Genomic DNA, 72,089 nt, shown 5'->3' on the forward strand with positions numbered 1-72,089 from the left:
AGTTATCGTAGTACTACAAGGACATCCACGAGGGCAACCCCATTCTCTTTAGTGTATGGTACTAAAGTAGTGTTATCCATTAAGCAAGAGGTCAAATCCTTAAGAGTGATGTTAGAAGCTAAGATCCTAGAAAATGAGTGGGCCTAGAAGAGATATGAGGAACTAGCTTTAATTGATGAAAAGAGGATGTGAGCCTTGTATCGTATGTAGGCTTATCAGAGGAAGATAGCTAGAGCCTTTAATAAGAAGGTGAAGGCAAGAAATATCAAAGAGGGAGACATAGTTTTGAAACAAGCTTGGCCCATCCCTTTCGATTTAAGAGGAAAGTTTACCCAAGCTAGGATGATCTATGCATAGTCAACAAGATCTTATCATAGTAAGAATATCAGACCTGGATGAGAATGAATTTCAAAAACCAGTCAATTTAGACAGGCTCAAATGATACTTTGTGTGAGATAGACCCGCTAGGCTAAAAACTTACAAAAGATGGTCTAGGTAAAAGTAAGGGTCAAAGAAAAAGAAAAGAAAAGAAAAGAAAAAAATGCTAGATTGAAAACCTGCAAAAGGCAGTCTAGGCAAAAGGAGAGATGAGAGAAGATCTGGATGGAAAATTTGAAAAGGCCATTCGGCATGTTATAAAGCTTATTTCTAACTTTGGAAGGTTAGAAATTTGGCAAAACTAAATGTAAGAGGGAGTAATGGTGTTCCTGAATAAATAAAGAAATTTTTATTGCATTAACCAGGAATAGGTTTTATTTAATTATAATTGTGAATGTTTTTGTCTTAAAGGATACATCAAAAGATTAAGTAATTGAACTGCATTGTTTTGATTTAACATATTCTCTTGTGAGCATGATAGAATAGGTGCTTGATATGAATATCCCGGTGATTGTCTAATTTCCAAAAAAAAAAAAAAGAGAAAAAGAATAAGAAAAAGAAAAGAAAAAAAAGAGCTCGCTAGGTGGAAAACCCGAAAGGGCCGCTTAGGCAAAAGTTAGAGTAAGCCCGCTGAGATAAAAATCCAAAAGGACATTTCAGGCAAAAGTTAGAGCACAAAGAATTGAGTTCATGGAAGATAAAGGAGTCAAGACAGAAAAGTTTCGAAATAGCTGTAGAATAATGAAGCATGGGGGAGAGAAGAAAAAGAAAAATCAGAGGGAAATTGTATTGTGACCTTGAGGAAGTCTTTTTTGGTGAACAGTTCTTCTCAAAAATTTTGAGGTTATAAGAAAGTTTTTGCAAAAAGAGGCCCCCCAGAGGACTAAGTTTTTTAAGAATCTCTAGCAAAATCAGCATGCCCATTATAGGAAGTAGCATACAGGAAGCATAAAAATCAGAGAAAATTTTGAGACCCAGTCATCCTAATTTTTTTTTTCAAATCATGAATTAGATATTTTTTGGTAAGTCCTTAGACGTTGTTTAGGACGCATGACATAGTTGTGTAAGGCATAGAAGAACATGCATCAACATGTCACCTGTAGGTGTGTAAGGCGTAGAATAACATGCATCACCACAGTTTCAAGTGTCGAACTACGAGGGGGTCTGATTCTTCCTCAGGATAGTGAAGGGGATACGTAGGTAGTTTAGGACCGCGGTCCTAAATACGAACCCACAACATTTTATGACAAATGTTTTTTGGTAAGTCCTTAGACGTTGTTTAGGGCACATGGCATAGTTGTGTAAGGCGTAGAAGAACACGCATCAACATGTCACCTGTAGGTGTGTAAGGCGTAGAAGAACATGCATCACCACAGTTTCAAGTGTCGAACTACGAGTGGGTCTGATTCTTCCTCAGGATAGCGAGGGGGATACGTAGGTAGTTTAGGACTGCGGTCCTAAATACGAATCCACAACATTTCAAATCACACAGTTGCCATTGTCATGAGACCGTAGCTAGTCTCATGACGCAGAGTGTATCGACAGAGCAAGATGCACTCAATTTTCACATGATACAATTATCACTGTTATGTGACCGTAGCTAGTCTCATGACGCAGAGTGTATCGACAGAGCAAGATACACTCATTTTTCACATGACACAGTTGTTACTGTTATGAGACCGTAGCTAGTCTCATAACATAGAGAATGTCGACCGAGCAAGATATACTTGATCCTCATAGCCAATGTTTCATAGTTATTAGAAATTTGAGTTTCACTTTGACGAAACTTGAGCAATGCTTTCGCATTGATTTCAACTTTCGCCAAAATGGGGGGCAAACTGTAGACCCTTATTTTGTGATGAGTATGTGTATTGAGGCCGTGGGAAACCCGATGATGAAAAATTATATGACTGTAAGATGCAATTGGAGGCATGGAGCTGAATTATTAATTCCGTGGCATGATCTTGAAAAAAATAAAAATAATAATAAAGTTTTGGAGAAATTAATTTAATTAAATTTAAATAAAATTTTATTTTTTTTAAATTTAATATGGGTAGTTCTTAAATGAATCTAACTAAGTTTAATTGGGCTCCATGGGCCTAAGAAAGCTTAGTTAGGAATTTTAAATGAGACTCATTTAATTATTTTTTTTAAATTAAAATAACAAAATATCTCTCTCCTCCTTGGCCCCACTCTCTTCCTCACTCCCTATTGGTGCCTTCCATTTTTTCCTGTCTTCCTATTGGTTAAAACACCTCACCCATATCCCAGTCTTATTCGAATTCTGCAATCATAGTTATTTAAGTCATCTAAACTTTATCACCTTAAGACTCCAAACCTTGCCACACCTCTTTCTCACTTTCTATTGGTGCCTTCCCCTTTCCCTCTCTTCCTATTGGTTGAAACACCTCATCCATATCTCAGTCACACCCAAATTCTGCAATCTAGTTGTTTAAGTTATCTGAACTTTATCACCCTAGGACTCCAAACCCTATCACACCTCTCTCCCAAAATACTATAAATACCCCATTGATAAAAAATTAAAAAAAAAAAGAGAAAAGAAGGAAAAAAGAGAGAAAAAGAGAAAAAAAAAGAAAAGAAAAGATGATGGGAGGAAAGAGGAAGAGAAAATTAAGAGCTATAAGAAATTTAGAGATATTTAAAACTCTTTGAGTTCTTCCTTTTTTTTTTTCTTCAAGAAGATTTTCATACAAGATTTCTGGAATGTCAGTTTTTATTGTTTTCTTTTCAAGATCTATGCCACCCAATATTTTAATTCTATGCTCTTTGTCTTCAATTTATTTTATATGTTCATATAGATCATGTAATCATGTTTAATTTGAGGGGATACACAACTCTGCACATGTTTAGTTTCTGTTTCTCGTACTTTTATTATTTTTCTTTATTTTCTTTACTTTTTATTACAAACAAAATTAGTAAGTAGCCCTAAGGTAAGTACCAAAGAGGGCATTTGCGCGGAGCTTATATGGAGCTAAAAGGGAGTAAGCCAGGGATATCATTGCCATACTAGAAGAGAAGACCCTTTTTTAAGGGTAGCTTGCCCCAATGGCAACTGCATTTACCAACAAGTAAGTAGCTCTAAACTTCTCAAATAACCATTGGCATGAAATTGTAGTAATAATAGAACTTTCATTTGGTAAATTAAAATTAACTTTGTTTTTAATTTAACCGACTTTTGCATGTAATTAATTTAAATAAATACTTTGTAAATTAAAATTAATCTTGTTTGTAAATTAAACTAATATTGGCATGTAAAATAAATTTAATTTAATACTTGATAATTGTAAAATAAATTTACATGTTAAAAATCTTTATTAGGTTGTGATTGTTTGGGACTTATGTGATATTAGAATAAATTACACATGTACATAATTAACTTAGTTCAATTATCCTTAGGGTAATTTGGTGAAAATTAATTATTTAGGTTAACTAAAAACATAGGGTTATTTGAAATTGAATTTGTTTGTAAATTAAATTCCCAATAATAAATTAATTTTAGTCATATGGTAAATATCATTTAAATAATTAGCAACCCCATAGATAGGAATTACTTGTGCATGAAAATTATATGTAAACAACAACCCTTTTTGTGAATTACTTGCGTGTGTAGGATTAGAATTGCATTTTTTAGGATAAAGTTTAATAAAGGAATAATAAACAAGACTTCTAGAAACATTAGTAGAGGACTGGCACTCGAATTAACGAGGTTAGACCAGGCGTAAGGGGTGCCTAACACCTTCCCCTTACGTATCCACTATCCCGAACCTAGACATTGGGCTATGGTAATGACGGTTGTGGAAACTCTGCAAGGAGTAAGTTGTCATCCATGACCCTCGGAAGAAACACTAAATATGTCCCGGTTATTACCCGGGTGTCGACTTCTGTCTATCTATGCCTTCGTGGCATAAATCCTTAGTACCGTGGTAGTGTTATGGGATGACGGTACTTACCAGTGGTTTGATTCTGTTAGGATTGTATGAAGTGCATGTCTAGGAAATGCTGTCTAAGGAGGTGGTACTTAAGTGAGACCATTGTGACTCCACCATCTTTTCTGGGCATTACCTGGTGCATTTTATATAATTCTAATGGATGATATTTCGCCTCACGCCCCACCCCCACACTAATATTAAAAATATATTATATATTATTAATGAGTTTTAGTTCAACATACTTAAATCGTTTTCAATATTGTACGTTCTCAAACTTGAATCATAATCTAAGCATCTAAAAAAAAGATATATTAGATATTGATATAATACATTTAAATATTTAAATAATTTGAAAATATTCTTAAATAGAATAAAAATTTAAAGGATAATAAATAAAAACTCTCATCCTTGTCAATTTATCTAATTTAGATATAATTATGGTCCAATTTGTGACCGAAATTGTCTCAATTAAACTAAGACCAAAATCGGTCAACGATTTCTGAATTTTGAATTAGTTACAGAAAGAATTAAAATCGATGAAAAATTTTTTAGGTATAATTGTAAGGTCATTACATTTTCAGACAAAAAAAAAACTTATATTTAATTATTGAAAAAAATATTATTGAGAAGGAAAATTATGAATTTAAAAAGGTTAAACTTTTTATAATCAATAAAATATATATATAAAAAATTCTAATAAAAAAAAAAAAAACTAAAACCATCAATTTAGATGGTCGATTTGGACTGATTCAATTCATTATCTAAAAAATAATATGTGGCACATTTAAATCCACCAATAGGCATGTTGTGCTCGCCGCACATGGTGTGCCCAGAAGGTGCGTAGCTTAGATTAATTATTAAAAAAAATATAAATATGAAATCTATTTATAAATCTGAATTTTAAATTATTTATAAAAAATAATATTTATTTAAAAAAATATTATTGAAAAAGGGATTTTTTTTTAATGAGTTTAATCACTGTATGCTTTTAAAAATTTCACTCTAATGACATTTTTAAAAGTATATAGCTATATACTTTTAAAAATATTATTTATAATGACATTTTCAGAAACATATAACCATATATTTTTGAAAATGCTACTTGTAATTATATTTTCAAAAATATGTAAAATAAAAGATAAAATTATTTTAAAAAAACTACCCCCAATGATATTTTCAAAAGCATGTAGTTACATGTTTTTAAAAACATCACTCTAATTATATTTTTAAAAATACGTAAAATAAAATATAATATATAATTATTATCCTATTTATGTTTTTTTTATTTTTATTTAATTATTTTTCTTTTAAAGAGTGTATAATATTAATATATATATATATATCATTAGAATAAAAAAAGATAAACTAACTTGTTTTATTTTTAAAATATGGAAACTAAATTATTAATTTTATTAAACTTCTAAAATTATATTGGAGTTTATCCTAATAAAATCTAAAACACACTAAAAATAAAATAAAATTTGCAATTTTTCCATAAGTTGAGTCCTTGTAATATTATAATTGTTTTATTTCTTATTTAGTTTTAGTTTAACTAATTTTAAAATGGTAAAATCATTTTATTTAATAATTTTAAAATATATATTTATTGTACACTCATTAAAGAGAAAATAATTGAATAAAAATAAAAGAAAAAACACAAACGTAATAATAATAGTACATCTTTAAATAATTTTATCTTTTATTTCATGTAATTTTGCAAATGCTAATAGAGTAGCATTTTCAAAAGTATATAACTATGTATTTTTTAAAATGTCATTAGGAGTGATGTTTATAAAAGCATATGCCTACGCGATTCTGAAAATGCCATTAGCAATAGCAATATCAAAAGCATATAGTTATACTTTCTAACAAAAAATTATTTATTTGACTCGTTAAGAAAACTCATCTCATGATGACATTTTTTTTAAGTAATATTATTTTTATAAATAGTTTCAAATTCACATCAGATTTATGAATAATTTTTATTTTTATAATTTTTTAATAATTAATCCGCATAGCTCCCTCTTTATTATTAATTTTTTTTTATCATTGCTCACATTTTGAGCCAATAGTCCAATGATTTAAAAAAATTTATATTTTATAAATTATTTTTTGTTTTTTCTAATAGAAACAAATTATATTTTGAGAATATTTTAGAAAGTTAAAATTTAATATTTCTCTATAATTTTTTTTTTCATTTTTCTAAATTTTAAACATATTAAACTATCTATATTCTTTCAACTCTCTCAACTCTCATCTATACATTTTTCTAACACATAAATTATTATTTTTCGATGTCATTTATTTTTTATTCATTCTAAAATTGTAACACCCTCGCTTTAGCTAGTTTGTACATTTTACTGTTCTGATGACCGATATCTGTCCGAACAGCTAGAATGACTAGAACTATATGTAAACTAGAGTGAAGAGTTATAAATAGACCAAATAATAGTAAGAAAAATTAAGGAAAAATTTTAGAAATGAAATACAATGAAGTTAAATGAGCCGGTGCCCTAGCAATGGGTGACCCTAACTGGAAGTTGCTGTCTTCACAACTAGTAACTCTAAACTTGAGGGGAATCAAGTGAAATAATTTATGGGATGTCAGATAAGAGTTACGGCGTCCTAATTAGTATTAAAATGCCAAGAAAAGGTTAGGAGAATTTTTAAAATCGGTATAGACAATTTTGGCTCATTAAGTCAAACGGGGGGCAATTTGATCATTTCACCTTTAGAGATGATTTTTGACCAACTTATCCAATTGAGTAAATAAATTATATGACATAAAATATGAATTAATATTGATGAGAAATTAATTAAAAATGAGTAAAAGAAAGACTTATCGGGTACTAAAGAAAAAAGGCGAACTGAAAACTCGGTAAGAGTAAAAATTCGGTCAATGAAATTTTGAAGTCCCATATTGACTAGGAATAAAATTTATTAAGTCATAAAGCTAAATTACTTTAATTAATGGAGATTATAAAAATTAAATATAATTAAATAAATAGTCAAACTAAAATGATTAGGAAATTCAAAGTAATTACAAAATTGCCATTTCACTTATTTATAAATTTGCCATTGAATATTTAATTAATATATAAATCACTTTTTGGGCAGAAAATTCAGGCACCTTCTTCATGTGTCCCGTCCATCCTTGCTCTCTCTCTCTTTCTTACATTTTCCTCCATTAATACCCAAAATAAAGCTTGAATTCCTATGTTGCTCACATGATTTCTTTAGGAAATCAATAGAAACCACAAAACTTAGACTTGAAAAGAAGAGAGCACTCAAGAAATCAAGAAAAATTGAAAACTTGAAAGAGCAAGAAATTCTGCCAAGAAGAGTTTACCAAGGGGAATTGAAGTTTGATTGAAGGGAAGGGTGCTTGAAGTTTGATTAAAGCTAGTACACAAGGTTAGTGCTATGAACTTCATTTAATTTTGAAGTTTGATAAATTTGGTTAGGGTTTGATACATTTGGGAATTTTAATATCTATATCTTATTTATTGCAATTAAGCAAATATTATTGCTATTGGGATGTATGATTATTGAAATATATTGAGAAGATACCAAATGAGTTAAGGGAGTGTGGTGTTGTGTTTATGTAGGATTTTCTGGACCTTGAGTCCAGTGTGGTTTTTAGTCCATAAATAGAATTTTGCAAGTCCAATTGGTACAAGCCAATTGGAGATGAAATTAAACACATAATGGCACAACTTTTTATGAAGAAACTCTACTAAAAAAACCAAGTTAGAATACCTAGAAATTGCCCCAATCAGGGTGACCAATAAGTTATCCCTAGAAAATGACCAAATGAACAGAGTGAACAGAGTGTCTGTTCATTTGGTCATAACTCACTGTAGAAATTTCTAATTGACCTGAAATTTATATCAATGAAAAGCTTAGAAAATTTAGAACAATTTTTATGAAGAACGCAAACTTAAATTTTGAAGCTAACCAATTGAAATTTCTAGCACAAGTTAGGACACTAAATCTGGCAGAACCAAATTCTGCTTATAATTTCTGGACAAGACCAATCCAGCTAGTTATGGTATCTAAGCCATAACTTGAGCTACAAAACTCTAAATGGAGTGATTCAAAAAGGAAATTAAAGAAGACACATAAAGGAACAACTTTCATGAAGAAAGTTTTGTCAAAATGCTACTGTAGCAAGGTTTAATAGAACAGTAAACTTGGACCTCAAATTTTAAAAAATTGAAATAAAAACTAGGAGGCTAGGAATTGAGTTTGGCAATCAATGTCAACAAAAATAAAATGTGAAATGTGGTATCTTAGTGAATTTAGGCTCAAACAATTTATTATAAATCAAAAAGTCAATCTTTGAATGGAAATAGTCAAATGAATTGTAACAGCCCGATCCTTCTCCAGTTAGTATTGTCCGCTTTGGCCCATGGGCCTCACGGATTTGTCCCTTGGGAGGTTTCATTCCCAAAAGCGCGCTGACCAGGTGACGAAGGCTCCCACATATATGGCCCAAATCTTTTCTTCCCGTTTCCGATGTGGGACACGAAGTTTCCACCCCAGTGCGTAGCTGGTTGAACAAGCACGTCCCAACCCCATCCCTGGGTCGTGATAAGCCCACCAGCTTCCACCTGGTGCGTCCTTGCACCACACACCGTACTAAAGGGAGTCCAGCTCTGATACCAAATTGTAACAGCCCGATCCTTCTCCAGTTAGTATTGTCCGCTTTGGCCCATGGGCCTCACGGATTTGTTCCTTGGGAGGTTTCATTCCCAAAAGCGCGCTGACCAGGTGAGGAAGGCTCCCACATATATGGCCCAAATCTTTTCTTCCCGTTTCTGATGTGGGACATGAAGTTTCCACCCCAGTGCATAGCTGGTTGAACAAGCACGTCCCAACCCCATCCCTGGGTCGTGACATGAATAGTAACCACTAAATTATGTGAAGTAAAAAATCAAACTATAAGAACCATTGTAGTTATTAATATAAGATATGGTAGGTAAATTGTGAATGGTGAATTTGAGTAACATTAGAATTTAAGGAAAATTTAGCTAAATTTGAAATCCATGAAATATTCATGGATTACTTGAAATATGAATGATAATTCACCTAAATCATGAGGAATAGATAGTTAGGGTTTATATGCCTATTACAAATAGAATTCATGATACATTAGTAATACAATTGGAAATATGAAATTGTAATTAGCATAAGTGAATTGTCAAATGTATAAATGAGATGAAGTCAACATGAGAAATTATGTTTCATTGTAATTAGAATAATAATAATATCCTACTCAATAAGTGGTACATGAGAGGAATTAAGGTGAATTATGAATACTTGTTCTCATCATGAGGAAAAAGAGAAATTAAAATTAATACATAAATAAGTTTGTATCTCAACTACATTGCGAGGAAAAATTTAATTTTCAGTTCTGGACCTCATAATATATTCATAATACAACTGAAAATATAAAATGTGAATTATATATATATATATATATATATATATATATATATATATATATATATATATACTGTTAAATGTAAAAATAAGGTGAAATTATCGCTAGGGCTCATGCCTCTTTTGTAACTAGAAACTAATACCTTACATAATTAATGGAATATGAGAAACAAAAAGAATGTTTTGAGTACAATTGTACATGAGAACCATTGTTGTGAATTGTGATAAACACAAATGATATAATAAATGAATGTATAGATTATGATAAATGCATGATTTATGTAAAATTGTATTCTAAAAATTTATATTTCTGTTACGAATAGAATTGAAATGTTATAAATTATAATTAGAATTTATCATGAAATAATGAAATAATAAAACAAAACATATTAACACTTAATGGTACTTATGTGCTCATGTATTGCCTAGACACGTGTATCAGATTGGATAGATTGACATGCCAATAGGGTATTGTTTTAGTAGTACTGCATAAGGTTTTATGCCTATATTCATGGCTTTATACCCACACTTATGGTTTTATGCCCGCACTCATGGCTTTTATGCCCGATTATATGTTATCATGGCTTTTTAGTCATATTGACTGCATATGTGGTTGATGTTCTGCGTCCCATGGTATAACAGCCCGAGGCACCACGGTGTCTAGTGCCAATGACCCATTATCTAGTTTAGTCAGCCTGTCATAGGTTACCTGGGCAGTGTAAATTATTGAAATTATAAGAACATTAGTAATTAAAAACATTAGAAAGTATTGAATGAAATGAGAAAAAAAAATAGCAATAGAAACATAACAAAAATACAATTTGTAGAATCGTAGAGAGACCTCAAATACAATACTCTTAGAATAAAATGTATATTGAATATTATTACTTTAAGGCTATAAACTCAGTACTTTCAAAGAGGAACGAATTAGCATATAAGATAGTTAATACTATAAATATCATTTTAAATCAAATTGATACTTAAATATTTAGAATGCTTGATTCTTTCTCTATTTGTATATATTATTTTTTTTGTTATATTATTGCACCACTAAGTAGCAATACTTAGCGCGATGGATTTGTTTCCTCGCGCAGGTACTGAAGGTAAAGCCCAACGAATATTAAACAGAGATTTTGGAGTTTTGATCTATAGAGTGCTCAAGGTTGTCACCTCCTCAGCAATGCATGTAGATAGGGCCCATATAGGTTGTAATTTGTATGTTGTATAAAATGCTTGGTTATAGTATTGTAATGTAGATTATGAAAATGTAATTAATAGGAATGTGATGTAAATTAATAAATTAGCTTTTTCATATATAATTAATTTATATATCATGTAAATTAGGAAATTATGTAATTATTTTGTAAAGCATGTAAGTTAATGAAATTTGAAAATTTTGCTAATGTAATTTGAGTATGAATGAGATTGTATGGGTTTGAAGACATAATTGAAATATATGAATGATTAATGAAATATGAGATGATTATGAGAATAATTGATGAGATTTTTATTGTAGAATGTTATTGAAAAATTTAAAGCAGGTGAATAGCGAAATACTCTAAATAGAAATAAAATAGGGGAAACTCCACTGGTTTCTCTATAGAAAAATAATTGATATTAAAAGATAATGAGAACAAAATTATTAAAAGAATGCAGTAAGATAAGATAGGGTGCTCCGGCACCAAGTATGACATGTGTTGCTCGACTACATTATAAACGGGTGATGAGTGTCACATTTAGTGGTATCAGAGCATGGTTTAGGCATTCCTAGGCATCGATAGATAGAATAAGATTGTGTGCATAACATGCATTGCATTCATATGAGTTGAGATGACAGTAATGCAAATCTGTTTTCTTTGATTATTTTAGGTTAAGGTATGGACCTAGAATCACAGAGGGCAATAGAGAAAGAAGTAGTAAGTCGTATCCCGACTGGGAGTGATGTTGGAAATAGGGGAGATCCTGCTGTGCAAGTGCCAGAGGGGCCTGCACAACACCAACAAGCCTTATTTGTGCAGATGACTAAATTCTTTAGGCAAATGACTGGGGCAATTCCACCATCACCGCCTCAGTAAAAATCACCTTTGAGAAAAATTAGGAAGTATGGAGCTATAGATTTCAATGGTAGAAAGGAAGATGACTCTTTAGCGGCTGAGAATTGGTTAGAAATGATTGAAAGAGTCCTGCAGTAGCTCCATTGCACACCAGAACAGAGTTTGGAGTGTGCAGTTTCATTGCAACAAGAAGCTGCATATCAGTGGTGGGATGTCGTAACTAAGGTAGTGCCATCAGTCGACGTAACTTAGAAATTCTTTCTGATAGAGTTCAGAAAGAAATATATTAGCTGTGTTCATGAAGAGGAACAGAAGAGAAGTGGTGATCAGCAAAAGAGGAAATTTGGACCGTCTAGTAATAAGAGGCTGAGAGAACAGTTAAGTCAAACATCTGATCAAATTAGGAGACCTAGACCCGGGCCCATACCCAGAAGAGGTCCACCAGAGATACCGGTAGTAAGTGCACCAAGACTAGTAAGAAAATGTGGCCATTGTAACAATTGGCATAAAGGTGAATGTAGGGGATTGATTGGAGCCTGTTATAGATGTGGGGCCATGGACCATCGTCTAAAAGATTGTCCAAAGAGGAATTTACCACGGGTCCATACAGAGGTCGTGGAAGGACCAAGTGCAACAGTAACACCACTTGCAAATGTCACCCAAGCCGAAGAGGAGCAAGGTGCTCCAAATGTGAATTTGAGGTAAAGTATCATTCCTTTATGATATGCCTAAGTGCATAATGATAGACTCGAAAAGACTAAATAATACCATATATATATATAAAAAAAAAAAGAGTAGACAGAGGGAGCAATAGAAAGGTAAAGGAATTATCTCAGATACCTACACCCGATAAATTTCGAGGACGAAATTTTTGTTAGAGGGGAAGAATTGTAACACCCTCACTTTAGATAGTCTGTATATTCTACTGTTCTGGTGACCAATATTTGTCCGAACAGCTAGAATGACTGGAACTATATATAAACTAGAGTGAGGAGTTATAAATAGACCAAATTATAGTAAGAAAAATTAAGGAAAAATTTTAGAAATGAAATACAATGAAGTTAAATGAGCCGGTGCCCTAGCGATGGGTGACCCTAACGGGAAGTTGTTGTCTTCACAGCTAGTGATCCTAAACCCGAGGGAATCCCGTGAAATAATTTCTGGAATGCCTGAGAAGAGTTATGGTGCCCTAGGTAGCATTAGAATGCCAAGAAAAGGTTAGGAGAATTTTTAAGATTAGTACAGACAATTTTGGCTTCTTAAGCCAAACGGAGGGCATTTTGGGTCATTTCACCTTTAGAGATGATTTTTGACCAACTTGTCTAATTGAGTAAATAAATTATATGACATAAAATATGAATTAATTTTGGTGAGAAATTAATTAAAAATGAGTAAAAGAAAGACTTATCGAGTACTATAGAAAAAAGCAAACTGAATACTCGGTAAGAGTGAAAATTCGGTCAATGAAATTTTGAAGTCCCATATTGACCAGGAATGAAATTTATTAAGTCATAAAGCTAAATTAGTTTAATTAATGGAGATTATAAAAATTAAATATAATTAAATAAATAGTCAAACTAAAATGATTAGAAAATTCAAGGTAATTATAAAATTGTCATTCTACTTATTTACAAATTTGCCATTGAATATTTAATTAATATATAAATCACTTTTTGGGCAGAAAATTTAGGCACCTTCTTCATGTTTCCCGTCCATCCTTGCTCTCTCTCTCTTTCTTACATTTTCCTCTATTAACACCTAAAATAAAGCTTGAATTCCTAAGTTTCTCACATGATTTCTTTAGGAAATCAATAGAAACCACAAAACTTAGACTTGAAAAGAAGAGAGCACTCAAGAAATCAAGAAAAATTTGAAACTTGGAAGAGCAAGAAATTCTACCAAGAAGGGTTTACCAAGGGGAATTAAAGTTTGATTGAAGGGAAGGGTGCTTGAAGGTTGATTGAAGCTAGCACACAAGGTTAGTGCTATGAACTTCATTTAATTTTGAAGTTTGATAAATTTGGTTAGGGTTTGATACATTTGGGAATTTTATTATCTATGTCTTATTTATTGCAATTAAGCAAATATTATTGCTATTGGGATGTACGATTGTTGAAATATGTTAAGAAGATACCAAATGAGTTAAGGGAGTGTGGTATTGTGTTTATACAAGATTTTCTAGACCTTGAGTCCAGTGTGGTTTTTAGGCCATAAGTAGAATTTTGCAAGTCCAATTAGTGCAAGACCAATTGGAGATGAAACTAAACACATAATGACACAACTTTCATAAAGAAATCCTGCCCAGAAAATGAAGTTAGAATGACCTGGAAATTGCCCCAATCAGGGTGACCAACAAGCTATCCCTGGAAAATGACCAAATGAACAGTGTTTGTTCATAACTCACTGTAGAAATTTCCAATTGACCTGAAATTTATATCAATGGAAAGCTTAGACAATTTAGAACAACTTTTATGAAGAACAGAAAATTAAATTTTAAAGCTAACTAATTGAAATTTCTAGCACAAGTTAGGACACTAAATTTGGCTGAACCAAATTCTGCCCAGAATTTTTGGACAAGACCAATCCGGCCAATTATGGTTTTTAAGCCATAGCTTGAGCTACAAAAGTCAAAATAGAGTGATTCAAAAAAGGAATTAAAGAAGACACATAAAGGAACAACTTTCATGAAAAAAGTTTTGTCAAAATACTACTGTAGCAAGGTCTAATAGAACAGTAAACTTGGACCTCAAATTCTGAAAAATTGAAATAAAACCTAGGAGGCTAGGAATTGAGTTTGACAATCAATGCCAACAAAAATAAAATGCCAAATGTGGTATCTTGGTGAATTTAGGCTCAACAAATTTATTATAAATAAAAAAGTCAACATTTGAATGGAAATGGTTAAATGAATAGTCCACTAAATTATGTGAAGTAGAAAATCAAACTATAAGAATCATTATAGTTATTAATATAAGATGTGGTAGGTAAATTGTGAATGGTGAATTTGAGTGACATTAGGATTTAAGAAAAATTTAGCTAAATTTGAAATTCATGAAATATTCATGGATTACTTGAAATATGAATGATAATTCACCTAAATCATGAGGAATAGATAGTTAGAGCTTATATGCCCATTACAAATAAAATTCATGATACATTAGTAATACAATTGGAAATATGAAATTGTAATTAGCATAAGTGAATTGTCAAATGTATAAATGAGATGAAGTCAAAATGCGAAATTATGTTTTATTGTAATTAGAATAATAATAATATCCTACCCAATAAGTGGTACATGAGAGGAATTAAGGTAAATTATGAATACTTATTCTCATCATGAGGAAAAAGAGAAATTAAAATTAATACATAAATAAGTTTGTATCTCAACTACATTGCTAGGGAAAATTTAATTTTCAGGTTTGGACCTCATAATATATTCATAATACAACTGAGAATATAAAATGTGAATTATATTTATATGGACTATTAAATGTAAAAATGAGGCTAGATTATCACTAGGGCTTATGCCTCTTTTGTAACTAGAAATTAATACCTTACATAATTAATGGCATATGAGAAACAAAAATAATGTTTTGAGTACAATGGTACATGAGAACCATTATTGTGAATTGTGATAAACACAAATGATATAATAAATGAATGTATAGATTATGATAAATGCATGATTTATGTAAAATTGTATTCTAAAAATTTATATTTCTGTTAAGAATAGAATTGAAATGCTATAAATTATAATTGGAATTTATCGTGAAATAATGAAATAATAAAACAAAATATATTAACACTTAATGGTACTTATGTGCCCAAGTATTGCCTAGACACGTGTGTCAGATTGGATAGATTAGCATGCCAATAGGGTATTATTTTTGCAGTACTGCGTAAGGCTTTATGCCTATATTCATGGCTTTATGTCCGCACTCATGGCTTTATGCCCGCACTCATGGCTTTTATGCCCGACTATATGTTATCATGGCTTTTTAGCCATATTAACTGCATACATGGTTGACGTTCTGCATCCCAAGGTATGACGGCCCGAGGCACCGCAGTGTTCAGTGCCAACGACCCGTTATCCGGTTTAGTCAGCCTGTCATAGGTTACCTAGACAGTGTAAATTACTGAAATTATTTAAGAACATTAGTAATTAAAAACATTAGAAAGTATTGAATGAAATGAGAAAAAAAAATAGCAATAAAAACATAAAAAAAATATAATTTGCAGAATCGTAGAGAGACCTCAAATACGATACTCTTAGAATAAAATGTATATTGAATATTATTACTGTAAGGCTATAAACTCAGTACTTCCAAAGAGGAACGAATTAGCATCTAAGATAGTTAATACTAGTAATATCATTTTAAATCAAATTGATACTTGAATATTTAGAATGCTTGATTCTTTCTTTATTTGTATATATTATTTTTTTTGTTATATTATTGCACCACTAAGCAGCAATGTTTAGGGCGTTGGATTTATTTCCTCGCGCAGGTACTGAAGGTAAAGCCTAGCGAATATTAAACAGAGATTTTGGAGTTCTGATCTGCAGAGTGTTCAAGGTTGTCATCTCCTCAGCAATGCATGTAGATAGGGCCCATATAGGTCATAATTTGTATGTTGTATAAAATACTTGGTTATAGTATTATAATATAGATTATGAAAATGTAATTAATAGGAATGTGATGTAAATTAATAAATTAACTTTTTCATATATAATTAATTTATATATCATGTAAATTAGGAAATGATGTAATTATTTTGTAAAGTATGCAAGTTAATGAAATTTGAAAATTTTGCTAATGTAATTTGAGTATGAATGAGATTGTATGGGTTTGAAGACATAATTGAAATATATGGATAATTAATGAAATATGAGATGATTATGAGTGTAATTGATGAGATTTTTATTGCAGAATGTTATTGAAAAATTTAAAGCAGGTGAATAGTGAAATACGCCAAATGGGAATAAAATAGGGAAAACTCCGCTGGTTTCTCTATAGAAAAATAATTGATATTAAAAGATGACGAGAACAAAATTATTAAAAGAATGAAGTAAGATAAGATAGGGTGCTCCAGCACCGAGTAAGACATGTCTTGCTCGACTACACTGTAGACGGGTGAGGGGTGCCATATTTAGTGGTATCAGAGCACGGTTTAGGCGTTTTTAGGCATTGATATATAGAATAAGATTGTGTGTGTAACACCCTAGGCAAATCCCACATCGACAAAACACGAGAGAGATGCTGGGTTTATAAGTTGATGGTTCGTAACCCTTAGTGACGCGTTTTAAAACCGTGAGGGCTTCGGCCCAGAGCGGACAATATCACTAGTGGGCCGGGCCATTACATTTGTGGTATCAGAGCTGCTCCGCGTGCAACCTTGAGCGATGGTGGGGCAAACCTCAGCGAGGACGCTGAGTCCCATAAGGGGGGTGGATTGTAACACCCTAGGCAAATCCCACATCGACAAAACACGGGAGATATGCTGGGTTTATAAGTTGATGGTTCGTAACCCTTAGTGACGCGTTTTAAAACCGTGAGGGCTTCGGCCCAGAGCGGATAATATCACTAGTGGGCCAGGCCATTACAGTGTGCATAACATGCATTGCATTTATATGAGTCGAGATGACAGTAATGTAGATCTATTTTCTTTGATTATTTTAGGTTAAGGTGTGGACCCAGAATCGCAGAGGGCAATAAAGAAAGAAGTAGTAAGCCGTATCCCAACTGGGAGTGATGTCGGAAATAGGGGAGATCCTGCTATGCAAGTGCCAGAGGGGCCTGCACAACCCCAACAAGCCTTATTTGCGCAGATGATTAAATTCTTTAGGCAAATGACTAAGGCAATTCCACCACCACTGCCTCAGTAAAAATCACCTTTGGGAAAAATTAGGAAGTATGGAGCTGTAGATTTCAATGGTAGAAAAGAAGATGATTCTTTAGTAGCTGAGTATTGGTTAGAAAGGATTGAAAGAGTCCTGCAGTAGCTCCATTGCACACCAGAACAGAGTTTGGAGTGTGCAGTTTCATTGCTACAAGAAGCTGCATATCAGTGGTGGGATATCGTAACCAAGGTAGTGCCTGCCATCAGCCGACGTAACTTAAAAATTCTTTCTGATAGAGTTCAGAAAGAAATATATTAGCTGTGTTCATGAAGAGGAACAAAAGAGGAGTGGTGATCAGCAAAAGAGGAAATTTGGACCGTCTAGTAATAAGAGGCCAAGAGAATAGTTAAGTCAGACATCTGATCAAAGTAGGAGACTTAGACCCAGGCCTATACCCAGAAGTGGTCCACCAGAGATACTAGTAGTGAGTGCACCAAGACTAGCAAGAAAATGTGGCCATTGTAACAATTGGCATAAAGGTGAATGTAGGGGATTGACTGGAGCCTATTGTAGATGTGGGGCCATGGACCATCCTCTGAAAGATTGTCCTAAGAGGAATTTACCCCAGACCCAAACAGAGGTCATGGAAGGACCAGGTGCAACAATAACACCACTTGCAAATTTCACGCAAGCCGGAGAGGAGCAAGGTGCTCTAAATGTGAATTTGAGGTAAAGTATCATTCCTTTATGATATGTCTAAGTGCATACTGATAGACTCGAAAAGACTAAATAATACCATATATAAAAAAAGGAGTAGACAGAGGGAGCAATAGAAAGGTAAAGGAATTATCTCAGATACCTACACCCGATAAATTTCAAGGATGAAATTTTTGTTAGAGGGGAAGAATTATAACACCCTCACTTTAGCTAGTCTGTACATTCTACTGTTCTGGTGACCAATGTCTGTCCGGACAGCTAGAATGACTAGAACTATATGTAAACTAGAGTGAGGAGTTATAAATATACCAAATTATAGTGAGAAAAATTAAGGAAAAATTTTATAAATGAAATACAATAAAGTTAAATGAGCTGATACCCTAGCGATGGGTGACCCTAACGGGAAGTTGCTGTCTTCACAATTAGTAACCCTAAACCTGAGGGGAATCCCGTGAAATAATTTCTGGGATTCCAAAGAAGAGTTACAACACCCTAGGTAGCATTAGAATGCCAAGAAAATGATAGGAGAATTTTTAAGGTCAGTACAGACAATTTTAGCTCCTTAAGCCAAATGGAGGGCATTTTGGTCATTTTACCTTCAGAGATGATTTTTGAACAACTTGTCCAATTGAGTAAATAAATTATATGTCATAAAATATGAATTAATATTGGTGAAAAATTAATTAAAAATGAGTAAAAGAAAAACTTATCGGGTACTAAAAAAAAGGCGAATTGAAAACTCAGGAAGAGTAAAAATTCAGTCAATGAAATTTTGAAGTCCCATATTTACTAGGAATGAAATTTATTAAGTCATAAAGCTAAATTAGTTTAATTAATGGAGATTATAAAAATTAAATATAATTAAATAAATAGTCAAACTAAAATGATTAGGAAATTCAAGGTAATTACAAAATTGCTATTCCACTTATTTACAAATTTGCCATTGAATATTTAATTAATATATAAATCACTTTTTGGGCAGAAAATTCAAGCACCTTCTTCATGTTTCTCGTCCATCCTTGCTCTCTCTCTCTCTCTTTCTTACATTTTCCTCAATTAACACCTAAAATAAAGCTTGAATTCCTAGGTTTCTCACATGATTTCTGTAGGAAATCAATAGAAACCACAAAACTTAGACTTGAAAAGAAGAGAGCACTCAAGAAATCAAGAAAAATTTGAAACTTGGAAGAGCAAGAAATTCTACCAAGAAGGGTTTACCAAGGGGAATTGAAGTTTGATTGAAGGGAAGGGTATTTGAAGATTGATTGAAGCTAGCACACAAGGTTAGTGCTGTGAACTTCATTTAATTTTGAAGTTTGATAAATTTGGTTAGGGTTTGATACATTTGGGAATTTTATTATCTATGTCTTATTTATTGCAATTAAGCAAATATTATTGCTATTGGGATGTATGATTGTTGAAATATGTTGAGATGATACCAAATGAGTTAAGGGAGTGTGGTGTTGTGTTTATGCAGGATTTTCTAGACCTTGAGTCCAGTGTAGTTTTTAGGCCATAAGTAGAATTTTGGAAGTCCAATTGTTGCAAGGACAATTAGAGATGAAACTAGACACATAATGGCACAACTTTCATAAAGAAACCCTGCCCAGAAAAGAAGTTAGAATGACCTAGAAATTGCCCCAATCCGAGTGACCAACAAGCTGTCCCTGGAAAATGACAAAATGAACAGTGTTTGTTCATTTGGTCATAACTCACTGTAGAAATTTCCAATTGACATGAAATTTATATCACTGGAAAGTTTAGACAATTTAGAACAACTTTTATGAAGAATACAAACTTAAATTTTGAAGTTAACCAATTGAAATTTCTAGCACAAATTAAGACACTAAATCTGGCAAAACCAAATTCTGCCCAGAATTTCTGGACAAGAGCAATCCGGCCAGTTATGGTATTTAAGCCATAACTTGAGCTACAAAACTCTAAATGGAGTGATTTAAAAATGAAATTAAAGAAGACACATAAAGGAACAACTTTCATGAAGAAATTTTTGTCAAAATGCTACTATAGCAATGTAACACCCCCGTTTGCATAGCCTGGTATATTTCACTGTTCCGGTGACCGGAGTCGGTCCGGACAATTAAGGGAATTAGAACCACACTTAAAATAACTAGATAAGCTATAAACACAAATAATTAGTAATTGCCATTTAGTTAAGTATAAATAAGAAAAACAGAACATAAGAAGTTAAATGAGCCGAGAGTCACAGCGATGAGTGACCTTCTCGTGAAGGACTGCGAAGTCATTTTAAACTCAAATTTGGAACCGTAAAATGTGATGCCGCAGTCCTTAGGACCATTACGAACACAATGGAAAAGAGAAAATCACGAAAAAGAACTGTTAAGCCAGTCAAATAATTAGGTCAGGGAGCCGGAAGAAATATTGAATTATTTTCAGATCGGGTTGAACTGGCGAGGGGCAATTTGGTCAACTGACCCCGAGAGCTGACTCCTGACCTAACTGTAAAATAAAATTGAAGAAAGGAAAATTTCGAAATCGAGAATTAAATTAAAGAACTAATAGAAAAATAAATAGAAAAAAAAAAGATCAAAAGTCTTCTTCCTTATCAAGTTGCCATCCACTCACCCTTACTCCTCCATGAATGGTCCTCCATTAAAGCTTGCTCTCAAGCTTACAATCCTTCATTAAACCTCAATAGCTCCCATAGAAACCTCATTAGAACTTGTTTTAACCACTTAAGAAGAAACTTGGTCATCAAAGAAAGAAGAAAAGAAGAGGGAAATTAGAGAATTCAAATTCAAGTGAGGTAAGCACATCAATTTGAAAGTTTGAGATTTAGTAGTTGTGTTTATAGTTTGATTAACTTGTAAATAAACATAAAATGAAAAGAAAAATTTGTAGAGGGACTATGAATGATTTTCGGCCAGCTTGGGTATGAGGGTATTGTTGCATGGTTTGATGGATTGGAAGGAGTATATGAACCTTAATTAGATGAATGATTATAATTAAAAGCTTTGAAATTAGTTAAATGCAACAAGTTAGTAAGTTAGGGTTTTGGGACACTTAGGGTTAGAGACAAAAATGTGAGAAACTTGTAAATGGTGTATTTGACTTAATGTGAAGTGAGAAATGATCATTTGTGATCTAATTAAGTGTGTTAGAAGTGTTTGAATCAAAACCAAATTCGGATGGAGTACGGTCATGCTGCTGGCATTGTGACCAAATTACCTTTGAGGGACCAAAAATGAAATTTTAAAAGTCCAATTGGTATTAGACCAATTGGGAATGAAAATAGACACTAAATGACACAATTTTCGTTTAGGAAGCATGCTCAAAAAGTGATCAAAACCTAGTGAATAAATTGACCAAAGTTGAAAAATCACAGTCTGCCCTGTACAAACTAACCAAATGAACAGTGTTTATTCATTTAGTCATAACTTGAGCTAGGAAGGTCTAAATGACCTGAAATTTTACCAGTGGTTAGATGAGATATAGACCTAAAACTTTTATGAAGAACACAAATCCAAATTCTGCCATTAACTAGGTCATTTAGCTACCCCAAGTTGGTGACCTAAAACTGCCAGCACAAAAAAATTGCCCAGAATTCTGGGTTGAATCCAATCCGGCAGCTATGGTTCAAATGGCTATAACTTGAGCTACAAAACTCCAATTGGAGTGATTAAAAAAGAAGAATAAACTTAAGACAATAGGGAACATTTTCTATGAAGAAAGTTTTGCCAAATTCCAACAGTAAAGTGACCAATGGAATAGTGCAACTTAAGACTCCAAAACTGAAAATTGACAATTTTGCCTAAAAGACCTAAGTTTTGAGAAAACAACCAAAACCAACAAATTTAGTAACCAAAATGTGGTATGTGGGTGAAGTTGGAGTTCTCATACCTATTAAGCCTTAGAAGATCAACAAATTGACTTGAATAGTATAGTGAATAGTAACTCCGAAACACAAATTTTAAAGAATGTTGAGTTTAGCAGATATAAGTTAGATAAAAGTGAAGTTAAATTTATTTTTGGATTTATGCTAAGTTATGGTACTGAAACACTGTGAAACTGTGTGTTTCAGCTAAAAAAGACTTGAAAGGTCTGAGAGACTGAGTCAAGGCCTAGAGGCGACTCACGTCAGGTCTGTGCACAATAATTCTTGTTTAAATATTTTATTCTCAAAAATTTGACTTCTGTGATTAATTATGTATTGTGTTGCCATTTTATGATCGCAAATATGACTTTGGAAATTGATCAGATTTCTCACAAATTATTTGATTAAATTGTTTTGAATTGATTTTGTGTTCACACTTAGCATGACAGTGCCTTATTATTCCTCCTCCATTTATGGGGTGAGATCGATTATTTTTCCTCCCTCTCTAGTTTACCAGTTGAGGTTGTAGATCGAATGAGTACTCATTAGCTAGCTAGCCACCTCCCTCATTGATTTCGATTAGTGGGGTTGTAGATTGCTTTATCGTGGTGTACAACACGGTATTGATCTGAAATTTTGTGTCATGACTTAAGTTGTGTATGACTTGGCAACACTGTGTTTATTAAATTATTTGACTAAATTGTGTTATTATGCGTTTTGATAATTTGTGAAATGTGATTGAGAAATATTTAAATTGTGTTTTGTTAATGAATAATTTATGTTGAAAAATATTTAAATTGTGTTTTGTTAATGAATAATTTATGTGTTGTATTTAAAATTTTTATTATGCACCACTGAGTATTTTTATACTCAGCGATAGCTTATTTTGCTATCACAGATAAGAGCAAGGAGAAGTGTCACGACCCAGGGATGGGGTTGGGACGTGCTTTTTCAACCAGCTATGCACTGGGGTGGAAACTTCGTGTCCCACATCTGAAACGGGAAGAAAAGATTTGGGCCATATATGTGGGAGCCTTCCTCACCTGGTCAGCGCACTTTTGGGAATGAAACCTCCCAAGGGACAAATCCGTGAGGCCCATGGGCCAAAGCGGACAATACTAACTGGAGAAGGATCGGGCTGTTACAATTTGGTATCAGAGCTGGACTCCCTCTAGTACGGTGTGTGGTGCGAGGACGCACCAGGCGGAAGCTGGTGGGCTTGTCACGACCCAGGGATGGGGTTGGGACGTGCTTGTTCAACCAGCTACGACCGGGTGGAAACCGTGTCCCACATCGGAATCGTGAAGAAAAGATTTGGGCCATATATGTGGTAGCCTTCCTCACAGTCGTAGCGCTTTTGGGAATGAAACCTCCCAAGGGACAAATCCGTGAGGCCCATGGGCCAAAGCGGACAATACTAATCGGAGAAGGATCGGTACATTACAAGAAGGCGAGAGTGAGTCACTCGATATTGAGGACTACACTGATATTTTTGTACGGGTATTATTTTATACCCTTGTAGTTATTTTGATGTAAATATTGTAATGTTTTACGTATCGATGTAAAGTTGAGCAGTTGTATAATAAATTATAATAATATTATTTTTAGATTTTCTTCTGTAAATTAAGATTTATATTTGTGAATTTCATACTTTATGCACTGTGAATGAAGTTATGAAATATTTTGAGATGATAAACTTTGATTAGATTGTGGAATTATTTTGAAGTGAATTGAATTGAGTTGACTTGAGATTATTTGGAGGTTGGGAGTTGTGGAAAATTTATTGGAAGTCTTTTTCTCAGGTATTTGAAGAACTGTTTTTTCAAAATACAGATGGAACTCTATCAAAATTTTTATAAAATTTACGGCAAAATTAAAATGCACAAAAATTTTTACTAGTTTTTAAGCTTTGAATAAATGATTTTAATTCATACCAAAATGCTCACCACTTCCAAAATATAAGAAAATAGTTTTAAAATCCCTTGTAGTGTACTTAATGAATTATCGGTAGGTGAAATTTGGTAGTTCATTAGGTATTCTACGAGAACATGTCATGCCTTACAGAGGGGTAAGGTGTGACAAGCAAGGTCCAATAGAATAGTAAACTTAGACCTCAAATTCTGAAAAATTGAAATAAAACCTAGGAGTTAGGAATTGAGTTTGGCAATCAATGCCAACAAAAATAAAATACAAAATGTGGTATCTTGGTGAATTTAGGCTCAACAAATTTATTATAAATCAAAAATTCAATCTTTGAATGGAAATGGTCAAATGAATAGTAACCACTAAATTATGTGAAGTAGAAAATCAAACTATAAGAACCATTGTAGTTATTAATATAAGATGTGGTAGGTAAATTGTGAATGGTGAATTTGAATGACACTGGGATTTAAGGAAAATTTAGTTAAATTTGAAATCAATGAAATATTAATGGATTACTTGAAATATGAATGATAATTCACCTAAATCAAAAGGAATAGATAGTTAGGGCTTATATGCCCATTACAAATAGAATTCATGATACATTAGTAATACAATTGAAAATATGAAATTGTAATTAGCATAAGTGAATTGTCAAATGTATAAATGAGATGAAGTCAACATGAAGAATTATATTTCATTAGAATTAGAACAATAATAATATCCTACCCAATAAGTAGTACATGAGAGGAATTAAGGTGAATTATGAATACTTGTTCTCATCATGAGGAAAAAGAGAAATTAAAATTAATACATAAATAAGTTTGTATCTCAATTACATTGCTAGGGAAAATTTAATTTTCAGTTCTGGACCTCATAATATATTCATATTACAACTGGAAATATAAAATGTGAATTATATATATATGAACTGTTAAATGTAAAAATGAGGAGAAATTATCAATAGGGCGTATGCCTCTTTTGTAACTAGAAATTAATACCTTACATAATTAATGGCATATGAGAAACAAAAAGAATGTTTTGAGTACAATGGTACATGAGAACCATTGTCGTGAATTATGATCAACACAAATGATATAATAAATGAATGTATAGATTATGATAAATGTATGATTTTATGTAAAATTATATTCTAAAAATTTATATTTCTGTTACGAATAGAATTGAAATGTTATAAATTATAATTTGAATTTATCGTGAAATAATGAAATAATAAAACAAAACATATTAACACTTAATGGTACTTATGTGCCCATGTATTGCCTAGACACGTGTGTCAGATTGAATAGATTGGCATGCCAATAGGGTATTATTCTAGCAGTACTGTGTAAGGCTTTATGCCTGTATTCATGGCTTTTATGCCCGATTATATGTTATTATGGCTTTTTAGCCATATTGACTGCATACGTGGTTCGTTCCGTGTCCCATAGTATGACAGCCCGAGGCACCGCGTTGTCCAGTGCCAACGACCCGTTATTCAGTTTAGTCAGCCTGTCATAGGTTACCTGGGCAGTGTAAATTATTGAAATTATTTAAGAACATTAGTAATTAAAAACATTAGAAAGTATTGAATGAAATGAGAAAAAAAAATAGCAATAGAAACATAACAAAAATGCAATTTACAAAATCGTAGAGAGACCTCAAATACAATACTCTTAGAATAAAATGTATATTGAATATTATTACTGTAAGGCTATAAACTCAGTGCTTCCAAAGAGGAACGAATTAGCATATAAGATAGTTAATATTAGAAATATCATTTTAAATCAAATTGATACTTGAATATTTAGAATGCTTGATTCTTTCTTTATTTGCATATATTATTTTTTTTGTTATATTATTGCACCACTAAGCAGCAATGCTTAGCGCGATGAATTTATTTCCTCGCGCAGGTATTGAAGGTAAAGCCTAGCGAATATTAAATAGAGATTTTGGAGTTCTGATCTGTAGAGTGTTCAATGTTGTCACCTCTTCAGCAATGCATGTAGATAGGGCCTATATAGGTCATAATTTGTATGTTGTATAAAATGCTTGGTTATAGTATTGTAATGTAGATTATGAAAATGTAATTAGTAGGAATGTGATGTAAATTAATAAATTAGCTTTTTCATATGTAATTAATTTATATATCATGTAAATTAGGAAATTATGTAATTATTTTGTAAAGTATGTAAGTTAATGAAATTTAAAAATTTTGCTAATGTAATTTGACTATGAATGAGATTGTATAGGTTTGAAGACATAATTGAAATATATGGATGATTAATGAAATATGAGATGATTATGAGAATAATTATTGAGATTTTTATTGTAGAATGTTATTGAAAAATTTAAAGCAGGTGAATAGTAAAATACGCCAAATGAAAATAAAATAGGGGAAACTCCGCTAGTTTCTCCCTAGAAAAATAATTGATATTAAAAGATAATGAGAACAAAATTATTAAAAGAATGAAGTAAGATAAGATAGGGTGCTCCAAAACCGAGTGTAACATATCTTGCTCGATTACACTGTAGATGGGTGAGGGATGTCACAAAAATAAACTATACCCATTTAATTTTTTCACTCGAAAAATTCTTATCCTCATTTATTTTTTTCAATACCTCAAAAATTGCTCAAAGTTTTCAAGAAACGGCAAAGAGGAAGGAAAATTAAGGATTTTCAATCTTTTTTTTTTTTTTGCATTTTCACCACATTAAAATCAATACTATATACCAAATGTTTGATTTTCTTATTTTATCTTTAAATCCAAGAGAAGAAAGTGAGCACATTACTTTGGATGAGAAGGATGAGATAATCCTATTCCAACGAGCAAGGATCAAAGTATATTAGGGTTTATTTTTTTTATACATTTCACTAAACCTCATCAAAATAAAGAAGTTAAAGTAAAATATAATTATTATGGGCAATAACAATGGAAATTTAGTCAGACACCTCTAAAATAAACAACCAATTTGTCTCCTTATAATCGCCACAAATGTTCAAGTACTACTATGAAGGAAGAATTTGTCAAGTTAGCATCTGTTCAGCACTTTTCTTTTTCATTTAGTGAAATTTTATAATTTGAAATTTTTGTCAAAACGGGTTGAATTCTCAATTTAAAAGGGTTCCATGGAACTCTTTGAAAAGATAATTTATTTTTATGCATTACAATTAGAAAATGATTTGACCCAAAATTTTTAATGTCTTACACAAATAAAAGTTTCAATTTATTCCTCCGATCATTGGTAAATTAATTCCTATCTAAAATTACTTGCCATTGGATATATATTTTATACAAAAAATATTTCCCCACAATATATGAAATTTCATTTGCAAAATATCAAATGAAACTTACGAATTTATTGAATCTAGATTTCCTACTTTTACTTGTAACCCTAATAATTGAAATGTGTGTAAAAAAAATGTGACATTTTGTAATTTTTTAATTATAGTAAAAAACTATGTGATTTCATGTTTTGATAGATAAGGAATTATAGTTTGATTTTTGTCGATTTAATATCTTGTGTTTCCTTTTACTAGCAAATATCATTCAAATTATTAATTCTAGTTAAATGATGTTGACGAGACGAATACGTAGCGCTGCCTATATAAGCACCATATCTACCGTATGTTGTCATATCATCGCCACATTTAATAAATGTCACTACGTTAGCTCCACATTTTTATCACGTTAACTCTATTTAATGGTAATTAATGTTTTGAACCATATTTATTAAGAAAAAAAATATAATGAATCAAATTCACAAAATTAAACAAAAGTCTCTCACGTATTAAAGCGTAAAACTATAGAATAATTTTTTTTGTGTACTTTTCTTAAAATTTATGTACAATACATGTTGATTAGGATCACAGGATTTAGTTAATTTCATCTTTTACAAGTTAAGACATGTCATGGAATGAGTTAAAAGAATAGAGTTGTAACACCCTAGGCAAATCCCACATCGACAAAACACGGGAGAGATGCTGGGTTCATAAGATGGAGGTTCCTAACCTCTAGTGACGCGTTTTAAAACCGTGAAGGCTTCAGCCCAGAGCGGACAATATCACTAGTGGGCCGGGCCATTACATTTGTGGTATCAGAGCCGCTCCGCGTGCAACCTTGAACGATAGTGGGGCAAACCTCAGCGAGGACGCTGAGTCCCATAAGGGGGGTGGATTGTAACACCCTAGGCAAATCCCACATCGACAAAACACGGGAGAGATGCTGGGTTCATAAGATGGAGGTTCCTAACCTCTAGTGACGCGTTTTAAAACCGTGAGGGCTTCAGCCCAGAGCGGACAATATCACTAGTGGGCCGGGCCATTATATTGTCCGCTCTGGGCTGAAGCCCTCACGGTTTTAAAACGCGTCACTAGAGGTTAGGAACCTCCATCTTATGAACCCAGCATCTCTCCCGTGTTTTGTCGATGTGGGATTTGCCTAGGGTGTTACAATCCACCCCCCTTATGGGACTCAGCGTCCTCGCTGAGGTTTGCCCCACCACCGTTCAAGGTTGCACGCGGAGCAGCTCTGATACCACTAAATGTGACACCCCTTACCCGTCTACAGTATAGCTGAGCAAGAAGTACCACATTCGGTGCCGGAGCACCCTATCTTGTTTTATCATATCTATTGTAAACTTTTTATGTCATTTAAAACATGTATTCTATGTGTAGAAATTTTTTTTTTTTATATCTTATTTCTGTGGAGACCCAGACAGAGCCCCCCCCCGTTTTATTAGCATCTGGCGGGTTCCACTAATCACTTGTTAACATGTCCATATTCATTTCACACATTTCCATATCATATTCTCTTGTATCATATCATTTACAATTATTTATGAGATCTAAAAATGAAGTATCATCTATTGCATTCATATAGAAATTCATAGATAATAAATTACAAGTTTGTACGTGTTCATTTGGTCATAACTCTCTCTATACTGGTCCAAATAACCTAAAATTTTAACCATGGAAAGTTTAGACATAGGGCTACACTTTTCATGAAGACTACTTAACCCAATTTTGCCTTTAACAAATTCAAATTGTTAGCACAAGTTGGGTCACTGAAACTGCCAACCCAGAAAATGACCAAATGAACAGTACGTGTTCATTTGGTCATAACTCTCTCTATACTGGTCCAAATGACCTAAAATTTTACCCATGGAAAGTTTAGACATAGGGCTACACTTTTCATGAAGACCACTTAACCCAGTTTTGCCTTTAACCAATTCAAATTATTAGCACAAGTTGGGTCACTGAAACTGCCAACCCAGAAAATGACCAAAATACTGTTCCTTTGGTATGCTTGACCAGTTTTGGCAAAAATGCCATAACTTGGTCTCCAAAGCTGCAAATTGAGTGAAACTAGTGCCAAAAGTTTTATAAGACATAGCACAACAATTTTTATGTTTTGACCAAGCTCTAGAAACCATTGCATCCTAGGGAAAATATTAGCCAAAGTTAGGAATTGAAATCTAGAAAATGTTAAGTTGAACCCAGAATGCCATTTGATACCTGTGTGTTCATTTGGCCATAACTCCCACTAGGAAATTCCATTTGAGATTTGCCAATATGATGTAGAAACATGATACTTAGGGATACAATATTGATTTAGACACCTTTGCCAAATTCTAAGTGTAAAGACCCTAAAAAGAGGGTCAAACATACTGCCCTAAAGTTGATTTTTGCCCTTATAGGACTGAGAGTCCAGGTTAATACATTGACCATAACTCACTATACCAAGCTTGAAAAATTATGAAATTGTACCTGGGAGTCCCTAAGACATAGAGGAACATATCTTGTGAAGGAACGTAAGTCTAAAAATGACCATAAAATGATCAAATGACTGGTCAAAGTTTATTGACTAGAAATTGTAAATTCTAGACAGCTTAGAGGCAAAGGGACCAGTTATGGTATTTTGACCATAACTTGAGTTCTATAACTCCAAATTCAGTGATTCAAAAAACTGAAATTCAAGTTTAAACATAGAGGTCCAATTTTGATGAAGGAAGTGTGACTAAATAGACATCCGAACCTAGTCAAATTCCTAAATAAAGATAACACATGTACATGAACCTAAAGAAAGGTTCATGGGAAAAATGCTATATATAATAATTAAAATACTCATAAGGATAATTAAATATTAAAAATGATATGAATATGTAAATTGGGACTAATGTCCCATTAATATGAAATTAATGGTACCAATGAACAGTACTAGAAAATAGTAACAGTGAATAGTGCTAAAATAATTAAAAATGTTTAATTGCCCATAGTATACCTAGACTTATTTATTTAGTTTGGATAAATTGGTATACCAATTAGGGACCACAGATAGCAGTACTGCTTATAGAGCAAATCATGAACTGATAATATATGTCTGATATGATTGTTCTACAGGCTATATGCCTACTTACTGGCTATTGTGCCTACTTTATTTCTGGCTTTACAAGCTCGACAATGGTCCGTGCCCGATACCGGCCTCGTGCACGATGTGATGTATACAGGGTAGACATATGGCTGTCTAACCCGTATACTCCCGTGTATCCAGCTTTTATAATTTGTTATAGGATTCTTGGGCATTGATAATAATTAATTAATACTGAATATACAATAAGTAAACAGGAAAGACCCCAATAATTTTAATTGATTCCAAAGTGTAAAAAAATATAAAAGACCTGAATTTATGATTTGTAAATATTATTTATTTTGTTTAATTATTATTATTATATATTATGCACCTCTAAGCGTTATGCTTAGCGTTGGTTTTCCATCGCAGAGGTATCAAGATCGGCCGCCACGGTAGAGTATTCGGACAGAGTTTCGACGGATCTCACCGATCGAGTCACCTCACCGGTCTTTTGTATTTTGGTAGGGCCCATGTGTAGCCTAGTATTTTGGTTCATTATGTCTAGTCATTATGTAATTACTAGTTTATGATGTATTTTATTTTGGACTTGAAATGAAAACTTATAATTTATTATCTATGAATTTCAATATGAATGCAATAGATGACACTTCATTTTGAGATCTCATAAATAGTTGCGAATGATATGATAAAAGAGAATATGATATAGAAATATGTGAGATGACTATGAATATGTTAACAGGTGATAGTGGAACCCGCCAGATGCTAATAAAACAGAGGAGGATCTGTTCGGGTCTCCACAGAAATAAGATATAAAAAAAAAAAAAATTCTACACATAAATTACCTGATTTAAATGACATTAAAATTTACAATAGACATGACAAGACAAGATAGGGTGCTCCGGCACCGAATGTGGCACTTCTTGCTCGGCTATACAATAGACGGGTAAGGGGCGTCACATTTAGTGGTATCAGAGCTGGACTCCCTCTAGTACGGTGTGTGGTGCGAGGACGCACCAAGCGGAAGTTGGTGGGCTTGTCACGACCCAGGGATGGGGTTGGGACGTGCTTGTTCAACCAGCTACGACCGGGTGGAAACCGTGTCCCACATCGGAAACGGGAAGAAAAGATTTGGGCCATATATGTGGGAGTCTTCCTCACCTGGTCAGCGCGCTTTTGGGAATGAAACCTCCCAAGGGACAAATCCGTAAGGCCCATGGGCCAAAGCGGACAATACTAACTGGAGAAGGATCGGGCTGTTACAAGAGTGCCATATATATATATATATATATATATATATATATATATATATATATATATATATATATATATATATAGGTAAAATTTAGGGCGAAACTTATGTACTCTGCATTTTTTTAATAAAAATAAAATAAAAACAGCGAATATATAAATACCACTTTTTTATGCATGCATGTCATTATAACTGTTTAGCGACAAGGATCTCAATAAGGGATTCTAATTACTTCATTTAAATTTAATTAATATTTTAATATTTAATGCATTTATTTTAAATTGAATAAAAAATTATTTTAAAATTATTATTTGCATAATATCTAAATATATTGATTAATAATTTATATCAAACATATTATATATGAATAAATTATATTTTAAAATTTAATAATTTAATAAAATATTTTAATTTTATTTATTTAAAAATATAACTTATAAAAATTAAAAATATTATTATAAAATATATATCATTTTAATACGAATAATTTATAGTCAATATATAAAATTTTAATTTAATCTAAATTTAATATATAAATATTATTTTTAAATTTACATATTATTTAAATTTATTTTAATAAAATTTATTAAAACGTGTACTCGAAAATATTCGATCTGTTGCTATTTGTAATCTATGACACTTGTGCGAATTGAATAATATAAAGTAAAAATAATAGTAATAAAAGCCAAAAGAGATTAGCAAAGGAGTCCCTTTTGGTTGATATCTTTGCAGAGAAGTGGGTACTTACGAATAATAACATAGCATAATCTTCAACATTACAACATTGGCATTTGTGGACTAAGACAAAGTAGATCACAGTTTACCAACCTAATAATATCTTTCAACACTTAATTAAGCAACCAATCAAGAGAAAATTAGGAGAATCCAAAGGGGACAATGCATGGTGGCATATGACACAAACATAAACGCGGTTCCAATTTCGCGTCATTTCAATAACTCAAAATTTATTTATTTTAAACTATCAATTTATGAAAATATAATTTTTTTTTTAATTTAATAAATATTACATTAGTATAAATAATTTAGAAACCAACTATTACATATCATAAAAAGGTTTTATATTACTTAAATTAAAGATTTAGAGTTTTTTTTTATCATAAATTCAAGTTTAAATACCTTACTGTTACATATCCTAAATTAAAATACCATTTATATAATTTATTTCAATAATAAAATGTAAAATCTTTAATTCATCCATCCAGCTGCTTAGCATTTAATAATGTAACATAAAGGCTAAGCTTAAACAACTGTCATTTGCTTTATTAGGTAAAATATTCCTCTTTTTTGTGATTGCTAATGAATAGAAAAGAGGTTAAAGTGTCATAAGCATTTCAGTCAATAAAGGGTCTTTTTTACAAAAGGAAAAGAGGGATGGCTTTAGTCACTTGTAAGGAAAAACTATTTCTACCACTAAGTATTTGACTAAAGATTAACAGAAGATTGTCTCTCTAATTGAAGCTTTTTATTCAATATTTCCCTTTTCCTCTTATTTATAGTATTTTTTTTTAATAGAATGCACCTATCACTAAGATGAGACTAGACAGAATATCTAAATTCGAATCCGACTATATATATACATAATCTCTGTATCCATCCAAATCCTAATAGAAATTACATTTTACTACCCATATACTTCATAAAACTCATTTATAATTATCTGCATACTATTTGAATATGTTCAAATCTGATTTTATAATTATATAAGAGATTTCACCATTTTTCACTTAACATAAATTGCTTTAGGTTAATTTCTTAGGGAGGCCTATTGACAGGGATTCGTTGAGCTTTCTATGCTAAGTTTTTCCTTACTTTTTTAATAATAATATTTCTTGCTTATCAAAAAAAAAAATTATATAAGAGATTCACATATTGGACACTCGAACTCAAAGTCAAAATATTAAAAAATTATGACAAAAAATACCAAATGTTAAATTAATTAAGTAAAAATAATACTTTAATTCTAAAAATTGATTGATAATTAGTATGAAAATTATAATATAAAAAGTGAGTACTTGTTTTGATATCCAAAGTTCAAGTTTCATTAAAATTACTCATAAATCATTAACTGACTGGTAATAAATGGAGCATACCTGCAAATATATTGTTTAGCTAACAAGTCAAGATTGTGGATATCCCAAGTAATAAATCCAAATCAATAATGAGTATAAAATTTTAAATTTGAATCTATCTAAATCCGTTTGAAAACTACTTACATTCGTCTTATTAGGATTTACATAAATTTGATATATAAATTGTCCGACTAACATTCTTACCTAGCATATAGGCCTCAAATAGCTTGATGATTTGATAGAGATGAAGAAAATTATAGAAAGACTGAATAAATATTTTTGTGGGGGTGCTGCATATATATATATATATATATATATATATAAGTGCATCATTCCATTCAGAAAGCTGCCTTTGTAGCTGTAGGAAAATGGGATGCACATAGTTTTTTTTTTTTTTTTTTTTTCATGATTTGGGTGCAGAAAATCATAGGAGGAGCGGTGTCTTTTATAGAAAAAAATTACACAATAAAATTGATATATGTATAATAATTTTATTGTAATTATTGATTATGGTAAGGTTCACGTGAGTTTCGCTATAATTAATGATTATAATTAAATTATTATATGTACAACAGTTGTGCCAAATAAAAATTTATTTTGTAGGGGCAAGATGAATATCTTCACAACGACTAAAAATAAGCTTATTAGTAGCTTCTTAATCGGATTATATAGTAGAAAGTAATTCTCTTCCTTTTCTTTATAAAGATGAATAATAATGAAATAGATAAATGAAATGATTCGAACTCAAGACCTTTTCTACTTTTTTGGTTTTAAAGGTAAAAAAAAAAATCAATCAGACTACTTCATAATTTATAGCAAAATTTTTATATTGCTTTTGGTTTGCCTATATGCACATAACCAATTGCCTTATTGTAATATAAAGTAAGTTCTCAACGGATTGGATCCAACTATCCAACCATAGTTATTAACCGAATTAATAGGATTTATGTTGTTAAAAATAAAATTATCATTACAAATTTTATGTAAAACTATAGTTGATTTATTCTAAACTTGCTTATCAAAACTTTTGAAATTAGATCGTAAATCAGATATCTTCATTTTTTTTTAAAACTTTTAATCCTAACATAAATTTTTTTTAAATGTAATTGACTTTGATTGAATTTTAAATTCAAAATTTTATAATATTAAAGATGACTATAATATTATTAAATTAAAAATTCATTAACAACATAGATAATTTGTTTTTAACTAAACTAAAGGAATAATATAGCGTGTTAAAAAAGAAAAATAATAATATATTGAACAAAAAGTGCTGCTCATAAATACTGATTAACTTATAATATTAGAAATTAAAATTTAATAAAAATAATAATAATAAAACTATGAAAATTACAATAATAAACCTAAATATTTAAGAAATTGAATCATTCTATTACTATTTTTAAAAAATTGCAAATTGCATTTGAGATTACTCAATTAATGTATACTTTTCAAAATTTCAAATCAAATATGATTACTCTTTTAGGCTAGTCAGAAAATTACACATTTCTTTTGAGTTAATCCATCCTTGACACATCTAGTTATACAAATGATATTTATATGATTGATTTCTTTACCCTTTTAACCATGCACAATGCAAGACTACACTATATAATCAATCAATGTGATTAGACTAATCAGGAAACTCTCGGCTCTCTTGATTAGGTAAAAAGAATAGAAGAGAGAGAAAGGACCTATTTCTTGCTTTAAAAATTGAATTAATTTATTGTGCTTATCATGTTTGTTGTTGAACCTAACTTTCTACATTAATTATCATGATTATTTCCCCCCACATTTCTAAAAACTATTTATCACTTACCATCTTTCATTACTTGCATGTAATTGATTAGCATTGCATTGTGGAAAGCTCTTCCTCCTCATCACTTTTTGGCTGTTTATGTTGCAATTTGGGTGTTGTTCAACAACTTTTTTTTAATTAAAATAAAATAAAATATTATCTTTTTTATTTATATTATTCAATAATATAAATATTTTTATTAATATTTAGAAATTAAGAAAGTTGATTTTAACCTTTTAAGATACTATTTAGTGTTTTAACTAAGATAAAAAAAAATCATTATTTTTATATATAACAATTAATCTAACGATTATTTTTATCGAATATTTTTATTTTAAATCACTATATGAAATACTAATTAACTAGTAATTACTAATATTTAATAATTAATAAGACAACCGATAACTATTAAAATAATTAATAATTACTTAAATAATTAATATTATCAAACACATCTTTTACTAATTTTTAATTAATTCACTTTTTTTTTTTACCTAACTGAAAGCTTTTCAGTAAAGTTGTTTTATTTAATTAATTACTAAAACGTAAATATTATATAAAAATCTTCCTTTTGGAATATCAAACATCTTTGGGCCATGTAAAATTATTTTATGGACTTCCATGCATAAACTTTGGATTGTGATTGAAGGGATTTAAAAGCTAACCATTTAATATACAAAATTCAATAGTAGAGAATCTCTTGCTTTTTGGAGCCTTGGATGTACATCATCATAATGTATGCAACTATGTACACTACTGATGTCAACTGCTTTATTATTTTATAATTTATGAAAGGATCCACTTGATATTTTTCAATTTTAATTAATTATTTCATTGTCATATTTTCCACATGGCAGTGCAAAAATTTTAGTGTTAATTAATAACATTACTTGAAGGTCTTTACTATAGTAGTAGATTAATATATGAATGCTAGATATAAGAAAATAAGACAAGAAAGTAATCATAATTCTATTTGAAAAATTTAAATCCTAAAGGTAATCATGATCATAATATTCAAGGTCTTTACAAATAAAGCTTGTCCCTCTTATTTTATCCAAACTGCATAAAATCCTCTGATTGAATATTGTCTGAAGTTATGAGATTATTTTCTGTACAAGAGTTGATGAAAAAATGGAGATATTTTTCTAGCTTTCTATAACTAATAATTGATTATATCGATCCACATCAATTCATTATCAATTACAAGGAATTGCAAGGAGATTATAAGGCCGTGTTGGTTTATGAGAGAAGGTTAAATGTTTTCTTTTAATTCACTGGAAATGCAAAAACAACAAATTAAGATCAATAAATTAAGGATGATAATAGGTAGGATATCATCAAAAATTAACATATTCGAACTAAAACTCGATTAATATACTCAAAATCTAAATCCATCTCGAACTCAATTAAAATTTATTATCGATTATCTGAATATATCCCAAACTTGATTATTATTATTATCCGAAAAATACTTGAATTCATTTAATTTTATATGTTTTAATTATAATTTTACATAAAAATTATTTTTTTATTAATAATTTATATTTTAAAATTGAATAATTCCATAAAATAATTAAATTGTATTTTATTTAAAATAAAATATATTAAAATTTATAAATATTATTATAAAAATTATATTTATATTTAATTAAATATTTATATAAATGGGTTCGAATAACAGATATCCAATATGCAAAAATCAAACCCGTTATGGGTATTATTCCTCAAACTCAAATCTATCCCAAATCTAATTATATACTATCTAAACTCATCCTATTAATATTTAGTCGGATTAAGTATCTGTAAAAATTTGACCTGTTACCATCCCTAGATATACAATACTAAATCATCGAAGGGTTAGTTTGGTTTAAAATAAAAAAGTTTACTTTTTATTGAAGCATATTTATAGAGAATTTACTTTTATAAGAAGTATGATATAAATGTATTTGATATGTAAATTAAAAAATTTAAAAAGTAAATTTGTTCTTAATTTATAAAAGATAATGATGTTTATAATATAATTTAAATTGTAACAATTTAAAAGATAAATTAAGAAATTACATTGCATTTAATTAAAAAAAAAGTACAGCTTATCAACTCCCTTCTGGATAAATTACTTTCTTCATACAATGGAAATAGAATAACCTATTTCTCGAAAAGTTTGTTTTGATAAAACAAATCAAATATTTGTGATGAGTGGTGATACTGGGGGTATCTGGGATGGTTGATATGTGAATTGTGTAGGGATGAATGTGACAAGATATTGGGCGTTGTTAAAGTATACGGGTAAGTTATGGCTGGATCCGATCGGTTTTTGAGCAATTCAAGGATTACTCGATACTACTGTGAGACAAGGAAAGGTCAGAAAAGCCAATGAGGTGTATTTCCCTGTTGGCGCTCTAATGATTAAGTTAGTGAGGGTTGAGATAAGAAGGTATTGATAGAAAAGTAAGAGTTCGAATGTTTTACCTTGAGGAAAAGATGCCCTTATATATTGACAATTAGGTCAATGAGGGAGTGCCAAATATTAGGTTGGGGTACTAGCTCAATTGTAGCTTATATATAGTTTTAGCAGAGTGTGTTCAGGATTTGTCTCTAATCACAGGTGTTGTGCCATTCTAAAATGGCAGTTATTATATTAATAATGGTGATGTTTGTTGTGGACACGGTACACAGTATACAGTATATGGTAATGATGCAGAGCATTAACTTTATCTTGTTTTTCTATTTTAACAGAATACTTATTTAATTATTCAATTTTAATTAGGATTAAGGAATAATAGTTATTTTATTCTAATTAATTTAGAACTATCAAACTTTATAAATATGCTCCACTATTTTTAGATTTTATAACTTTATTTATTTCTTTAATTTTTAATAATGCTTCTTTACTTATTTTTATCTCCTTCTTCTTAAATTTATCTCTTTCTTCTTGAGGTTTTGAATTAAAACTTTATTGTTATTTAGATATTTATTCTTATGATAATCTCTACACGCTACACGCTGCGTTAGGAGGTATCAGAGTAGGGATTTCACCCTCATTACGATAGTCAATACTGTTAGTGGTGTGGTGGCAATCAACCTCGTGACGGTGATAAGGGGTTACCAGCTATTTGAAAAGTAATCGAAGAGCATCAAAATTCTATAATAGAAATCATGTGACAATTGCAAGAAATTCACTGCTTATTAGAAGTTCATAATGTTGAGAAGAGAAACTATAAATTGAATCAAGCCGGATGAGTTAACCATGGTAAAGTCACTTATAATTTTATTCTATTTAATTTTAAAAGAACACACTAATTATGAATATAGGAGAAGTGGTGCTCAGAAATTGTATATTTTAATAGAAATAAAGAATGTGAAGATGGAAGCAAATCTTATTAAGACATTAAATGGTGTTAAAGATTTAAAGCAAGAATAAAGAGATCAACCTACATCAAAAAAACAAACTGAAGTTGAAGATCCAAAGCGTGAAGGATTTGAACTTGAAGAGTCTAAAACTTTAGTTTTTTTTTTTTTACCTAATGGAGAAGTGTTTCAAGAAAGTTTCTTAGGGAATGAAGAACAACAAACTATGGAGATTTCAATGGAACTTGAAGAACAAGCGAGAATGGAGGAATCAATGGAGATTAAAAATTTATCTAACCTTTAACTCCAATTATCTTAGTTGATTTTTTTTTGTCTAGATGTTCCTATGGATGCAAGGTACAACGTGAAATTGCTCAATTTTATTTTGTTTAAGTCAACTTTATTGATATCATTCAAGAAGGAAACATGGTGTGATGTTTCAATAGAGTTTTTTATTTTTCAACACTTTAAATTTTAAGGTTAAATTTTTTCAAATGTGTGGATAAATAATGCAATGCTCAAATCCATATCAAACCTCAAGACTTTTGTTTTTCTATTTTCATAAAGACTTTTAATTTTAGATAAATTTTTTATTTTTCAAAATAAATTTTATTTATATTTTCTAGTTTATTTAGGATTATAAAATATTACTTCTATTTAATTTAGATCTTTAAATTTATTTTTAATTTAGATTAAAACTCTTTAATTTATTCTTAATTAGATTAGAATTTAGAATTCTATAAATATTCATTATATTTTTATTATGTAAAATTTTTTTTAAATTTATTTAAATAAAACTTTTTTCTTCATAAAGATATATTTACTTTATTTTATCCTTAAATTCTTAATTAAATCTTATGCATTTTAAAATTTTAAATTAAATTTTATTTATTTTTAAAAATTTAATTATATATTAAGGGGGTGTTTGGTTTACCTGTTGGGTGCAGCTAATAGCTGATAGATACCCAAACAGGTAAATTGTGGTGTTTGGTAAGTTTTAAAAAATAGAGCTGATAGCTGATGGGCAACTGATATGATACCCATCAGCTGCAGTTTATATCAGCTCTATTTTTAGAGTTGTTTCTCATCAGCTGATAGCTGATCTGGTTTTATTTTTTATTTTGATCATATTATCCTTTTTTATTTAACTTGAAAATTAATATTATTAATATTTTTATTTTTTTATTTATAATTTTAATATTTTAATTAACGTATTTCAACTTTGTTAAAATATTTTTTATTAATAACATAAAATATAAAATATTTATTTATATTTAAAAACTTAAAATTAATTATAAATTTTTCTATTAATAATAATAATTATTTTATTATTTTATCTATATTTTTAAAATTATTTAATTATCTTAAAAATAATTATTTTCTTATTTTAATAATAAAATAAATGATATAATATAAAAGATTAATAATTATATATTTAATTTAATAATAAAATAAATAATATAATGTAATAAATTTATAATTTTATATTTATTTAAATAATAAAATAAATTATATGATATATACCCTTATTAGTCATTTCATATATTAACAGCAACAGTTAAATATAATTTTATAAAACACTTAATATAAAACAGCTATCATCAACTATCAGCTAACAGTAACAACTATCGACTAACAACTATCAGTTATATTTAACAGTTAATTCAATCAGGTCCTAATATTTTTTGCGCTACACGCTGCACTTTGTCAATAAATGACCCTTTATCCTTTAATAAGAGGGTATCCTCCCTTTTGAGTGTGGTTTTGAGGGATATGATTTGGACATCAGTCGGTAACCTTTTCCGAGCGGTTTGGTCGGTTTATCCAATTGGTGAGACTAAATGGCATCTACTTGTGTTGGTTATCTCCATACAGGTATGATTTATCTTTGGATGTGGAGATATTTTGCCAAATAAGAGTCTACATGTCGCTAATCCAAAAATTAAAGAGTAATAATTGGGGCTATAACCGTTACTTTCTTTAGAGAGGCGTGTGGTATAACGTTAACAAAGGTAATTATTATTCTTAATATTTTTAATTTTTTATTAATATTATTTAAATAATTAAAAAAATTATTTTAATTTTTTATTTTATTAATATTTATATTTTTCTAAATAGTTAAATATCAACATTAAAAATTAAGTTAATAATTTTAAAGATTAAAACATTTAAAGTTAATATTTAATATTTAATTTTTTAAATTAAAATTTATAAAAATAATACTTAACCTTTTAAGTTTTTTTAAACGTATACAAATGCATTTTAAGCGTAAATTCCATGCTTTAACGTAGGAATTAATTAAGTGTATATTTAGGTTTTTACTAAAGAGGCATTAAAAATTAGGTGATAAGTGGGTGTGGGATGCGTTCAAAGTCAAAGAAGAGAGAATAGACACATTAGACACAGAGAAAAAGGGCAATCAGGCAGGCAGAGGCAAGACAGAAATACTACCATTGATACTCATCTTACCATACGATACAAAATAATATATTATTAATTTAATATTGAACGGTGATGATAGAGGCAAAGGGTGTGGGTCCATTCAGAGTTGTTGTTTGTTCGGGTGGAGAGGCGCGCGAAAACAGCGCGGGAGCTGTTTCCCGATGCACTAGACATCATAACTCAGTGGCAGACCCCACTGATTCTTTCTCCATAAAAATAAAATTTTATATATAAAAAATTGGGTCCCACATCACATCAAACGTTAACTCCATTGACAGTGACACTCATCTAACTATTCACCCCATGTGGTAAATGGGGCCCATCAGAAACCAAGTATTTCAGACAGAGACAGAGTTGCGATGGGACTCCTCTCAACTCTCAACCATCCTATATAAAAATACTATTACACTAGCTTGCAGTAACCCTAACTTCAGTTACATGGTGGGAGCCTAATCCTATCAAAATGATTTGATAGCATTGGATTGTCTTTCTTGGGGTCCCTTCGGAGGCTCCCTTAGCATTATTATTCTATTCTATTCGTTACCATTTATGTGTTTTTCCTATATAATAATAATAATAATAGTAAATTTTTCTCCAACCTCTAAACTTTGGTCTTTGAGTTGATGTTGATCTCCACACATCAGTCTATATGTGAATGATTAGATGCTTAAGCTGATCGTTGAGCCATTCAAGTTGGCGAAAGCGGTTGTTTTAGGCCACACCACATATTATTCTTTATTGATAAAGAATATTTTTCCTAATTCCTTTTTATATTTTAATTAATTACCTCCATAATTTGGATTATCGAATTTTTTAGAGTAGAATTGGAAGTGGAAGGTAATTAAATTAGGATGAATTACAATTTAATTTTGAGGCTTGAAAGTATTTTTAAAATTAAACGGTTTAATTTTTAAAATTTGATAAAATTTATAATTTAATTATTTCATTTAATTATTTATCTAATTTATCATTAATTGTAATAAAAATAATTAAAATTTTTTTAATTATATATTTTTTAACTTAAAATATCTAGTTTATGAAATTTTTATAATGAATAAAATAATTTAAATTAACAAATTATTTTATTTATAATACAAAATTTTTAAAATTAAATTATTTAAAACTTCGTTAGTTTTACGGAACTAGAAAAATTAATTAATCGAAAATATTTTTTTAGTCAAATGAAAAAGTAAGTTATTATTTTTAAAAATGACTTTTAATTTTTAAAGGAGGAAGTCATTTTTCATTTTTTAAACTTTGATAATCTTATTAAAATGTGAACATTCTTTTATATATATATATATATATGAAATAAATATATATATTATTAATTTAATATTACAATCAAAAAATAAAAAATATTTCATGCATAAAAATATTTTTTATATATAAGTTATTTCTGTAAAATAAATGGATCATTTGTTAGAAAAAAAAGAATTAAGGGTATTTGGTTATTTTATTCTATAATTTACAGTCAATTAAATGAATGAACTAAATTATAAGTTTGACCAAATCTCATGATCAAATTACTTAATTTTAAAAATATAAAAATTAAATTTTAGATTTCATCAAATTTTAGGATTAAATTATAATTTTATTAAATTAATTTACTAATTACCTTACAGGATGGGCTGGTGCTACTGTTTGAAAGTAAGAAAAAGACTCATCTTGAGTGTTAGGCAACACGGGTTTGATTGATAAGATAGTAGAATCTCAAAGATATCTATATGGTCCCAATATTTATATGAACATACCTAACTTCACTCTTAACTTCGACATAATTGGACTGCTTGTCTATTTTCAATTCTAGTCTCTGTTTCATTGCGCTTTATTTCTACGATAAGCGTTTAACCTTTCTTATGCTATACCAGGATTCGTAAATTGACATCAGTCAGTTTCCCTCTCTCAATTCGTAAGCGTCACACTTGTCTATTCTCTATAACAGCGGCCTGGGCCCTTCTCTGCCAGGGGCTCAAGTAAAGATCATACTGCTAGCTCTTTTTTGGGCAATGCCTACTCAGGCTGCTAGGCCCTCTTGTGCTTGGACACGTAAGGCTTGGGTCATGGGCCTCTATTAAGCTTAGTGAAAACACCAAACGACAGCTCTAGTTCATATATTCAACAATGGAAGCAAAAGAGAATACAATCTCACAACCAAGCATTGAACTTTTATTCCTTTTATACGAACGTTATGAACGATCTTGCTTGAATATATTTCAATTTATTTACACAAAAACGTTATTAAATTTTTAGTTTGTTCATCAGCAATCACTTGATATTTGAGAACTTACTTCAATTCTATGGATACCACCAGAGGAGTGTCTCCCTTATCAACAACAAATGTTTTTGTAATCTTCTTGCAAAGAGTAGCAATTTCCACCTTATATGTCCCATGAAATCCTCTAAATGTGAATTCTCCTTGCTCATTAATATGCCCACGAGCACCAGTCAGCCACTCTTCTTTAAGAGCAAGGTATCTTTTACCAGCTTCATTGAGTTCACCTTCTGCATTAACCAAGTGAGCATTGTCTCGGCTCATGAACAACTCGCAAGATCCCCAGAGCATAATGCCTTCCACTGCAGGATGAGCATAAGCCTCTCGAAGCATGACTTCCAAATCATCCCCTCTAACATATTCATTAATGGAAGATACATCAAGCTCTGTAAACCAGATTGGAAGACCAAGAATACCCAATTTATCAAGAGCAGAACAGACAATAGGCCCAACAGGACTATCTATATGTCCTTGAATTCCAATTCCTCCAACGGGAGCACCTTGTTCTTGCAAATCAAGAATCTGTGCTATATACTTTTCTGGAGATGATCTGGTGTCATTTCCATCCTCAACATGATAATCATTTACAAAAAGGGTAGCGGATGGATCTATCTGATTGGCAATCTTGAACATGTTTGCACGGATATCTTTGCCCAACTGATCTTGATAGAAAGATCCATGCAACATCTCATTGTTCATGTCATAATGCCTGAATTTTCCCTTGTACCGAGTGAGTAGGCCAGTTAGACGATTTTGAACAGCTTTCTTCAAGTCATTTTTGTTCAGAGCTTTAACCCATGACTGGACTGTGTCTTCGACTTCCCAGAAGATACAATGACCCCGGGTTTCTATGTTGTTTTTAATGCACATGTCCAACATCTCATCAGCATCTCTGTAGTTGAAGTGTCCTTGCTGTGCTTCGGTCCAATACCATTTCAATTCATTTCCAAACACAGCCCAGTTAAAATTTTTCACAAAGAATCTAACAAAATCTTCATTATCTATGTTTGACCTGCTCATACAAGAACCGAAGGGGAAAGTGTTTTGTGTTTGTCTGACTTTAACGAAGGTACCGCTAGAATCCACACCTGAGAATTTCAGGGTGACATCGCGCTTACGGATCTGCATTGCAGAAAAGTAAGAAATTTCCAAATCAAAGATGTGGTACTAATCGAAGGAATTTGATCAGTAATGTAAATGGAAGTATCCAGTTTGAATGTGCTATTCAAATTATGCATGCTTAGGTACCACTTGCATTAATATTAGTATATTTATCAGTGAGGGAAGTATGAAATTGCCTGTGACAATTTTAGTTTGACCAATGTCCAAGTATTGCAACGTATGAAGCAAATGAGATAATATATTATACTCCAAAGAAAAAAAATCCTGCACAGGAAGCATCTCTTTGAATATTCCCCATTAGGCTGCATTTAACAATTTTGAAAGAACATCTAATCAGTTTGAATTATGCAGCAGACCTAGGAATAAGTTTTGTCATTAATTTGTTTAATTTGACATGTTTTCTAGGTATATAATTGATCAAATAACATGGAAATTATAGCAATCAAATTACCTTGTCAGTCTGCCTTCTCAAATGTTTAAATCGTGCCTCTCGGTCAACAGGGAAAATTTGAAGTCCAGCAACCTTGAAGTCAACACCTGGAGCAGGACCTTGCACATAAACCATGACCTTAGACGGCTGCTTTTCAATTCTGAATGACCCACCAATTTCATGCCATCTTTCATTGCTAATCTCAACTTCTCCCCCATTGACCCATTGGTTATCCACTCCAAGTGCAACATTCACATTTTGAGGACCAGTTGCTCCATAACCAATCTTAACCCAAGCAGATACCTGGTATGTCAAGAAGAGTTTGATATTATTTGTGATTATCTGTGCAGGGCCCATCCAAGTCTCTGTGCGTTTACTGGCAAGGATGCAGCAACCGCTTAATGGTTCATGATGTCCAAGGGAGTCCCTTGCCATTGGTGGAAGTATGTGCGGGGAACCAGTTGCAACACCGAGAGTGCAATTACCAAGAGGAAACCACCCATTGGTTCCATCACTCAAATTACTGTTCTGAATTATATTAACTCCATAAGCAGGATTCTGCAAAATAAACACCACATTCTAGTGCTTCAGATGCTAGTGGTTCTACTGAATAAAATGTAGAAATCAAAATTTCAGCTTGAAATATCTCCGTAAAAAACATGTAAAAGATCTTACAGGTTAAAGTTAATGCGTCAACCAATTTAGGCTTTAAACCCTTGTGACTCACCTTCAATAATGCTTTCACAAAAAAACCAGTGCATAAACTGAAGAAAAGTTTAATATTCAAATTACTCAGTTCAACCAACCTCAATTGCTGGAGGAGGTGAGGGAGGTATTTTCTCAGCATGCTTTACAACAAAACTATTGACAAGAATATCAGTGCCTGCAGGTGGACCTTCTATGTAAATTACAACCCTTTTAGGGTTAACATTTAGAAGGAACTTTCCCTGTAACTGTACCCAGTCCTTATCTGTTGCCTGCAGACTACAGAAAAAAAGGCTCTAATGAAAGCAGTCCAATTCTATATAAGTTGATTTGATTGATGAAAATGATAAAAATGATATAATTGCATAAAACCTAAAACCACATATGCACATATCACAAAATTAAAATATAAAAATTCATATATAAAGCCAAATGAATGAAGGGGAGACTAAGAAAATACTGTTTGCAGAGATTCAAGGTGATAAAAGATAATTATATATGGAGATTATATAGAGGGGGAAAAAATGCTAACTTGGCAATGCCTATATATTGTTCTCGGAGATCTGGCGTTTGGACCCATAAAGTAGCCTGCACAACAGCACTGGTAACATTGTTACCAAATATCCGAACTACAGCAACAGCCTCATAAGCTAGCTTTCTCTGCACTCTTCCAGTTATGTCCTGCTGGATTCCGTTCCAGCTCTGGGTACGTTCAGTTGCAGATGCAAAAACTTTTCCATACTGGGGGACAATTTTCCCATCAGCCATCGAATCATGCAAGACAATCTTGCAGCCTCTTCCTGACCAGTTATTCAGGCCATCCTCAAATTTGGGATTTAAAATGATGTTCTCATCTCTAACTCCAGTATTGTGGCATCGATTGCTTGTATCCTTTCCATATCAAAATGAAGAGAAATATTTCAAATTTATCATTAAAAAAAGTACAAATTAAGTTAAATTTAGGGGAAAACTTGACTAATTTGTTATCAAAATAAAATTTGATAGAAACAAACTTCTAAAACTCGTTAATCATTTTAAAAAAAAAAATATCAAAGATTCTGCATTCAGGAAAATGAATAAATTTCTTTGTCTGAAGTTTGACTAAAAAGCAAAATAGGTTTAAGAAGAAAAATTACGCCTAAGTCACTTGGACTGGAGCAGGTAATAACTACTGATTGTATAAGCAAGTCCACTCCAGGAGAAGGGCCTTCCAAGAAAAAAACAATGCGGTCAGGCATGGTTGACAGGGAGAATGTTCCTTCCAACTTTTCCCACCTCTCCTTCGACACAGAAATTCTGCAAGGATAACTTCTATTAAGACAATTTGTATATTACATTTAGAGAAGAAATACAGTAAAGTGAAGCAACAAATCCTTTACTTTCCAATGAACAAATAGCCAATTGGTGAATCCCGATATTCCAGTCTCAAAGTTGCTAGGACATCAGTCAGTCCCTGAATAGGTCCTGATACCCCAACACATGCAGAAACATAATAAGTGGAACCTGGAGAAACCATGTTCGTGATATCTTGCTCCAAGCCCTGCCAGCATTCTTTTCGATTTGAGACAACTGCATAATTACCACCTGGCTTTTTTAAGAATCCTGGGTGACCTAACTCTGTCGAAACCACAAAGTAATCACAGCAATTTGGGTGCCAAGAATGCAATCCTCCAGAGAAGTCATGGTTCATTATGATATTGGTGGCACTGTTGTCACTTGAACCAGCCATGCCTTGGTTTACAATCTGTCAAACAATGCAGAAGTCAGTAAAACTTGGACCATGAAATATCTAATCCAGGAAAATTACTAAAATCACTAATACTGGTTTGATTTTAAAACAGCAATCTCTCACAGAAATGATCATACAACGTTAACACTACAAAAGCTTAGGTTATAAGATCAAATTCCTTGCATTATTTGATAAGGGTAGTCGTTAGGAGCAGGGTTCGAAAAGATTGACAAGACTAAGAAGACCGTGAAAATTCTGCATTCAAGTAAGTTGATAATTAACAATCGGGTCCTTTAAATAATCAATCCATTATCCAACGCATATATACTTTTAATAATTGGCTTCACACATCCATTTTTGTGTTCCTTCTCATCTTTGGAATTTGAAATTCAACTACCAGACTGAGAATTTTTTCAAGGAAGCAAAAAGATAAACAGATAAATAAAATAAAGCAAAATCTCAATCCCAAAGGAGTAAAAACTTGGTCATAATTCCCACCATTAATTCAAATCTAAATAATTTTATTTGCCATGTCAAAAGAAAAAAAAATGAAAAACACTTATTTATGTTCATTTGTAATTTATTTGCAATTCATCACTAGCCTTGGACCATGGAAACATGAAATCAAACAATGAAAGAACACTGGGTGGCTCAATTCACTAAAATCCAAAATGGTAATTCCATAAACAGCAAAACGCACTCCAATGGTAACACAAAAGAGATACCAATCAATCTACAAGAAAAGAATATAAGCTTCAAAACTTTAACAGGAAAACCCAAAGCATTAAAATTACAGAACGGAGAAAAAAAAGCCAATAACTAATCAAACATGTATGGCTGACTCCCTGATGCCACTCACCTGTGGGTTTTGCATGGTTGATGTGAATCTCAACCCAAAGCAAAGATCAAACAAAACAACTATTATAAGAGAAATACAATGGTGGGCATATTTTGACCATAAGTAGTACAATCACGAATAGTTTCTTGCTTTCTTATTTACAAAGAGAACACAAATGAATACCTGGGGATGTTCTTGCCTGTGTCTTGGATGCTCGATTGCTGAAGCGCCAAGATTAGAACCTCCTTATTTTTTAGGCATCGTTTTCGATATTTTCAAAGTGTAGTCTACGAAAAGCGCGCGACCAACCACGGCAAACGAGAGGAATTTTATAATGAAACAATTACTCCATGTAGAGGCAACCATACATCGAATGATAAACCAAATATAGAGTAACAATTAAGACTTCGGGCAAAACCCACTGATTCTTTAACAATCTCCCAGGACCCAGGTAGTCTTCTTGTAGGGATTTAACGAAGCTAAAAAATTAACAAACACGTTTTTTTGTCAGCAAAATAATAATAATAACATACACGATCTCTGTTTTTGTCTTCTTCTTTTTTTTTTTTTTTTTCTTTTTTCATAATATCATCACCTTTCTTCAATTTTGAATATTATTTCATCATGGCCAGTCGACATAAATTATATTATAAAAATATTTAAATTTTAATTTAATATTATCTAAAATTCTTTGAATCAAATTTACTCCAGTTAAAAATAGCTTCGTCATGTATAAGTAGAGAGGTTATCCTCTTCATGTGCCATAAAAAGAAATATTTTTTATCGTGTCTTATCACTTAAATATGTTTAGATTAATTTCTAATTAAAGTATCCACTAAAATTTTTTATTAGAAGAACTTTACATAATATTAAATTAAAATTTAAGTATTATTTTTTACACAAGTTGACGAGTAATGATGAAAGTCAAAATTAAGCCTCTTTTAGGTTAAAATATATATTAAAAACCACCCATGGATCCTCTCTAATCTCAAGCAAAAAAAAAAAAAGTTTTACTCTATCTATATCCTTCTGTGCAAGTAAGGCTCCTGAGAGTTGAGACTTCTCTTGTGCTAAAATTTTTTGTGAGGTAAACTCTATTACCTATAAATGCTTGAATTGGAATAGAAGGTTTAGAGGTTTGGATATGATCAATTATTTATTTGAACACCATTTCTTTTTCTTGTTTTTGGATGAAGTCTTTGATTATGAGGCAAACGCCTTATAGTTTTTTATGTGACGTTGGGTGAGGACCGGCTTTTGATATTTGACTTCCCTAATTGAAAACCATACTTTGAAAGTTATGGGCTTTACAGCTATATATATTGGGAAAGATTGAGTTCATATCAAACAGATGGTGGATTTCACAATTATTAGTGAATTCTTCTGGATTAGGCAAGCCAAAGAATCCCAGCCTAATGGGTAAAAGATACAAGAAACAACATTGGTCCTGCATATAGGAATTTTGCTTTATTTGATATGTTTGATAAGATCATCTCAGTTCTTGTATGCCTGGATGTAATAGTGGACCACCATAGATCCTAAAGAAAATGTTCTTACATACTGTCTATGACTATTGCAAACTGTAACCGAGAAAGACATGAACTTCCCCTCTCTTTCTGTAATTCCACTAGGAAGATAGCAGCCAATTAGTGAATCCTAATGTTAATGAGCACTAGCAGTTTGTGAACTCTGTGAATAACAAATGCTTAAATGTCTATAATTCAATGGAAAAAATGAGTGGCAACTTGATGGGGTGAATCCGCAAGTATACGGGTCGTCTTAAGTAATAAAGTGATGAATCAAGTATCGTTCCCACGAGGATTTGCTGTTTGATTACTAAACTATGAATGAAGCGATTATTTGGACTAATGATTAATGAATAAATGGTAAATGTAAATGAGCAAGGTAAATTGATTAATCTAATTGAAATGGGTAAAGAGCAAACAAATAAATTCTAATTCTAGTTCGCAATTAAACTAAAATTAACAATGGGTAATTTAAACGAAAGTCTAATTATGGTAAAAGTGATTCCAGAGTTGGGGGTTTATGCATAAATTAATTAGGATTTGTCTTGAGCATTCCAATTTTTAGGGAAAAATAGAGTTTGAAGGAAATTGATTCTAAATCCCTTTAATATCTTTTTCAAGCAAATCAAAGTGTATTCTAAAATAACCAAACATACTTTCGTATGTATTTGATTACTTTAAAACCCATTAAGTTTTGTAACCAATAATTAATTCCTCTTAAAGTCCTAGTTTATTTCTAAATCTAGGTGATTTTAAGTTCCAATCCATGATTACCCATCAATGACTTTCACCTTTCGGTCCTTCAATAAAAAATTAACACAATACCTAATGGGTACCAACATTAGGTAAGTAAATCAAGCACACAAGGAAGAAATCAAAACTCATATTCATATAAAATAAGGAAATACCCAGTCCAAATCCACAAATTAATCTAAGACATATTTCCCAACTCTGAAATCTAAAGAAATTACTCACTCATGATGGTATTTACAAGAAATATAGATGGAAGAATAAAAAAAAACATGATAAAAGGACTGAAATAGGAAAACCCAGGTGGAAGAACCAAGGTCTCTGGTTTCTGGAGCTCTAAACTCGTGCAGCAGCTCCTCTTCCAAGAGAGAATGGCGCCTCCTCTCTCTCTTTCTATTAAATTTTTCTTTCCTTTTTGTTTTTCCTCCCCTTCCTCTTATGGAAAAAATAAGGAAATGATGAATTTATATGGTCCCTAAAAGTTGCCCTAAAAGTAAATAAAAGACAAGGAGTGGATAGGAAATGAGGTGTAAAATTATCCAAGTCAGCAGCACTATTCACGTTCTGGGCATTCTGCTTAGGGTTCGGCTTAACCCTAAGCAGCTTCTTAGCAAATTTTAGCCTCTGGTCGCACTGTCTGCTTAAGGTTAAGCAGACCTTCAGCAAATCTTGGCAGACTTAGAGTAAAATGGACTTTTCTGCTCATGCTTGACTTGTGCTGCACCTTAAGCATTGCCACTTTACCCTAAGCATGACCTTAAGCAAAGTCTCAAGCAAATTTCGGCTAGTTTGCTCTTTCAAGCCTTGATTTCTTCAACTTTCCTCCATGCTTAAAGAACTTCAAATCTCTTCAAATTATTTCCTATTGCACTCATTGATCTTCGATTTGCCACAAAATCCTATCAAAACAACAAAAATTACGAAAATCAAATATAAAGTATCTAAAATTAACAAATAAGATAAAATAAAGCTAAAAACATAAAATATACTAAAATATGAGGGCGAAATGGATGCAAAACTACCCTAAAATGCCTATATGAAATGAGTGTAACAAATTCCCCCAAACTCAAACCTTTGCTTGTCCTCAAGCAAATTAAAACAATTAATACAATTTGGGGTACCTTACCTTAAATTTATAAAAATTACTTATCCAAACTCTCAAGCTTACCTTTAGCCACCAACACACCATATACCCACTTTCAAGATGTAAAGAATTCAATCCTTATCAAAGTTATCACCGCTTAGCCTTGGGTCAATTATCTATATCATTAAACCCAAACCAATCAATCACAAAGAATAATCATGCCTAAATAGACTATAGGGTAATCCATAAACTAAAGTGTCCCAAATAATAATGGAAGTAAATGAATGTATTAGTGATATCACAATCCCATAGGCAATTCTCCTATTCCAATCTCCACTAATGTAGCAAAACACCATCAAAAGATCAAAAGGACTTTCAAGGGTTGTAATGGGGCTAAGGGGGTGATAATGTGGCTAACAAGGAAAGGATAAAGGTAACAAAATATGAGAATAATCAAATTATTAAAAGATCAAGATACACGAATTTTTTTTTTATTATTTATTTATTTTTTTAGATGAATCAATTTGGGAGAAGGAACTTTACAACTATTCACCAATGCTAGCATATAATTTTGAAGCTTTTGGAGGGACTACATAAATGACATTGACTTTGAATTATAATTGTCCCTTTCAATTCACCCCCAAACTCATTTCTTTGTGTACTTGGGTGGTGAATTACTTTACATACCATAATTGAATTTGCTATCTTCTTTTTTTTTTCTTTTTTTTTGTACTTTAGTCACTTCTCCCAACTAATTATTATTATTATTTTTTTTTAAGTGTATCTATCACTCAAAGAATTATTCTCATGGAGGGTAGGTAAGTGTTTGGGTTTATGGCTAGGCATTGATGTGGGTTCCAAAGGAGTAAGAGAGATAAATGTAGGCTCAAATTGGTTTCAAAGGGAAATTTTGAAGTGAGGTTGGCTAAGGCTAAAATGTGGGTTTAAAATTCAAAGAATGCCTAGATAATTTCTTTTTCAAGTGCATGCTATGATTTTGCCTTGAAAGGTTTAGAAAGATTGTTCTAGGATTGGTGAGACATCAATTAGCTACTTCTCACCCTAGAGTTTTCTCTAAGCACTCAAAGTCAATGTAATTGATTGGGTGGCCCTTGGCTAAGAAGATATAAATTAAAGCAAGAATCTAATAACTTTGCACCTATCTAGAACTTTCAATCCATCAAACCCTTCTAAAAGTAAGCTCAATTGCTCTTCAAAGCAATTCTCAATCCTCTAAGGACAAGGTAAAAAAAATTATTTTTTATGATATGCATGATCCTAAAATGAATGCATAAATCAAATTAAAACTAAGTGTAATCTATATGAAAACTATATGCAAATGTATGTGTATGAGTATAGACATGTGTGTGGTATGTAAAAGTGTATGGATTATCTATATATGGATGAATGAAGTGCAATAAATGAATGAATGAAAATTTTAAAATTTTGCCCTCACCCCCAAATTCAAATGAAACATTGTCCTCAATGTCTAAAATGAATGCAAAGATGGGCAAAATTGTGTAAACTAATCAATTAATGAAATTTATACAATTGGGGATTAAATCAATATAAGGTCAAGAATTCCAAAATTAGCTCAAAGTGATATTAACAATGAAGCTTTAGAGAGAAAAGATGTGAAAAGGTATCCCAAATGTATGAATTGACACTGCTTAAGATGTTGCTTAACCTGCTGCGTAGGGTAAAGCGGAAGCATAAGCATTGGTAACATACCATAAGCTTAAATGGTGTAAGGGAAACTGTTACCTGCAACTGATGTGGAACAGGTGTGGCTCAAAGAAAATTTGTGCAACTCATCAATGTTAGCAAAATTAGGATTGAAGAAAAGATAAAGTGCAAAAATAATGTGCAAGAAGATGAAAAAGTGTAAAGAAATAAAATCTAACAGTTAAATCAAGAATTAAATCAAAAAGTATTCACAGAATAACTATGTCCATAACAGAAAATAAAATAAAATAAAGTAAACTAAAGGAAAGAAGTGCAAGTATAATCATAAAAACTAATTACCAAAGTATTACAACTAGTACCAAAGTTTGAAAACTAAAATAAATAGATTACAAAATAAACTTAAAACAGAAATTAAAACTGCTGCTACTGATCAAGCTCTACTATCAAGTCTTTGTTGCTGCATCAGGATCTGCTTCAGGTTCTGCAGTAGGTTCATTGTGATCCGAAGCTTCAGAAGCAGTTTCCAAATTTTCTGTGAGGTCTTTCATTTCTTGAAACATGGCTTGGCCCCAATGATATAAGTTGTCGTAGGATTGGGCCAGTTTGTTGTAAAGCTCCAACATTTGAATTTGATGTTGCTTCAGTTTCTTTTTAAGAGATAAAAATCTCTTTTTAAGTTTCTTTTCTAGCTTCTTCTTTTGGTTAACCTGCTGCTGACCCATGGTTTCAATTTTGATTTCTAAGTTTTTCAAGGTAGCAAGAATTTCTGTGTTGTCAGGTGAGGGAACAGATGGTTGGACAGTGAAACTTGTTAATTTGGATTCCAGGGATCTTAAGAGGGATAAAATGTCTGCTGAAAACTGTGGGGTAGTGGTTGGTTGTGGTTCTGCTGGTGTAAAGGTAGTGGGGTCTATAGTACCAGTGGTATTAGGATGCTGCTGTAACAGAGTATAGGTATGGCCTATTTTCTCACAAACATCCATATGCAGCAACATTGTGCTGTCTATATATGATTCCCCAGAAACTGGCAGCAATTTATATAGACTAGCATCAAAGCTAAATGAGTTTGCTATAGCAGTTATATACCCCCCAAAAACTATACTACCTTTAGTATGCTTTGTGACAATTTGGTGCCAATGAGTGGCTATGAAATGGGCTGTGCTTACTTGTTTTCTCTCCTTCATGCACCACAAGAGAAACAAGTCACCAGCACCCACAATACTGTTACTGTGTCCCCTCCCTAAAACAGTGTAAGAAATGAACCTATGGAGGTATTTCAATACATGGTCAACTATCCTTGAGGCTTTTGCAGTCCTCTGTCTATAATAACCCCCAAAAGGTGCAATATCCTTCCAGAATTGAACAGGGTCATAAACAGCTTGTCGCCACTCAATGTTTTTATACCGAATCTCGAAAACCAAAAATTGCATTCATAGCAGCCATGTCTAACTCCCTATCAATTCCAGCACATCGAAAATATATCATATCTTTATGTTCAGGCACTGTTGGTTTGAAACTTAGCCTTAGGGAACTCAAAAATTCCAGGGTTAAATCCTTGTACACTGGTTCCCTAATTTTAGCAAAATCAGTCTAGCCAACAGCATTCAAATAGGCAAATACAGAGTCATAAATGCCTAATTCTTTCAAAATCTGCTCATCCATATACTTGTTTGCCAAAATAGTTTTAGAAACTAATTTCTATAGGCCTTTTTCATATCCATATCCCTAAAAGCCCAAGGTAATGGAGAAATTACCTCCTCGATATTATCTGCAGATGATGCAGGTGCTGGAGAGTGTAAGGGAGACTGAGTTACTGGTGTTTTGACCGGCTGGTCTTTGGGGTTTGCGAGGAAGACTGGTTCTTTTGGCCGATCGGTTCAGAGGACTAGTGAGGTGGAGAGTTTAGGTCGAAAGGAACAGAGGGTACTCGTTTCTGTTTTTCGACAGGGGTTTCCTTGGGTCTACCTGCGGCCTTTTTTGTTTTGCCTTTTGTTTTTGTTTGAGTAGGCGCAGGTTCTGGGGAATGGGTGTCGAGAATTGGTGTTTCATTTTGCAATTCGGATTGCGGCGAGAGGGGAGTCAGCGGAATAAGAGGTGGTATTTGGCTTGGGGGTAGTGGCAGTGACTGAGGTGGTGGCGATTGTGGTAATGACGGCGTTTGTGATGGCGGTGACTGAGGGAGTGGCGGACTGGGGCTGGGGTTAGGGTTTGTGGGAAATGAGGATGGAGTACCCATTTTAGATTTGACAGAATGTCGAAATCTACTGAGTTTGGGTTTGTGGGAAGACCACATTTTAGTTCTTACCATTTTAATGAAAGGAAAGAAACCTTTCGGCTTCCTGTAAAATTGCCGGAAGAAATGGCATGGGAAAGGAGTCGACGAGGTTTATCGGGAGTATGGGCGAGGCTTTTGGAAAATTTGACGGACATCTTAGGCTATTTTAAATTGTGGGGCAGACTTGTTGTAAGATGGGCCATGCTTGGGGTTAAGCATAAGGTTCAGCAGAATTTGCTTAAGACTCTGCTTGACAAGCAATGTCATCAGCAAGTTTCGGCAGGTTTTGGGAAAAATTGTGGTTTTGCTTGCCAAAAACAGTCCACAAGCTATGAAATTCTATCATGACTCTCAGCAATTTCCAAATACATACAAACACCATAAAATTGAGGGATTTAAGTTCATCATCTCTGAGCACTCATCAAACACAATATATTAATTTAGCTTATGCAAGCATTTTTCAATTTAGGCACCAATTGTGACTACCTTTTTGCACATTCAATGAAATGGTCTCCTTTCTAAACTTATACCAAAAGCATATTTTCAGCAGCATTTGAGACAAGTTCCAAACATTCAAAAATTGCAGAAAAGAGATAGAAATTGACCTTTTTAGCAGCATGAACAGTAGCAAAAATCTGCAGATTGCAAAAAAAAAACTAGCAGCAATTCAAACAAAAACATGTAAATTCCTAACAGACTATAAAATTATATATACACTAAAAGGTAAAACTTAACAAACACTATTTTTTTTTTTTGCACTTCAATAAAGCTCTCATCAGTCCTAAATATCAAAATTGATCCTCATTCAAGTTGCATTTCACAGAATTTACACAAAACACAAAATCAAGCATGTGCTATCAAGTAGATTGCAATATCAGTAATTTAGCACAAGTTTAAAGGTGTTACTGTTCACAAGCACTGGATAAAGTGCAGAATGTTGCTTATACTTGCTTCCCTTCAATTCTTTGTTTTTGCCACAAGTGTAAACTTGCCCAATCTTCATGAATGGCCTACAAAAGATAAACAAATGTCACTTTTGAGATTAATGAGGGTGAAAACTGAAAGTGAAATGAAATGGAAAATTAATGAACTATAAAAGGATACGCTTGGGTTGCCTCCCAAGAAGCGCTTGTTTAGGGTCTTAAGCTTGACCTTCCACTCCAATTCTAAGCATCCCTGATTGGGGAACTAAGCCATGAAACCTCTACGACCCTTTGCGTGGGTTCTCCAACAATATAATGCTTTAATCTCTGCCCATTAACTTTGAAAGTCCCTGAGGTTTCATTGCCTATCTCAACAGCTCCATAGGGGTATACCTTTATAACAGTGTAGGGTCCTGACCATCTTGACTTTAATTTTCCTGGAAATAACCTTAGCCTAGAGTTGTATAGAAGAACAACATCACCTTCCTGAAATTCTTTCCTCCTAATATGCTTATCATGCCATCTCTTAGTCCTTTCCTTGTAAAGCTTGGCATTTTCATAAGCATCCAGTCTAAGTTCCTCAAGTTCATTTAGTTGCAGCATTCTTTTTTCTCCTGCAGTTTTTAAGTCAAAGTTCAGTGTTCTTATGGCCCAATATGCTCTATGTTCCAACTCCAAAGGTAAATGACAAGCTTTCCCATAAACCAATCTAAATGGGGTAGTTCCAATAGGGGTTTTAAAAGCTGTTCTATAGGCCCAAAGAGCATCATCTAACTTTAGTGACCAATCTTTCCTTGAACTATTCACTGTTTTTTCAAGAATTCTTTTCAGCTCTCTATTGGAGATCTCCACTTGACCACTAGTTTGTGGATGGTAGGGTGTTGCAATCTTATGCTTCACTCCATATTTTTGCAATAATCTTTCAAATTGATGATTGCAAAAATGAGAACCTCCATCACTTATAATGGCACGTGGAGTTCCAAATCTTGTAAAAATGAACTTTTTAAGGAATTTAATCACAACTCTTACATCATTAGTTGGAGATGGTATAGCTTCAACCCATTTGCTCACATAATCTACTCCAACTAAAATGTATTTGTGTCCCAAGGATGATGGAAAAGGTCCCATGAAATCAATGCCCCACACATCAAATAATTCCACTTCCAATATATTTTGGAGGGGCATTTCATCTCTCTTTGAGATATTACCCATCCTTTGACACCTATCACATGCATTTACAAACTTTCTCACATCCTTAAACATGTGTGGCCAAAAGAACCCTGCTTGAAGAACTTTTTCTGCAGTCTTTGTCGCACTCATGTGACCCCCATAAATTGAAGAATGGCAATCTTTGATAACATTCCCTATCTCCTCATCAGCTAAACATCTTCTAATCAGCCCATCTCCACATCTCTTGAACAAAAATGGCTCCTCCCAATCATAATCCTTAACATCAAAAAGAAATTTCTTCTTTTGCTGCCATGTTAGATCAGGTGGAAGGATTCCACACACTAGATAGTTCACAAAATCTGCATACCAAGGGGTTTTTGCATTCATGATTACTAACAGTTGCTCATCAAGAAAATAATCATCTATTGGGGGCTCTTTTCCCAGATTGTCTCCTTGTTCTTGCCTCAATCTAGATAGATGATCCGCTACCACATTTTCTACTCCTTTCTTAACTTTAATTTCCAAGTCAAACTCTTGAAGGAGTAATACCCACCTTATCAATCTAGGTTTAGCCTCTTTTTTCTGAAGGAGATACTTGATAGCTGCATGATCCGTGTATACTATGACCTTAGACCCCATAAGATAGGACCTGAATTTGTCTACTGCAAATACTACTGCCAAAAACTCTTTCTTGTAGTAGAGTAATTTATTTGAGCATCATCTAAGGTCCTACTTGCATAGTATATTGCATACACCTTCTTATCTTTCCTTTGTCCCAAAACAGCCCCAATGGCATAATCACTAGCATCGCACATTAACTCAAAAGGCAATGACCAATCGGGTGGCTGCATAATAGGAGCAGATATCAAAGCTACCTTTATCCTGCAAAAAGCATTCATACAATTAGTATCAAAATTAAATTCCATATCTTTACTCAATAAATTGGTAAGAGGTTTAGAAATCTTAGAGAAATCCTTGATGAATCTCCTATAAAATCCAGCATGGCCCAAGAAACTCCTCACTCCCTTTACAGATGTTGGGGGTGGCATTTTCTCAATAATTTCTACCTTTGATTTATCCACCTCAATACCCCTGTTTGACACAAGATGTCCCAAAACAATTCCTTCTTGTACCATAAAATGGCACTTTTCCCAATTCAAAACTAAATTGAACTCTTCACATCTCTGCAAAACCTTATACAAGTTAGATAAGTATTCATCAAAAGATTTACCATACACAGAAAAATCATCCATGAACACTTCCATAATACCCTCAATCATGTCAGAAAATATGGACATCATACATCGTTGAAATGTAGCAGGGGCATTACATAGTCCAAATGGCATCCTTCGGTATGCAAAGGTACCATAAGGACATGTGAAGGTAGTTTTATCCTGATCATCTGGGTGAATAGGGATCTGAAAGAACCCTGAATAGCCATCCAAATAGCAAAAATAGAAAATGATGAGCTAGTCTCTCAAGCATTTGATCTATAAATGGTAATGGAAAATGGTCCTTTCTAGTTGCCTTATTCAATTTCCTATAGTCTATACACATTCTCCATCGATTCTGATTCTTGTAGGTATTAGTTCATCATTTTCATTTTTCACCACCGTGATGCCCCCTTTCTTAGGTATAACATGAATCGACTTACCCAATTCTTTGTCGAAGCAGTGGTAAATAATACCTGCATCAAGCAATTTCAAGATCTCCTTTTTCACAACCTCTTTCATATTTGGATTCAATCTCCTTTATGATTCTCGAGAGGCTTTATGGTCATTTTCTAACAAAATTCTATGCATGCACACAGAAGGATGTGTTCCTTTAATATTATCAATGGTATAACCAATTATCCTTCTATGCTTCCTAAGAACTCTCAATAATTTTTCAACCTCACAATCAGTCAATTTAGCACTAACAATCACAGGATATGTAGAATTTTGACCTAGAAAAGCATACCTGAGATTTGTTGGAAGAGGTTTCAACTCTACCTTAGGTGCTTCACCTTTTTCAAACTTTGATGATGAAGTCATTTCTTGCTTCAAGTTCCCAATCTTTTCAATATCAGCCATAGGCAATGGTGGATTTCCTTCCAAAATTGTAGCATATTCTGCAGCTTCTTCAATCTCATCCCCTTTTTTGATGTTATGAACCAAACAAGCTTCTAAGGAATCTTTAGGATGTTGCTTTTTAAGCACTTCTCTAACCTCTTCATCTATCACATCAACTCTCAAGCATGAGTTTGAATCATCTTTCTTTTTCATTGCTTGAAACAAATTGAATTCTACTTTCTCTTCCTCAACTTCTAATGTAAGCCTCCCATTTTTTACATCAATCACACTCCAGCAGTAGCAAGGAAAGGTCTACCAAGAATAATAGGAATGTGTACATCCTCCTCCATCTCCAATACCACAAAATCCACTGGTATGAAAAATTTCCCAACTTTCAGAGGAACATTCTCAACTACCCCAATTGGAAATTTAATAGACCTATCTGCTAACTGTAGTGATATGGTAGTAGGCTTCATTTCTCCAATCTTCATTTTCTCATAGATAGATAATGGCATCAGACTAACACTGGCTCCAAGATCGCATAAAGCCTTATCTATACTGATATCCCCAATGTGACATGGTATGGAGAAACTTCCAGGATCTTTTAGTTTGGGTGGAAGCTTATTTTGCAAAATAGCACTGCTTTCTTCCGTGAGAGCTACAGTCTCAAATTCCTCCAATTTCTTCTTGTTAGATAAAATCTCCTTCAAAAATTTGGCATATGAATGCATTTGTGCTAAGGCATCAGTGAAAGGAATAGTCACATGCAACGACTTCAATACCTCCAAAAACTTCCCAAATTGTTTATCCAATTTTGCTTTCTGAAACCTTTGTGGGAATGGTAAAGGTGGCATGTAGGCTTTAGGTGCAACGTATTTGGGCTCTTCTTCTTTGCTCTCCCCCTCCTTACTTCCTTTTTCTTCCACTGAATTTTCTTTCTCAGCTTCAATTCTAACTTCAGCTTCGGTTTGTTCATCTCCTTCTCTGCTTTTTTCTTCTTCAACTTTCTCTTCAATCTTTTTATCTCCATCTTTCAATATTTTTCCACTTCTCAATGTAATAGCCTTGCAATGCTCCCTTGAATTTTCTGGTTGGCTAGGAAGCTTCCCAAATGCTTTATTACTTGAAGAGCTAGCTTGTTGAGCTATCTGATTCTCTAACATCTTGTTGTGTGTTGCCATTTGATCCACTTTAGATGCTAATTGAGAAATCATTTCTTGTTGACTTTGATGGCTCACAAGTAGAGTTTCAATCATAGATTCCAATCTAGCTGTCTTGTCTAGTTGTGCTTGTTGTGGTAGAGGTGGAGCAGGTGCATTTTGAGGTTTAGAAATTCCAGGAGGGGGGCCTCTATTCTGCTGAAAATTCTGATTTTGTTGATATCCAGAAGGTTGCTGAAAATTCTGATTTTGCCCTTGTCTACCTCCCCAAGAGAAATTGGGGTGGTTTCTCCATGCTGGATCATAAGTTGCAGAAAATGAGTTACCACCTGGTCTTTGATTGTAGTTCCCCACATAATCCACTTGCTCACTTGAAAAATCTTGATTAAGTGCAGAAAAATCTGCTGCACAATTGACATTTGTAGCTCCAACTTCTACTGAATTACTAGAACCTCCGGTTGAAGAATCTACTTTCATGCTCAGCTTATCCATCTTCCTTGTCAAAACATCAAACTTAGCATTAATCATATTCATGGCATCAAGCTCAAACATACCAGCTGGTTTCTTGATCTCATTCCTCTCACAACTCCATTGGTAGTTGTTATAAGCAATTTTATCAAGAGCGGAAAAAGCTTCATCTTCAGATTTCTCCATAAGGTCACCTCCAGAAGATGCATCAATCGTACTTCTAATAGCTGGTGAAACTCCATTGTAAAAGTGTTGAACAAGCATCCACTTAGGAATCCCATGATGTGGACATCTCCTTTGCAAATCCTTGGACCTTTCCCATGCTTCATACAAGCTCTCATCATCTTTAGGTTTGAAAGAAGTCAGCTCATTTCTTAGCTTAGCTGTCTTGCTTGGTGGAAAATATTGAGCTAAAAATGCTTGAGAAAGTTTATCCCATGTTGTGATAGAACCCGGTGGCAAAGAATGTAACCACTCTCTAGCTCGGTCCTTCAGAGAAAAAGGAAATAATCTAAGTCGAATTGCATCATTAGAAACTCCATTTATCTTCAACATATCGCTGATCTCAAGAAAGTGTGCTAGATGCACATATGGACTTTCACTTGGATTTCCTCCAAATTGTGCTTGTTGTACCATTTGACAGAGTGCAGGCTTCAGTTCAAAATTATTAGCTTCTACTCTTGGTCTTGTAATACTTGGCATGAAATCTCCAATGTTAGGATAGGCATGATCTTTCACAGAGCGATTGTTATTGTTGTTGTTGGCCATTTCTTCTTGTAATTCCTCTTGCTCTTGTGCTCTTTCTTGTTGTTGTTGAGCTTTAATTTCAGCTTTTCTCCTCTTAGATTCTGCTCTTAAAGCTTTTGCTGTCTTCTCTATTTCTGGGTTAAAGAATAAATTGATTTCTTCACTTTTTGTCCTTCTCATAAAATAAAGCACCTGAAAAACAAAAATAAACAAATTCTCAAAGTAAAATGGTAAAAAGAAAATAAAATAAAATAAAGTGCCCAAATTAACCAAACAAATAATTGTTCAATATCAAACAAAAATCAAATCCCCGGCAACGGCGCCAAAAACTTGATGGGGCGAATCCGCAAGTATACGGGTCGTCTCAAGTAATAAAGTGATGAATCAAGTATCGTTCCCACGAGGATTTGCTGTTTGATTACTAAACTATGAATGAAGCGATTATTTGGGCTAATGATTAATGAATAAATGGTAAATGTAAATGAGCAAGGTAAATTGATTAATCTAATTGAAATGGGTAAAGAGCAAACAAATAAATTCTAATTCTAGTTCGCAATTAAACTAAAATTAACAATGGGTAATTTAAATGAAAGTCTAATTATGGTAAAAGTAATTCCAGAGTTGGGGGTTTATGCATAAATTAATTAGGATTTGTCTTGAGCATTCCAATTTTTAGGGAAAAATAGAGTTTGAAGGAAATTGATTCTAAATCCCTTTGATATCTTTTTCAAGCAAATCAAAGTGTATTCTAAAATAACCAAACCTACTTTCGTATGTATTTGATTACTTTAAAACCCATTAAGTTTTGTAACCAATAATTAATTCCTCTTAAAGTCCTAGTTTATTTCTAAATCTAGGTGATTTTAAGTTCCAATCCATGATTACCCATCAATGACTTTCACCTTTCGGTCCTTCAATCAAAGATTAACACAATACCCAATGGGTACCAACATTAGGCAAGTAAATCAAGCACACAAGGAAGGAATCAAAACTCATATTAATATAAAATAAGGAAATACCCAGTCCAAATCCACAAATTAATCTAAGACATATTTCCCAACTCTGAAATCTAAAGAAATTACTCACTCATGATGGTATTTACAAGAAATATAGATGGAAGAATAAAGAAAAACATGATAAAAGGACTGAAATAGGAAAACCCAGGTGGAAGAACCAAGGTCTCTGGTTTCTGGAGCTCTAAACTCGTGCAGCAGCTCCTCTTCCAAGAGAGAATGGCGCCTCCTCTCTCTCTTTCTATTAAATTTTTCTTTCCTTTTTGTTTTTCCTCCCCTTCCTCTTATGGCAAAAATAAGGAAATGATGAATTTATATGGTCCCTAAAAGTTACCCTAAAAGTAAATAAAAGACAAGGAGTGGATAGGAAATGAGGTGTAAAATTATCCAAGTCAGCAGCACTATTCACGTTCTGGGCATTCTGCTTAGGGTTCGGCTTAACCCTAAGCAGCTTCTTAGCAAATTTTAGCCTCTGGTCACACTGTCTGCTTAAGGTTAAGCAGACCTTCAGCAAATCTCAGCAGACTTAGAGTAAAATGGACTTTTCTGCTCATGCTTGACTTGTACTGCACCTTAAGCATTGCCACTTTACCCTAAGCATGACCTTAAGCAAAGTCTCAAGCAAATTTCGGCTAGTTTGCTCTTTTAAGGCTTGATTTCTTCAACTTTCCTCCATGCTTAAAGAACTTCAAATCTCTTCAAATTATTTCCTATTGCACTCATTGATCTTCGATTTGCCACAAAATTCTATCAAAACAACAAAAATTACGAAAATCAAATATAAAGTATCTAAAATTAACAAATAAGATAAAATAAAGCTAAAAACATAAAATATACTAAAATATGAGGGCAAAATGGATGCAAAACTACCCTAAAATGCCTATATGAAATGAGTGTAACACAACTCACCCTTGTCAACAATACATGTCTTGTTAACTATCTTTGAAGATGAAATCATTTCAATATTGTAAGTCGCATGAAATCCTCTAAATCTAAACTCTTCTTGCTGCTTTATACTGCCCCTAGCATGAGACAGCCACTCTTTCGTGAAATCAAGGAATCTCTTACCAGCCACATTAATTTTACCATATGCATTCACTAGATGAGCATATTTTCGGGACATGTATAACTCCCAAAATCCCCAGAGATTCATGCCATCCACTGCAGGATGTGCAAAAGCCTCGCGAAGCATTACTTCCAAATCATATGCTCTAATATACTCATTAGCAGAAGACACATCAAGTTCTGTAAACCAGATTGGAAGACCAAGAGTTCCTAGTTTATTCAGAGCTGAAAAAACAATGGATCCTACTGGAAAATCAATATGACCTTGAATGCCAATTCCTCCCACAAACGCGCCTTGTTCCTGGAGGTGAAAAATTTGCTGTATGTATTTCTCTGGTGCTGATCTAATGTCAATTCCATCCTCAATGTGATAATCATTCACAAAGAGGTTGGCAGATGGGTCTAGTTGGTGGGCAGTTTTGAACATGTTCGCTCGGATGTCTTTACCCAGCCGATCTTTGTAGAATGACCCATGCAGTGTTTCATTGTTCACATCATTGTGCTTGAACTTTCCCTTGTAACGTGTAAGGAGGTCAGTGAGATGGTTCTGAACAGCATTCCTCAAGTAACTTTCATTCAATGATCGAACCCATGATTGAATTGCATACTCCTTTTCTTAGAAGATACAGTGACCTCGGATTTCTACATTGTGGCTCTTGCACCAATCCACTAGCTCATCATCTTCCTTATAGTTGAACTTACCTTCTTGTGGTTCTGTCCAGGACCACTTCATTTTATTTTCAAACACAGCCTAGTTAAATTTTTAATAAAAAACTCAACAAGTTCTTCATTGTCCATGCTTGTTCTGGTTATACATGATCCCAAAGGAAAGTGTCTGTGCAACTTTAACAATGTTGCCAGCAATATTGCTAGCGTCTGATCCAGAAAATTTTAGGATAACGTCACGCTTACGTATCTGCATGATAACAAATGAAATTCCATTATTAGAAAGCTGTATTATTGCAATAAATAACAAGAATCTATTTGTTCAATTCTGGAAAATGCATTATTTACATTTTTTGACAGAATGAGAATTGTGGGAAGTGGGTCTTAGGTAATTTTAGGACATTCTAGAGTGATCTTTCAATCTTTAAATTCAATTTTAAACACTTCTATTAGAATATTTGCAGTGTATCCTCATTTAGCTTGGAAAGTTTAAAATACTTTCTTGTTTAACCTAAATTTTGTTTTCTATGGTTTTATGAAATAAAACATCACGTAGCAATAGACTGTAGTTTATAATTTATCCAACCAAATAAGATCTTTCAAAATTACAATTAAGAATACTTTCTAGGGTTGCAGAATCAAATGCATAACAGCACATCCCACTAATGACTACAAATAGTTCATACCAACTCCTTTCTATTGGAGAGACATTCACTCAATGCCAAAAAGGATCACGATTTCATTTTTGCATTATAGAGAATCAATGAAAAGAAAATACCATAAAATTTGTGTTTGCCATTACCTTATCTGTTTTCTTCCTCAAATACTTAAACCTTGCCTTCCGATCCACAGGATAAATATGAAGTCCTGCAACCATTAAATCAACACCTGCAGCAACACCTTGGACAAAAGCCATAACATTGGATGGTTGCTTCTCAATCCTAAAGGACCCACCAATTTCATGCCACTTGTCATCATTAGACTAAACTTCACCCCCATTGACCCACTGCCCATCCACACTAAGTGTAACATTTAAAATCTGAGGTTCAGTTGCTCCAGCGCCAATTCGAACCCAAGCAGATACTTGGTATGTCAAATAGAGTTATGGTTTGTCAGTTATCATCTAAGCTGGACCCATCCAAGAATCTGAACGATTGGTTACCATGATGTAGCGGCCACTTAGAGACTCACAAGGACCAAGAGAATCACTTGCCATTGGAGGAAATACATGTGGACCACCTGTTTCAACGCTCAAAGCACAGTTATCAAGAGGAAACCACCCAGTGGTGACATCATCAAGATTGCTATTCTCAATTATGTTCAGTTCAAAAGGTGCATTCTAGAAAGCAAAAGAAATTCACATTTTAATCCTAAAATTCTACAATATGTTGCAATTCGTGCATCATATTTCAGATGTCAGAAGCTCCTCATTCATTATCATGTGTTATGCATGTGTGCATGTATATGTGAGAGAAAAATCTGACCAACCTTAGAAACTGGTTGGGATGAAGTAGGGTTCTTCTCTGCATGCATAACAAATAAACTATTTATCAGCATATCTATGCCTAGAGGTGGACCTTCTAAATATATTACTGCTCTAGATGGAGAACCATTAAGAATGAACTCCCCCTGCAATTGTACGCAATCTTTGTTTGTTGCCTGTGAGCTATGGTACAAACATCAGCTACTGTATTAGAAAAAACATTGAAGTAGAAATAAGCAAATCTTGACTAGGAAAAAATTGTTCAAAATAACAGAAATGGTGATAAACTGTATCAATTTCATATAAACTTCTGTCAATACTATCATTTGAAAATAAGAAAAAAAGAAAGAAACTAACTTGGCAATGGCTATGTATTCTTCATGAAGATCTTATTCTTGGACCCACAAAGTGACTTATACACCAACACTGGTGACATTATCACTATATATGCGAGCTAGTGCAATGACCTCATAAGCAATATGTTGCTCTAGGGGTGTAAATGAGCCGAGTTGAGCCGAGCTTTAAATAGTTCAAGCCTGCTCATTATATATTTTTTTTTAATCTCGAGCTCGGCTTAAGTTCGATTGGAGTTTTAATATTCAAGCTCGAGCTCAGCTCATTATATATATATTAAACTCCAGCTCGATTAGAGCTTGGCTTGTATCAAACTTATTTATAATATAAATAAACCAAGTTCGAGCTCGGCTCGTTTACAAACTAAATTCAAGCTCGAATTCGAGCTTGACTCAAACTCGTTAATATTATTATATTAAAATAAAATTTAATTTAAATAAAAGTAAATTAAAAATTAAATTAATTATAATAAAAATATATTTAATCTTAATTAAAATAAATTTAAAATTAAAAAAAAATACAAAGAATCCCATTTGGGCCCACATTATGGCTTGCTAGCCAACCAAAAACAAGCATCTCCCCCCTCCCCCCCAAAATCCGATGTGGGACAAGTCCCACATTAGATTTTTGCTTTTTTTTTTTTAATTTATTAACTTTTATTTCTAAATTTTAACTTACTTTTATTTTATATAAATAATTTACTACAATAAAAATCTAATGGTGCAATATAATGTATAATTAAAATTTTATCATATTTATTATTACATTTATAAATTTTTAAGGTTTAAATTTGATTAAAAATTATTTTTACATTATACACATGCTTAATCTAATTTCATGGTTCTTAACTAAACTCAATAATATTATGATTTAATTAAAAAGATTACCATATGATACAAATTCAAGATATTATATGATATCAATATATTAATTATAATTATAATCAACTCAGTTATATGTATATATATATATAGATACACACAATCTAATCTTGTGTCACCTAACTAAACTCAATAGTATTATAATTTAATTAAAAACATTACTATGTAATATAAATACAATATATTATATGATATCAATATATTAATTATAATTGTAATAAACTCAATTACATAAATGTGTGTGTGTGTGTGTGTGTATATATATATATATATATATATATATATAGAGAGAGAGAGAGAGAGAGAGAGAGAGAGAGAGACACACACACACACACACACACACACACACATAATCTAGTTTCATAGCTCTTAACTAAACTCACTAGTATTATGATTTAAATTCAACATATTAACAATTTAATTTTTAGGGAATAAGTGGATAATATTAAGTAGGAAAAGATTTAAGAGAGAGAAATTTTTAAAGGATGCATAAAGAGAAAGTGCTTAGAGAGAGAGAGAATAATAATAATAATAATAATAATAATAATGGATAGATAGTTTAATATTAAAATTAAATATTAATATTTTAAAAGTTTAAAGTTCACATGAAAGAAAACTAATCAAAGAGATTGAATGTGAGACTACATATAGATTGAATGTGAGACTACATATAGAAAGAAAATAATAATAATTGTTAAATATATTAATGTTAATTTTGAAACTTAATCTTTTAAAAGTTTAAAATTTTAATAGAGAAGGAAGAGAGAGAGAGAGAGGTATGCTTTATGTTTCAAATCACACTAACGCCAAAAGTATGTAATTTTAATTTTTTTTAGTAATTTAATATAGATAAAATAGTTAACAATAATTTTTATGTGTTTATTATCTAATATTCTAAATTTATTCCCATATAAAAATTATTTAAAAAAATAAATCTAAAGCATAAATAACTATATAATTATAAACATATTTTATATATTGTTTATATCATATTTTTAAAGAATATATTATTTTAAAAATAATTATAAGCAAAATAAATATATTTATAATATTATAAAATTATAATAATTAAAATAAATATTTTTGTAAATGAGTCTATAAACGAGCTTATTCACGAACTTATTCAATGAGCCAGCTCGCGAACTTGTAAACGAGCCGAGCTCAAACTCGAGCTCGAGTCCAATATTGCTGAGTTCGAGCTCGGCTCGTTTATTAAACGAACTTAAAATTTAAGCTCGAGTTTGGCTCATTTAGAAATTGAGCCGGTCCTAGCTGAGCTGTTATCAAGCTGAACCTTGAGTAGTTCACGAGCGGTTTGGCTTATTTATGTCCTTAGTTGCTGCACTATTCCAGTGATCTCTTGTTCAATTCCGTTCCACTTTTCTAAGCATTCTATTGTAGAAGCAAAGAGCTTTCCTGATTGTCAAATAATTCTTCCATCTCCCATAGATTCGTGTAGTTCAATCTTCCAGCCTTTGCCAGAATAACTATTAAGGCCATCCTTAAACCCAGGGTTCAATATTATATTATCCACTCTAGCGGCAACATGGCCTTCACTTGCAGTCTTTATGACACAAGGGAATCCATATATCAGGGATAGGGGTTCACAAACAATATACTTTTCAAAATGAACTTTATCAGAAAATGCTATAGTTGTGTAACATAAATTTGAAAGATAACTAGAGTGAGTAAACCAGAGTCAGAGTCAAGGCATGCATTAGGATATTGAAATGGAACAAAATAAATCCAATTAAACATGTGAGTCAAGCACCATGCTCAAGCATTATGCTGATTACATTGCCATAGAAACATGATGACAGTAATTGTTTAGTAAAACAAATAAGCAAATAGAAACTAGATAGCTTACGGGCCATAATCCAATATCTACCAGCAAACAAAAACAAAATGGAAGAAAATAAATGCAATAAAATATCAATAAAGGTGTAATCTTTGGAATTATACTAAACTTAAAAATGTGTCTTGTACCTGGTAAAGTTGATTTGGAACTAGAACTGATTCTGCAGAAAGACGTAAAAGCAAAAGCAAAAGCAAAAGAGAACGGATGACGACACAAGAGGTAAGCAATTTCTTCATGGCCGCGAGAGAAAAGAAAATGAACCTATGACTCCATTTTGCAAAGTAGAAAAACAGGGAGAGTTACTACCAAAAAAAAATTGATAGGGGAGACATGTTTTTATCGTTTAGTGGGAGATAGAGGAAAATGGGGAAGAGAATTGTGATTAAAATTTGCATAGAATGGGTCACAAGAAAAGCATAGTTTTGTGGTAGGAAATATTTAGAAAAGGGTTTGTGGATGCCAAATTTTATATGGGGAGCATGTTTAGCTTTAGGGGCTCCAAGTCAGCCTCCTTGCTTTATAGATTTGCTCCATTTCCCCACTGTCGAGCTATGCTCTGCTCCTGGTGGCTGGTGGTTGGTGGGTTGCAACGAGTAAACTGAAAGTGGCCCATTGAGGAAATAAACCTAAGTTATGAAACGATGCTGCATAGATAGTTAAGTAACACGATGTTGCAAAGTAAAAGTAAAAAACGGTGTGCGATGTTTCACCTGTGGGATACCAAGTTTAGTTTTGTTAATTTGTTTTAGATTAGTTAGATGATTTGGCAATTAGTTATAACATTTTTTTTTCTTTCCTGTTTATTTCTTATATAAAAGAACATATTAGAGAATCAATGGATGTATTCAACATTTCCCACATTTTTCTGTGTGAATACTATAACTACCATAGATCTGAGGCAGATCTGACATATTTTTCTTAGAACTATCATCCTTCTCTTTTTTTTTTTTTTTTTTGGATTTGATCTTCGAGAATTACTCTTTCCAAGATTGAATTTGTTAGTCTTTGTTTGTTTTGATAAGTATAAAATGAAGAAGGGAAAGGGTAAGGCTAATATGGCTGCACAAGTTAGTAAGGCAGAATGTGAAAGTAGTAATATAGTACAGAAGCCATAATGGAATATGGAGATGTTCATACAAGAAATGATGAAGTGTATGAAAAGATAGAATCAAAGTCCTATTTCTCCATTAAATGATGAAGCAGGATGTGTCAACTTCACTAGTTTTGCAAGTAAGTACCTTAACAACTACTCTTATAGCCTAAATGATACAAATCAAGGTGAATGGATAATGGATACAGGAGCCACAACCCATATGTGCAATAATCTCAAAATTTTCACCAAACCTAAATAATTGAGTCACCAAAATTTTGTTACTTTTCTTGATGGGTCAAGAAAATTAGTCACTCATACAGGTTTAGTTGTATTACTTCTAAATTGCATCTTGAAAATGTATTGTATACTCCTAGTTTCAAACATAACCTACTCTCTATTAGTAAACTAACCCAAACATCTAAAATTTCGGCTCAATTTTTTAATGATTCTTGTATCTTATAGGACCTAGTGACTAAGGAGGAGTTAACTACTAAAAGTTGTAAAAGGGTTTATACATATTAAGCAATAAATCTTTTAGTCAAATCTGTAATAGACTAACTTGTCAAACCCAACATATCAGCTCTCAGGTTCACTAAGTTACCAAATCTATATCACCCCTTTTGTATGAGTTGTGGCATTATAGACTTAGATATGTATCCAAAAACAAGTTAAAACACATTTCTGAAATAAATGTCAAGACTTGTGATTCTTATATGTGTGATATGTGTCCTCTTGCCAAACAACAATAGTTGACTTCCCAAAAGAGTAAAATTTAAACTAAAATTATTTGAGTTGCTACATGTGGATTTACATGGTCCTTACACTGCTTATTCTATTACTGATGCTCAATATGTTCTGACCCTTAGTAGATATTTTTTTAGAGCAACTTGAACTTACTTGTTGACTGATAAAACAAAAATGTATTTAGTTTTAGTTGATTTCCTAGCCATGGTTCAAAACTAGTTTCAAAAGACAATCAAGATTATAAGGTCAGACAATGGAACAGAGTTTGTCAATCAGAATTGTGCAACTTTGTTTATGACAAAAGGCATTATACATCAAAAGTCATGTCCTTATTCCCCCCTGCAGAATGGAGTAGTGGAGAGAAAACATAAACACCTTTTACAAATTGCAAGGGCATTGATGTTTCAAGCAAAATTACCTCACAAGTTTTGGGGAGAATATATCTTAATAGCTACTTACATAATCAACAGATTGCCTAGTTCTATTTTGTAATGGAAGTCACCATTTGAAAGGTTATATGGGAAAGTTCCTCGTTA

The 72,089-nt window shown here is 32.3% G+C and overlaps 1 protein-coding gene, 1 non-coding gene and 1 pseudogene across 2 annotated transcripts; 1 reads left to right on the forward strand and 2 right to left on the reverse strand.

Moving 5' to 3' along the window:
• Positions 1-43,605: 43,605 nt before the first annotated feature.
• On the reverse strand, positions 43,606-49,021 carry LOC110635355 (endo-1,4-beta-xylanase 1). Its single transcript, XM_021784657.2, has 7 exons — positions 48,740-49,021; positions 47,369-47,733; positions 47,126-47,285; positions 46,522-46,880; positions 46,091-46,268; positions 45,306-45,842; positions 43,606-44,854 (listed from the first exon to the last, which is right to left on the reverse strand). Exons 2-7 carry the CDS (start codon positions 47,716-47,718, stop codon positions 43,745-43,747), a joined length of 2,694 nt encoding a protein of 897 aa, XP_021640349.2. The 5' UTR covers positions 47,719-47,733; positions 48,740-49,021; the 3' UTR covers positions 43,606-43,744.
• A 12,902-nt stretch (positions 49,022-61,923) lies between these two features.
• Positions 61,924-62,030, forward strand: LOC131178142 (small nucleolar RNA R71). Its single transcript, XR_009147273.1, has one exon. It is a non-coding gene; the product is annotated as a small nucleolar RNA R71 (small nucleolar RNA).
• Positions 62,031-64,289: 2,259 nt separating this feature from the next.
• Positions 64,290-69,976, reverse strand: LOC110635358 (endo-1,4-beta-xylanase 1-like; annotated as a pseudogene).
• Positions 69,977-72,089: the final 2,113 nt, after the last annotated feature.

The sequence above is a fragment of the Hevea brasiliensis genome, chromosome 2 (assembly GCF_030052815.1).
Source record: "Hevea brasiliensis isolate MT/VB/25A 57/8 chromosome 2, ASM3005281v1, whole genome shotgun sequence".
NCBI lineage: Eukaryota > Viridiplantae > Streptophyta > Magnoliopsida > Malpighiales > Euphorbiaceae > Hevea > Hevea brasiliensis.

What these genes read in the sequence shown, in the direction of transcription:
- LOC110635355 (XM_021784657.2), bottom strand. Translation starts at nt 47,718, where the DNA reads ATGGCTGGTTCAAGTGACAACAGTGCCACCAATATCATAATGAACCAT. An exon ending in GGCTATTTGTTCATTGGAAA is followed by an intron (nt 47,286 to 47,368) that starts GTAAAGGATTTG and finishes TTATCCTTGCAG; the next exon opens with AATTTCTGTGTCGAAGGAGA. An exon ending in CACCTCCTCCAGCAATTGAG is followed by an intron (nt 45,843 to 46,090) that starts GTTGGTTGAACT and finishes TTTATTTTGCAG; the next exon opens with AATCCTGCTTATGGAGTTAA.